The sequence below is a fragment of the Entelurus aequoreus genome, linkage group LG09 (assembly GCF_033978785.1).
Source record: "Entelurus aequoreus isolate RoL-2023_Sb linkage group LG09, RoL_Eaeq_v1.1, whole genome shotgun sequence".
Lineage (NCBI taxonomy): Eukaryota > Metazoa > Chordata > Actinopteri > Syngnathiformes > Syngnathidae > Entelurus > Entelurus aequoreus.
In genome coordinates this window covers 15,947,711-16,019,799 of record NC_084739.1, presented here as the reverse complement: position 1 = coordinate 16,019,799, position 72,089 = coordinate 15,947,711, and the positions used below count along the sequence as shown (strand labels likewise).

General features: G+C 37.7%; 1 protein-coding gene across 1 annotated transcript; it reads left to right on the top strand.

Moving 5' to 3' along the window:
* The first annotated feature begins 18,564 nt into the window (after positions 1-18,564).
* Positions 18,565-62,619, top strand: golga7bb (golgin A7 family, member Bb). The gene is made up of 5 exons (XM_062058184.1): positions 18,565-18,654; positions 27,874-27,999; positions 31,860-32,012; positions 56,841-56,942; positions 61,392-62,619. Exons 1-5 carry the CDS (start codon positions 18,643-18,645, stop codon positions 61,476-61,478), a joined length of 480 nt encoding a protein of 159 aa, XP_061914168.1. The 5' UTR covers positions 18,565-18,642; the 3' UTR covers positions 61,479-62,619.
* The last annotated feature ends 9,470 nt before the right edge of the window (positions 62,620-72,089 follow it).

The window sequence follows — 72,089 nt, the reverse complement described above, 5'->3', positions numbered from 1 at the left end:
GAAGCTGACGGCGTTTCTGGGTGTTGTTGATAAATGGTTTTCGCCTTGCATAGGACAGTTTTAACTTGCACTTACAGATGTAGCGACCAACTGTAGTTACTGACAGTGGGTTTCTGAAGTGTTCCTGAGCCCATGTGGTGATATCCTTTACACACTGATGTCACTTGTTGATGCAGTACAACCTGAGGGATCGAAGGTCATAGGCTTAGCTGCTTACGTGCAGTGATTTCTCCAGATTCTCTGAACGCTTTGATGATATTACGGACCGTAGATGGTGAAATCCCTAAATTCCTTGCAATAGCTGGTTGAGAAATGTTTTTCTTAAACTGTTCAACAATTTGCTCACGCATGTGTTGACAAAGTGGTGACCCTCGCCCCGTCCTTGTTTGTGAATGACTGAGCATTTCATGGTATCTACTTTTATACCCAATCATGGCACCCACCTGTTCCCAATTTGCCTGTTCACCTGTGGGATGTTCCAAATAAGTGTTTGATGAGCATTCCTCAACTTTATCAGTATTTATTGCCACCTTTCCCAACTTCTTTGTCACGTGTTGCTGGCATCAAATTCTAAAGTTAATGATTATTTGCAAAAAAAAATTTTTTTATCAGTTTGAACATCAAATATGTTGTCTTTGTAGCATATTCAACTGAATATGGGTTGAAAATGATTTGAAAATATTTTCATCTAACACAATTTCCCAACTCATATGGAAACGGGGTTTGTACATTTAAACCAGTGTGGGTGGCACTGGGAGCAGGTGGGTAAAGTGTCTTGCCCAAGGACACAACGGCAGTGACTAGGATGGCGGAAGCGGGGATCGGACCTGGAACCCTCAAGTTGGTGGCACGGCCACTCTACCAACCGAGCTATACCGCCCCTAATTAAATGAGGATTTTGCTTGTACTGTACGAGGCTTCACCACGGAGACGCTCTCATTTACTGCACATACACACACACACGGCCCGCTCAGTGGCCTTGTGGTTAGAGTGTCCGCCCTGGGTTCGGTAGGTCGTGAGTTCAAACCCCCGGCCGAGTCATACCAAAGACTATAAGAATGGGACCTGTTACCTCCCTGCTTGGCACCCGGCATCAAGTGTTGGAATTGGGGGTTAAATCACCAAAATGATTCCAGAGCGCGGCCACCTCTGCTGCTCACTGCTCCCCTCACCTCCCAGGGGGTGGAACAAGGGGATGGGTCAAATGCAGAGGACAAATTTCACCACACCTAGTGTGTGTGTGACTATCGGTGGTACTTTAACTTTTAACTTTATTTAATATCATGCTCCTACCTGTGGCGTTTGCTAAGTTTTCAAACACAGAGTGGACATGTACCACTTTTTATGGGCACTTTAGAAGCAGTCGTGCAGTGCATCTACATTGACATTTTGATTTTTTTTATATTGAATATTTGTTGGTAATATACTATGTGAAAAAAGGAATGTCATTAAAAAGTATTAAATGACACCAAAACGCATCAATTGAATTAGTTTTAATCAGCCCTTTATGTTATCCAGCAACTATAACATTTAGAAAAGGATATTGCTGAATAAACAATGTGTTTAATATATTTATTTATTTTTCTGACCTTCCAAATATGTTGAAATGTACATGTAGGACAGAGGATTCTCTGTCTATTGTCGAGCACTCCTCTCTCACTGCCGTTTGTGGAACTGTCAGTTTGCGCGTCATTTTTAAACGTTGTAAAAAAAAAATCCCATTGTGCGTGTTAAATAAAAACATTTGCATTTTCTCCTCCCAGTATTGCGGGCGTTTTGATGACCGTCATATATTCTGCATATTAATGAAGAAAGAGATGCAAAATGGATTGCAAGCCTTAATCTGCTCACTTGACAGACGCAATCCACTTTGCACACAGTTAGGCCAGGTCTGGACTACAGGCAGGCCAGTCTAGTACCCACACTCTTTTACTACGCAGCCACGCTGTTGTAACACATGGCTTGGCATTGTCTTGCTGATATAAGCAGGGGCGTCCATGATAATGTTGCTTGGATGGCAACATATGTTGCTCCAAAACCTGTATGTACAGCAATTAATGGTGCCTTCACAGATGTGTAAGTTACCCATGTCTTGGTCACTAATACACCCCCATACCATCACAGATGCTGGCTTTTGAACTTTGCGCCTTTAACAATCTGGATGGTTCTTTTCCTCTTTGGTCCGAAGGACACGACGTCCACAGTTTCCAAAAACAATTTGAAATGTGGACTCGTCAGAACACCTTTCCAATTTGCATCAGTCCATCTTAGATGAGCTCGGGGCCCAGCGAAGCCAGAAGCGTTTCTGGGTGTTGTTGATAAATGGCTTTTGCTTTGCATAGTAGAGTTTTAACTTGCGCTTACAGATTAGCGACCAACTGTCGTTACTGACAGTGGTTTTCTGAAGTGTTCCTGAGCCCGTGTGGTGATATCCTTTACACACTGATGTCGGTTTTTGATGCAGTACCGCCTGAGGGATCGATGGTCCGTAATATCATCGCTTACGTGCAGTGATTTCTCCAGATTCACTGAAACTTTTGATGATTTTACTGACCGTAGATGGTGAAATCCCTAAATTCCTTGCAATAGCTGGTTGAGAAAGGTTGTTCTTAAACTGTTCAACAATTTCCTCACGCATTTGTTCACAAAGTGGTGACTCGCCCCATCCTTGTTTGTGAATGACTGAGCATTTCATGGAGGCTGCTTTTATACCCAATCATGGCACCCACCTGTTCCCAATTAGCCTGTTCACCCGTGGGATGTTCCAAATAAGTTGTTTGATGAGCATTCCTCAACTTTCTCAGTCTTTTTTGCCACTTGTGCCAGCTTTTTTGAAACATGTTGCAGGCATCAAATCCCAAATGAGCTAATATTTGCAAAAAAATAACAAAGTTGAATACCTTGTCTTTGCAGTTTATTCAATTGAATATAGGTCAAAAAAAATAATTTGCAAATCATTGTATTCTGTTTTTATTTACGATTTACACAACGTGCCAACTTCACTTTGTTTTGGGGGTTGTATTATTACCCAAACATATGCTTCCTGCGAGTCTCTTTTTCTCTTTTTTTCACAAATAATGTCCAAATAGGCATGCATTTATGAATTTGGTATGAACTCTCACCCTGACAAAAAACTATTTCCAGCCATTAAGATGTCTTAGAAATGAAATAGGTGCACTTTGTCCAGCCCAAACTTTAAAGGAGGGAATTTTGTTCCACTCTGTCTTCTCGTTTGACAGGTTCATTTTTACTCTCCCTGTTGGGAGAATCCTGCTGGTGGTATCCTAATATCCACATAGGCTCTGCGGAGCAGCGATGGGATGTTGTCAGTATCGCTGACAAGCCAAAATCCCTAAAAGCTCATAAAATCTTTAACGAGCCAACTCTTCATGGTCAATGCCGGACTTATGAGTAGAAGTCATAAAATGATTATGGGCCTGTAGAGTGTTATTACTTCAATTAATACTGCTGTTTTAGCTTTAGTGTCCTCTCCTTGCTTGCAAAGATGAAAAGGACACAAGAGCCTCATCACTACAGAGGTCTCTCTGCAATTTGTTTGCTCTCAACTGCTCTGATGTCAGTTTTCACCTAGATGGCTTTGGTTAAAAAACATCCAACACAGATTGTTTGAGCTGGAGCCAATGTTTATCTGGCTGTGCCTCAAGGCAGGTGAACAGAAACAATCTGACAAAAAAGTTTTTAACCAACAAAATGTACCATCTGGTGGACTTTTACTGGAGAATGTAACCTCATGAGAATAAAAAAAAGTGCTTTACCTTTAAGAACTATTGTTTTAAATTGAATATAATAGCTAATCTACTACTGTAAAGGTTTGCGTGTATTAAAACATGTGCAAACTTAATATCTGATTTATGACAACAGAAGACTTAAGTTTACTTGTAAAGAACATAATGTCATGGCTGTCTTGAGTTTCCAATCATTTCTACAACTCTTATTTTGTTTGTGATAGAGTGATTGGAGCACATACTTGTTGGTCACAAAAAGCATTCATGAAGTTTGGTTCTTTTATGAATTTATTATGGGTCTACTGAAAATGTGACCAAATCTGCTGGGTCAAAAGTATACATACAGCAATGTTAATATTTGTTTACATGTCCCCAACTGCGCCAAGACCCAACCTCCGGGCTGATGATTTTAGGTTGTCCTGAAGAGTTTGGAGGTAATCCTCCTTTTTCATTGTCCCATTTATTCTCTGTAAAACACCATTTCTTCAGGACAACCTAAAATCATCAGCCGAGAGGTTGGGTTTTGGGCGCAGTTGGGTGATCCAACAGGACAATGACCCCAAAACACACGTCAAAAGTGCTAAAGGAATGGCTAAATCAGGCTAGAATTAAGGTTTTGAAATGGCCTTCCCAAAGTCCTGACTTAAACGTGTGGACAATGCTGAAGAAACAAGTCCATGTCAGAAAACCAACAAATTTAGCTGAACTGCACCAATTTTGTCAACAGGAGTGGTCAAAAATTCAACCAGAAGCTTGTGGATGGCTACCAAAAGCGCCTTATTGCAGTGAAACTTGCCGAGGGACATGTAACCAAATATTAACATTGCTGTATGTATACTTTTGACCCAGCAGATTTGGTCACATTTTCAGTAGACCCATAATAAATTCATAAAAGAACCAAACTTCATGAAGGGACAAGCGATAGAAAATGGATGGATGGATGTATATATATATATATATATATATATATATATATATATATATATATATATATATATATTAGAGGTGTAACGGTACACAAAAATTTTGGTTCGGTACGTACCTCGGTTTAGAGGTCACGGTTTGGTTCATTTTCGGTACAGTAAGAAAACAACAAAATATAAATTTTTGGGTTATTTATTTACCAAATTTGCTCAATCTTACACCAAAAATATTTTTCTTAGTGGAATATTTGATGTGAAGTAATCGGAACCTTGGATAGGTCAATAATTCATAATAACATTGATTTTAATTCAATATTATGTTTTGAGCAATGACAGTTTGAAAGAAAAAAAAAACAGCTTTGTTTTATTAGTCAACATTGCAACTTTTTCTAAATTACATTGAACCTTTATACTTTTTTATTTCACTTTTGTTATGTTTTTGTTTATTTTAATAGTATTTTTAGAATGTGCCGTGGGCCTTTAAAACATTAGCTGTGGGCCGCAAATGGCCTCCGGGGCACACTTTTGACACCCCTGCTATAGATAATAGAAAATTAAATGTGATAAATCTATGGATAAAAAGCAGAGCCTGGCGACGCATGCGCGTTTATCATAACTCTCTCGCTCTCTCTGTCTCTGCCCCTCCCTCACCAATGCTGCTGCGCGCACAGTTTGTTTTGTTTTTAACCCCTTCTTAACCCTGAACGTACATTGAAAATACACGCAACCCTAACTCAAAATGCCGGACATTTGAGGCATTTAAGAAACCCCGCCCTGACAGCTCCGCAAAAGAGGACGTGTCCGGTGAAAAGAGGACGTATGGTCAGTCTATCGTAGCCCGTTAGCTGCTAGCATGCCGTGTGTTGTGCCTCGGTGTGCACTGTTTACACAACGTGCGTTACGCTACCTAATATGTCCGTGTGGAAACTCGTTCGGTACACCTCCGAACCGAACCGGAACCCCCGAACCGGAACCCCCGAACCGGAACCCCCGTACCGAAACGGTTCAATACAAATACACGTACCGTTACACCCCTAATATAAAGGTATATATATCAAGAGTAAGATTTCTAATTCAGTGGTAATATTAGAGTGGGCCCCTGGCCCTTCTGTAGTGGAAAAGTTGGACTCCAAGGTCAAAAAGGTTAAGAACCCCTGTACTACAGGACATAATTATGGCAAACAATTAGTGTTTACGTAGCAAAATTCTGCGTTTTCAGCTGACTGTAAGCATTATCTCGTGCTTACCTTTTTGTATGATTTGTATTGTAGTGACTACTTCCAATGTGCTAACATAAAGGGTAGCAAAATTGTATGTGTCTATTATGCTTTTTATTTCTAAATATGCTGTACATGATTTATCATATCTCAAATTAAACAACATGGGAAATATTTTAAAACAACTTGGGAAACATTTTACGGTTATTATTCCTAAATCTGGTGTACATGATTTATCATATCTCAAATTAAACAGCATGGGAAATATTTTGTATACAATGGCAACCAAGCAGACATACTGAAATAGCAACATAAACAAGCACATTAAGTAAGTATATGTTTTGTTTTGTTTTTGTTCAAACCTGCAGGGACGGAGAAATGTCAACCGCTTTAAGCTACTTTCTGGATAAAGTCCGAGGATAATAACTCAGAATCTATGCGCCAGCATTAACTCTGAGGACTAAAAGGCTTTACTGAACTGGGCATGCAAAGCTTAAAGAATAAAAACTGAACCAGCCACCAAACGTGCGCCTTGAAGGCATGAGTTGAGTCAAATATCAACATCCTCTCAGTGAGTGCACAGGAAAACAACAACAGGTATTTTAGAGCGATACAGCATAAAGAGATAATGAATGTAACTGTTTGAGTCAGGCGGGTCCAAACATGGAGTCACGATGCTGTGGGTCATTTTTCATCGTTACTCAGAGAACGTCAGGCGCAGAAAAAACCTGCTGCAATGCAGCACAACTAAGGACAATTATTGACGAATAAAATAAAATCACTGGCATTTTTACTCCTTACCTATCTATTACATCCATCATGTGCATAACGTCGCTGCCTCTAGGAGCTTACTGCCAGCTCATTGGGGAATTTCATTTGTATCGTCCTTGAATCTAAATGAGCAATAATGTTTCCCCGCAGGGATTACATGCAGAGAAATCGCATCCTCGCCGTCTTTTTGCATTTTGTCTGTTCGCCACACCACCCTCCGTCCCCCTTCCTTCTTCTTCCTCCTTGCAATCCCCACAGTGGAGCTATATCCAGCTAAATATCTCTCTCTTGATCTCCAACGCACTGAAGGAAGAGTTATTTTGCCTCCAGCGTGTCACTCCAGCTGTCTCATGCAATTGCATTGTTGTATTTTTAGCGCAGGCCGCATCTTTACAGCTGAATTAATGTTCAATTCGGTGGGTATCAAACATGTGCAACTATGCATGTGTGTGCATATGTTTCTCTTTACTTTATATCAGGGGTGTCAAACTCATTTTAGATTGGGGGCCACATGGAGAAAAATGGGCCGGGACTGGTGAAATCACGGCACGATAACTTAAAAATAAAGACAACTTCAGATGGGTGTCTTCGTTTAAAAAATAGAACAAGCACATTCTGAAATTGTACAAATCATAATGTTATCGGGGGGTTTTTAAACTTACATGTTGCGCTTAATAATATTGTATCTTATTTGTCGTTATTTATATTTTGTGAATAAATTATGTGATAATGTTCATCAGTCAACTCATTGGTGTAAATTATTATTATTTTTTGTCCTGTCCAGCTTCTCAGGCAAATCCTGTAGTTCAGTTGTCCCCAACCACCGGTCCGCGGACCGATTGGTACGGGGCCGCACAAGAAATAAAAAAATTTATATATATATATTTTTATTTTTGTATGTATTTTTTTTTTTTATTAAATCAACATAAAAAACACAATACATACATTATATATCAATACAGATTAATACAGTCTGCAGGGATACAGTCCGTAAGCACACATGGTTGTATTTCTTTATGGAAAAAACAAAAAACAAAAATAAAAATAACCACCCCCAACTCTCTCCATCAGCAATTACGGTATATACAAATATTACGGCAAAAATTATAGCAAAGTACCAGTTCAAGTAAATAGTAATACAGAAATGACAATAATCATAATTGCACAACAAATGGAGCAATACAAATTACCAATAGAAATAACACCATTAATAATGAATAACAATAATAATGACTTCTATTATCAACATTACAATTGCTTTAAATGCAACATTACATAAATGGAATGAATACTTGAATTACAAAATAAAGCAGATAAAAGGGGGGTTGGGGGAAGAAGAACGGACAATATTAACCTTGTAGATTGTTATAGTAAAAGTAGGTTAAGCTTTAGGAGTGTGCCGGCGGGAAACTGGGTAGGAATGTTATGTATGTATGTTTGTACAGCGAACAAAATTTGCATTGTCCGTTCTTTTTGGCACAAGATATTGAGTGAGTATACATTGGAGTTCCTCGGGACCCTTCTGGCCTCCATTGAGTCCCTTTAATAATGGCAATTTTTGATATGTTGTAAACCTTTAATTTTATATTGCTTTTTCAATGAAAACCAAATTAATCTAAGCATTTCCCTTATATATGTGCAAATCCAATTAGAGATGTAATCTAGATACCACCAGAGTACCATCGATTCCCATATATTCATATAAGACGCATAGTTGCTTTGAATCTGCCAACAATTTATTATGTAATAAAAACAATGTTGTGTATATATATATATATATATATATATATATATATATATATATATATATATGTGTGTGTGTGTGTGTGTGTGTGTGTGTGTGTGTGTGTGTGTGTGTGTGTGTGTGTGTGTGTGTGTGTGTGTATATGTATGTATATACTGTATGTATGTATATATGTGTATATATACATGTATATGTATATATGTGTGTGTATACATATATATATGTATACATATATATATATGTATATATATATATATATATATATATATATATATATATATATATATATATATATATATATATATATATATATATATATATATATATAAAAACATTGATTGATTGATTGATATGTATACATATATGTATACATATGTACATATATATATATATATATATATATATATATATATATATATATATATATATATATATATATATATATATATATATATATATATATATATATATATATATATATATATATATATATGTATATATATGTATATAATATATGTATATATATGTGTGGGAAAAATCACAAGACTATTTCATCTCTACAGGCCTGTTTCATGAGGGTTTTCACTCAATCATCAGGAGATTTTTCTCCTGATGTTTGAGGGAAACCCCTCATGAAACAGGCCTGTAGAGATGAAATAGTCTTGTGATTTTTCCCACACATACATATTACGCTCTACTACGGCATCGAGCACTATTTTTTTGGATAATCTAATTAAGACATATATATAATATATGTATGTATATAATATATATGTATGTATATATATATATATATATATATATATATATATATATATATATATATATATATATATATATATATATATATATATATATATATATATATATATATATATACATATATATATATATATATGTGTGTATATATATATATATATACATATATATATATATATATGTGTGTATATATGTATGCATGTATATATATATATATATATATATATATATATATATATATATATATATATATATATATATATATATATATATATATATATATATATATATATATATATATATATATATATATATATATATTTATTTATTTATTGTCAGAATAGTGACATCATAAATATTAGGGTTGCACATAATCTAGATTCACATCCGAAACACAATTATTATTCATTATGTGAGTGACAGGGAGAAATGCTTAGATTTTCTTGAGGATGAATCAAATATAGGAAAACATACTTTAAGTGCCTTCTTATGTTTGGGTCAATACTTACAATTTGATCACCTGCGCTTCTGATCTCTAATTTCTGTGCAGCTGGTGCTGTATTTTGTTTATATTCAACAGCGACAGTACCGGCTTCTATTCAGGCCGGCCCTCACCTCACCTCTTTGTTGCTTCCCTGAACGCTTTCAAATGTGCTTATCAAACACACTTCAACATCTGCCGGCGTGCACATTTGTACACTGCACAAAACACAGCAAATGTTTAAAAAGTGAGTGCGCTATATACTTAAGTATTGGGACAACCGGTCTTTTGAAGGCCTTTTGATCAGATAATGTCACAGGGTTTAAATTAGTAAAATAAATCACGGTATGCAAATGTATGACTGACAACTGTGACATCATTTGAGCAAAAGGCCTTCAAAGAGTTTAAATTAAATCAAAATTGTTTATTTCTTTTTTTTTTTTACCAGTGTGTTACATGGCCTTTCCTTCTAAGAACACTCAGTAAATGTTTGGGAACTGAAGAGACCATTTTTTAAGCTTTTCAGGTGGAATTCTTTCCCATCCTTGCTTGATGTGCAGCTTGAGTTGTTCAACAGTCTGGGGTCTCCGTTGTGGTATTTTACGCTTCATATTGCGCCACACATTATCAATGGGAGACAGGTCTGGACTACAGGCAGGCCAGTCTAGTACCCAAACTCTTTTACTATGAAACCACGCTGTTGTAAAAATGTGCAGGATGAGGCTTAGCATTGTTTTGTTGAAATAAGCAGGGGCGTCCATGAAAAAGACGTTGCTTGGATGGCACACATATGTTGCTCCAAAACCTGTATGTACCTTTCAGCATTAATGGTGCCTTCACAGATGTGTAAGTTACCCATGCCTCGGGCACTAATACACCTCCATACCATCACAAATGCTGGCTTTTGACATCTGTGCCTATAACAGTCCGGATGGTTCTTTTCCTTTTTGGTCCGGAGGACACGACGTCCACAGTTTCCAAAAACAATTTGAAATGTGGACTCGTCAGACCACAGAACACTTTTTCACTTTGCATCAGTCCATCTTAGATGAGCTCTGGCCCAGCAAAGCCGGCATTGTTTCTGGGTGTTGTTGATGAATGGCTTTCGATTTGCATAGTAGAGTTTTAACTTACACTTACAGATGTAGCGACCAACTGTAGTTACTGACAGTGTTTTCCTGAACTGTTCCTGAGCCAATGTGGTGATATCTTTTACACACTGATGTCGCTTTTTAATGCAGCACCGCCTGAGAGATCAAAGGTCACGGGCATTCAATGTTAGTTTTCGGCCTTGCCGCTTACGTGCAGTGTTTTGTTCAGATTATCTGAACCTTTTGATGATATTACGGACCGTAGATGGTGAAATCCCTGAATTCCTAGCAATTGCTCGTTGATAAATGTTGTTCTTAAACTGTTCGACAATTTGCTCACACCTTTGTTCACAAAGTGGTGACCCTCACCCCATCCTTGTTTGTGAATGACTGATCATTTCATGGAAGCTGTTTTTATACCCAATCATTGTACCCACCTGTTCCCCAATTAGCCTGTTCACCTGTGGGATGTTCCAAATAAGTTGTTTGATGAGCGTTCCTCAACTTTCTCAGTCTTTTTTGCCACTTGTGCCAGATTTTTTTAAACATGTTGCAGGCATCAAATTCCAAATTAGCTAATATTTGCAAAAAATAAGAACGTAACGAACGTTAAGTATCTTGTATTTGCAGTGTATTGAATATTTACAATTTACACAACATGCCAACTTCTCCGGTATGGTATATATATATATATATATATATATATATATATATATATATATATATATATATATATATATATATATATATATATATATATATATATATATATATATATATATATATATATATATATATATATATATATATATATATATGTGTGTGAATGTATATATGTATGCATATATATATATATACATGTATGTGTATATATGTATGCATATATATATATATACATGTATGTGTATATATGTATGCATTTATACTGTATATATCTATGTGTGTATATATGTATGTATATATATATATATATATATATATATATATATATATATATATATATATATATATATATATATATGTATGTATGTATGTATGTATGTATGTATGTATGTATGTATGTATGTATGTATGTGTATATATATATATATATATATATATGGTTTTATGCCCTTTGAAAAACGAAGGACTTTTGTGTCCTGTTTGGTTTTGGAGTATTGTCGAATAACTGCCATTGTATCGTAACTCTGTTTGACATTTTGGAATTTAACATAAAATACCTCATGTAGAACGGAGTAAAACAAGAAAAAATACGGCCAAAATACAGCAGAAAAATTTTAAAAGGACAAAAACGTCAGCATTTGTCCCCTGAGGGTTAAACAAATTGAAATGTGTATCAGAATGGTTATACTGTATAAGGAATAATGCAGTATTTAATGCATATTCCCCTTCTAGCTACTGTATGTGTCTGGTCCATGCAGATAAAGTGTGTCTGATTGGGTCCCAATGATGAATTCATTTAGTGAAGCTGCAGTCTTAATCGTATTTCCACAGACAGAAGCATAAGAACATTTGCTGCTTCCAGAAAATATTATTGTCCAACTCCCATTTGATGCGCCAGCAGGCAGGACAAATCCGAATTCCTGCGGAAGCCGTCAAAAGCCTTGATGTATGTTTTGACAGGCAGGCGCAGACGGCCAATCATCCAGCTTGTACTAGTGTAGTATGTTTAAGTGCCACTTCACTGCGGAGGAGTCCAACTGATGTTTATTAGCTTTGAACGTTCCCCAGTTAATATGTTGTTTTGGGAGCGTTTGTGCGAGCTCTCATTTCCTGTCACGCCGGGATGTCTCTCGGTGTGCTCCGCTGTCAGAACGTGTGTATTTGTACGGGAGACAAATCCACAACTTGTGGCTAAGTCAATAGAAGACGTCTGCTTGACGTGGCACTAAGCCCAGAAGACTTGCAAACACACAGCATGTTAGGCTCCAAAGTACCGTGCATCTTGTCCGTGTCTCTTCATAAGGAGACGGGCAATCACTGGACAAACAAAGCATGTGACACAGAAGGGCAATGAAAACAAACATTTCAGACGTAGGAAAAATGAGTCTGTGACTGTTTATTACCCAGTATCAGCAAGGGACAATACTGTAGAAATTAAACTGCAGAGTAGTCAGTTTAAATTTAGTATCCTCAACACAACCCTTATTGTCAAATGATTTTTTTCGTTGACTTGTTGGTTAGACCGGATGTGAAGCGTAGCGCTATTATCGTGAAGCCGCCAGCTGGACATGTGTGATTGGTATGAGAGAAAACTTGACATGTTTTGACGAAAATCTCCAGATAAAAGTGACTTTAGACTTCCTCTCTACCGTCTTTGTTTCTGCTGAGCTTTTATTCCATCTTACCAAAGCAGTTTGAGTAACAATCGACATTTTATATTAGAAATGCTCTTAACTGTAATCCAAACACAGACGTGAAGCTTCTCCTCACTCCAAGCAACAATGCATAGCAGCAGGTTTCCCTCCAATGGTGTCGTCTCACGGCGATTGAAAGTCAAATTGTCGTTTTGTCCGGAGAACTCCTTGCCATGGCTTTGGATCTGAGATTTCCACAAGTTCCTCCTTTGTTTGTGCAGTTCTGCTAGCTATTTTTGAGCATGTGGTTCAACAGTAACTGGACACCATTACACATTTCCCCAACCTACAGAACGGGCCGAGGGTCAAATACATTAATCGTGCGGTAAAAACCTTATCGCTGTTAAAGGAACTTATAGTAACTTTAACAGCCCTAATTAAACCAATCCAATATAGGTCAATATACTAATCTATCTGAACAAATCTTCCACAGCTCACATATGGACTGTCACGGCGGGGTTGCAGCTTGCTACAAGGTTCGTTCCCCCGGGATGCAAACGGAACACTCCGGACAGGACTTGCAGGTAGGAACATGATTTAATTCTCAAACAAATCAAAGCACCACCAAGAACAGAAAACAAGTCGAAAGAAACATGTGCCAATCGTACACGAAACTAAACTTAGCATAGGCTAGGAGACGAGCAAAACTTACGTGACGAGAGCATGAAGCAAACAAAGAAGCCAGGACGAGTAACCAGCAAAGGCAGGCTTAAATAGTGTCTCTTGACTACAAACAGGTGAGTGTCCCGAACAACAGAGGCAGGTGAAAATCATAAGTAACCATGGTGACTAAACTCAGGAGGTGCACAAACAGGAACTGAAGGAGTCCAAAACAAACAGAAAACACAAAACATGATCCGGACCACGGATCATGACATGGACCCATTCCGTGGTGGATGTCAAGTGAGAGGAAGGGTGGGAGGGTGTTAAATATTTTTTAAATGCCTTACTAAAAAAGATAAAATAGCGACTGACACAATGGTCAAAGTTGGAATTGCCACAAAACACATTTTAAGATATTCAACACTCTATTGCCGTCTGGCCTAGAAGTATTTAAGTCCAATCTTAAAACTCATTTGTATACTCTAGCCTTTAAATAGAACCCCCTTTTAGACCAGTTGATCTGCCGTTTCTCTCCTTCATGGAAGGGGGGGCACAGATTCGGTGACCACAGATGATGCGCTAGCTGTCCAAAGTCGGGACCCAGGGTGGACCACTCATCTGTGCATCAGTTGGGGACGTCTCTGCGCTGCCGACCTGTCTCCGCTCCGGATGGTCTCCTGCTGGCCCCTCTATGGACTGGACTCTCACTATTATGTTAGATCCACTATGGACTGGACTCTCACAATATTATGCTAGATCCACGCGACGTCCATTGCACCGGTCGCCCGGGGGGCGGGTCCCCACATCTGCGGTCCCCTCCAAGGTTTCTTATTGTTATCCCATTGGATTGAGTTTTTCCTTGCCCTGATGTGGGATCTGAGCCGAGGATGTCGTTGTGGCTTGTGCAGCCCTTTGAGACACTCGTGATTTAGGGCCATATAAGTAAACATTGATTGATTGATTGCTTGGCAGCTAAAGTGGATAGTGTAAGCCCCCCAATTCGTCACGTTTCATGTGTCAGGTAAACCGTGACAAATGGGTCCATATGAATCCCTTTCCTACTGTAGCTTCGTGTTTTGGGCGATCAAGCAGATTAGTGTAATGCCTAATAATTAGGGCTGCAACCATTAATCGATTAAATCGATTAAAATCGATTATAAAATAGTTGGCGATTAATTTAGTCATCGATTCGTTGGATCTATGCTATGCGCATGCGCAGAGGCAATTATTCTTTTTTATTTATTTATTTATTTTTTTTCTATTTTATTTTTTTTTATAAACCTTTATTTATAAACTGCAACATGTACAAACAGCTGAGAAACAATAATCAAAATAAGTATGGTGCCAGTATGCTGTTTTTTTTGTTTTGTTCAATAAAATACTGGAAAGGATAGAAATGTAGTTTGTTAATCGGTTATTAATCGAAGTAATAATCGACAGATTAATCGATTATCAAATTAATCGTTAGTTGCAGCCCTACTGATAAAATATCTCATTAATAAGGAATTAATTGTATGTTTGCAATGTGCAGAGGGCCAAGACAAAACAAGCTACTTGCAAAAAACACTGGACACCCGGGCTCTAGCCCTTCTTATGTTTCTGGAAAACAGTCTAGTACAGTCAAAATACAGTGTTTGATTTTTTTTCATGCAAAATGTCCCACTTAATGCTCATGAAAACACACACGTGGTGATGTGAATTTAACAACTTACCACCAGTACTGTGAGTTTGTTCATCATTTCCAACACAAAGGCCTAATAGTAAGTGTCGGTTTGGAATGGCGAGAGTAAACCACAATTTTTTTTTTTTCGTTACTATATAACATGTCAGTGTATGAGTGTGCACGAGCATTATGATAATTTAAGGTTGTTCTTTTCTGCTGAAGTGCACATTGCTGCTAGACGGTTGCATTACAGTCTCAAAATGAGCCAAAACAACCCAAACTAGACATGTAATAAATATACATATGTCAAAACTATGAGACTATTTACATTTCTCCCAAAAAAATAACATGACTCTATCAAGTTAGAATAAAGAAAATGATTTTTGCTGGCAATTCTGTAGCAGCGGGAGGTAAAAATAGTGTTGTGTCGGTACAGCATGCCAAGCCAAGATGCAATGGAAAGCTTAAAAAGGCGAACAATCGCTCTCCTCAAAGGAATCCTGCATGTGCTCGTGTGTGATTAGATCTGCATCCTTTCGAGCAATGTGGTGCACGCTGCAGGAGGCTGGCACATGATTTTACCACCGCACAATTCTAATCCTCTCCGTCTTTTTGAGGTCCCTTCATTCATTCACCAGTCGGCCATTGCGGTGTGTTTGTGGATGCACGTGAGTGTGGAACTTAATCTCAGCACACCCTCCGTGGGGGAAGGAGTATGCGGGTTAAGTTATGTTTCTGTTGTGAGTCAGGAAAATACAGTTTGACTGCAAAACATGTTTTATTTTTATGAACTAAAACCAGGTTATTAGTGCAGTCACTCTCGTGAATAAACAATCAGTTGCTGGACGGTGTCTTTCACAGGAGTAAAGACGGTGCAACAAAGTGGGTCTCTTTATGAATGTTTAATGTGAGCACTATAATGGTACAGTCAATAGTGTATGTGGGGGCTTACTGTATGCACCACCGTCGCATGAGCACTTTGCAGTTGCTCACCTTCAGGCAAAGCATGAACTTTAAAACAAGATTCCCCTTCAAAGGGATATAATAAAAAATAAAAAAAATAAAAAAATCCTACCACCAAGGATAGGTTCCTCTCTCTAAATCCCTCGTTTACCGCTGTTTGCAATCAATTAATTTCCTCGAAGTAGGGATCATTACGGGTTAAATCACCAAAATGATCCCAAAATATACCCATTACCTACCTGCTTGGCACTCAGCATCAAGGGTTGGAATTGGGGGTTTAATCACCAAAAATGATTCCCGGGCGCGGCCACCGCTGCTGCTCACTGCTCCCCTCAACTCCCAGGGGGTGGAACAAGGGGGTGGGTCAAATGCAGAGGGTCATTTTCACCACACCTCGTACAGTGGTACTTTAACGTTAACTTTATTAGTTATAAATCACATATTTTCATAGCTAGAGCATAGAAAAAACAGTTTACCTTTTGAATAAATGTTTCAACATTATGAGTAGACATGAAATAACACATTTTAGTCACCTTTACATTCTTCTTATCCAATATAGTAATGCTGTCTGAGATTAAACCAATCTGTGGCCACGATACTGAACTGCCAACTCTACTGTAGTATTGATATTTGCTGTCTATTTACCCATTTTTATGCTCCAAAAATGCTTAACTTAGGGTAAAAATGTGGACGAACAGGCTCTAAAAAATTCTGCAGTGTGGTGAAGTGGCTAGGGATGTTATATTTCAATGTTAAAAGTAAATAAATGTGGGGGTGATGTGTTACCGTGCCCAATAAGTTAAATTAAAGTCCCAACGATAGTCACACACACACTAGGTGTGGTGAAATTATCCTCTGCATTTGACCCATCCCCATGTTCACCCCCTGGGAGGTGAGGGGAGCAGTGAGCAGCAGCGGTGGCCATGCTCTGGAATCATTTTGGCGATGTAACCCCCAATTCTTACCCTTGATGCTGAGTGTCAAGCAGGGAGGTAATGGGTCCGTTTGTATAGTCTTTGTTAAGTTACAGTTAAAGTTAAAGTACCAATGATTGTCACACACGCACACTAGGTGTGGTGAAATTATCCTCTGCATTTGACCCATCCCCTTGTTCACCCCCTGGGAGGTGAGGGGAGCAGTGAGCAGCAGCAGTGGCCGCGCTCGGGAATCATTTTGATGATTTAACCCCCAATTCCAACCCTTGATGCTGAGTGCCAAACAGGAAGGTAATGGGTCCCATTTGTTTAGTCTTTGGTATGACTCGGCCGGGGTTTGAACTCACAACCTGTCAGTCTCAGGGCGGACATTCTAACCACAAGGCCACTGAGCAGGTTAATACGTGGATAATGCATTTGTGGACGTAGAAAGTTGAGTGATATTTAGCCTTTTAGGGCATGTTGGAAATAAAGAGGAATAATAATATTGCACTCGTAGATAGAGTTTATAATGCAACACAACTTCTGCATGTTGTCAATGCAGCAGGACCATAAATAAATAACACTTGCATATGATAATTATTAAAGGGCGCTAAATCTGTTTTTAGTTGATTGATTTTACTGATATTTTATTTATTTATTTGTATTTACACTGTATTGTTATTTCCCTTGTTTTTTATGTAATTCAGGTTTGCCTGTGCAATTTTTTTTTTTTCATATTATGAAATGTATCATTTTGTTTCTGACTTTTTGTATATATATTTAAAATATTTAAAAAATAATGGTTAGCATTTTTAGTGGAAACAATAATTTTGCATCAAAATGCATTTCTATTTTGGGGGATTTATTGAAGTAGTGGTAAACCTATGTTTAAAAAAAAAAGAATAGCAGTGACTTAACAATAGCAATAATATTCATTACAATAATTATATATATATATATATATACATATAAAAAAAAAAATTCTCACCTCTGTAGACAATACTGTACTTTACCTCTGGTGTGTACATTACTTTACGTCAGATACTGTAGCGTGCTGGCACAGTCTGATTGGAAGTGCTATGATCTTCTAAAAAACACCATGGCTGTCTTACACTGTCTATCAGTCATAATAACAAACATAAGATAACCTTCATTTCTTGCAAAATACTTGAATGAAAACCTAACACACACACTCTCTCTCTCACACGCACGCACACACACACACACACACACACACACACACACACACACACACACACACACATATAAATCCCAACAAGCGCATGCTCACGCCAGAACACACACTGCTGTCTTCACCCGCCAGGCTGCTCGAGCCGCACTTCCAACCACACGAGCAGACGCGTGTCATCTTCCACGCGGGACACATTCCACATCCACGGCAGCAACATGGCGACAGAGGTGAGACATGCTCCTTCTTCTTCTTCTTCTTCAGCGTTTCGGCAGACAAAAGTCACACTTGTCCTGATGTTACTGCGGCATGCTGAATGATTGACGACTGCCTGTGCGTTTGTTGTATTGATTATTATAGGATCTTGTTTGCATGTTTGTGAAGGCATCTAATTAAGGGCACTGATGAAGGTGGGCTATCAGCACCATGGACAGGGGCGGTCTCACTCTTCTCCAATGCAGCATATTGAAAGTCATTGCTGCCATATATTCCATTAATATATAATGTTAGTGAATACAGTTGGCATTATTGTATAAATGCTTTGAGGAGTACATATATATATATATATATATATATATATATATATATATATATATATATATATATATATATATACATCCATTTTCTACCGCTTGTCTCTTTTTGGGGTCGCGGGGGGTGCTGGAGCCTATCTCAGCTGCATTCGGGCGGAAGGCGGGGTACACCCTGGACAAGTCGCCACCTCATCGCAGGGCCAACACAGATAGACAGACAACATTCACACTCACATTCACACACTCGGGCCCATTTAGTGTTGCCAATCAACCTATCCCCAGGTGCATGTCTTTGGAGGTGGGCTATCAGCACCATGGACAGGGGCGGTCTCACTCTCCTCCAATGCAGCATATTGAAAGTCATTGCTGCCATATTTTCCATTAATATATGATGTTAGAGAATACAGTTGGCATTATTGTATAAATGCTTTGAGGAGTACATATATATATATATATATATATATATATATATATATATATATATTGAAAGGCAATTTAAAATAAAGAATAGTGAACAACAGGCTGAATAAGTGTACGTTATATGAGGCATAAATAACCAAATAAGAACGTGCCTGGTATGTTAACGTAACATATTATGGTAAGAGTCATTCAAATACCGTAACTATTTATTTATTTATTTTATTTTTTTTACCGTAACTATAACATATAGAACATGCTATACGTTTACCAAACAATCTGTCACTCCTAATCGCTAAATCCCATGGAATCTTATACGTGTAGTCCCTTACGTGAATGAGCTAAATAATATTATTTGATATTTTAGGGTAATGTGTTAATAATTTCACACATAAGTCGCTCCTGAGTATAAGTCGCACCCCCGGCCAAACTATGAAAAAAACTGTGATTTATAGTCCGAAAAATACGGTATATATATATATATATATACATATATATATATATATATATATATATATATATATATATATATATATATATATATATATATATATATATATATATATATATATATATATATATATATATATATATATATATATATACATACTGTATATGGTATGCTCACCGGACACAACATTAGGTACACCTGCAGAATCTCATTCTGCCTTTATTATAAAGAGTTTGACACTTTTACTAAATGTTTATTCGTGTAGTTGTAGTTTGCATAATGTTCATAATTTCCCTCTCTTATGTCACTAAATACATCTCGGTGTGATTCAGTCCTGTACGTTTGCACACATTCGATCGCATTACTGTACGTTGTGCAGGTGTAGTTAAGTGGAAACATCCTGTGCCCTTGGTGATGTCACGTTCAAGCACGGCCGCCTCAGTTGCTGTAATAATGACTTCAGGTTAGCGGCATATGCCGACCTTACTGTGCATGCAGGTGTCATATACAGTCGCGATCAAAAGTTTACATACACTTGTAAAGAGCTCCATTTTTGTTTCATCTGACCACAGAACTTTCCTCCAGAAGGTCTTATCTTTGTCCATGTTATGTCAGATGAAACAAAAATTTAGCTGTTTGGCCACAATACCCAGCAATATGTTTGGAGGAGAAAAGGTGAGGCCTTAATCCCAGGATCACCAAACCTACCGTCAAGCATGGTGGTGGTAGTATTATGCTCTGAGCCTGTTTTGCTGCCAATGGAACTGGTGCTTTACAGAGAGTAAATGGGACAATGAAAAAGGAGGATTACCTCCAAATTCTTCAGGACAACCTAAAATCATCAGCACGGAGGTTGGGTCTTGGGCGCAGTTGGGTGTTCCAACAGGACAACGACCCCAAACACACCTCAAAAGTGGTAAAGGAATGGCTAAATCAGGCTAGAATGAAGGTTTTAAAATGGCCTACCCAAAGTCCTGACTTAAACGTGTGGACAATGCTGAAGAAACAAGTCCATGTCAGAAAACCAACACATTTAGCTGAACTGCACCAATTTTGTCAAGAGGAGTGGTCAAAAATTCAACCAGAAGCTTGTGGATGGCTACCAAAAGCGCCTTATTGCAGTGAAACTTGCCAAGGGACATGTAATCAAATATTAACATTTCTGTATGTATACTTTTGACCCAGCAGATTTGATCACATTTTCAGTAGACCCATAATAAATTCATAAAAGAACCAAACTTCATGAATGTTTTTTGTGACCAACAAGTATGTGCTCCAATCACTCTATCACAAAAAAATAAGAGTTGTCGGAATTATTGGAAACTCAAGACAGCCATGACATTATGTTCTTTACAAGTGTATGTAAACTTTTGATCGCGACTGCAGATTAGTTGTGCCATATGCTTGCAATACTGTACACAGCAATGTGGAAGAATGTCAATGAAATGGCTTTGGCCCCATCAATTATAAATGGCAAGTTGAAGTATTTTGTACCTGTTACTTCATCTCCTTGTTGTTCACAGTATAAATATTAGATACTGTCCCAACTCTTGATATGCACTGTACTATACACCAAATGGCCCATTTATGTGTATGAAAAATAAATACAAACATCATTACTTTTCAGGTGTGATACAAGAACTGTATTTAAAAATATATATATTTAGAACGATAATGATAATGCACAGTGAAATAGGTGTTAATTTAACAATATTGTGTTGAGGGTTAACCATGCAGAACTCATTGATGTGTTGTCCCGATATCAATATTTTGGTACCGGTACCAAAATTATTTCGATACTTCTCGGTACTTTTCTAAATAAAGGGGACCACAAAAATATTGCATTATCGGCTTTATTTTAACAAAAAATCTTACAGTACATTAAACATATGTATCTTATTGCAAGTTTGTCCTTAAATAAATTAGTGAATATAAAAAACAACTTGTCTTTTATTAGTAAGTAAGCAAACAAAGGCTCCCAATTTAGCTGCTGACATATGCAGTAACATATTGTGTCATTTTCCATTCTATTATTTTGTCAAAATGATTAAGGACAAGTGGTAGAAAATGAATTACTAATTTACTTGTTCATTTACTGTTAATATCTACTTACTTTCTTCGATGAGGTGGCGACTTGTCCAGGGTGTACCCCGCCTTCTGCCCGATTGTAGCTGAGATAGGCTCCAGTGCCCCCCGCAACCCCTAGGGGAATAAGTGGTAGAAAACGGATGGATGGATGGATCTACTTACTTTCTCTTTTAACATGTTCTATCTGCACTTCTGTTAAAATGTACTTTTTAGAGGCGGTATAGTACCGAATATGATTCATTAGTATCGCGGTACTATACTAATACCGGTATACCGTACGACCCTAGTTGTCACCATAACAGAGTCTTGAAAACCACTTTGCTTTTTCATCAATCAATCAAGTAATATCCTTTATTTAACAAGGTAAAGACTCATCGGGATTAAAATGTATTTTCCAAGAGCGACCTGGCCAAGAGGGCAGCAAAACAAACTTACAAACGTACATAAATACATATAACAACAACAAAACAGCAGTTAGAAATACAAATTACTTACAACATTGACACAAGCATATGTGATGAGTCAAAATAATATAAAAGGTGTCAGTAAAAAACTATGCCCAATAGAACTGGTTTGCCAATCCTCTAAAATGAACTGAAATTCCCCCAAAGTAATCGGTTCAGGTAACCTCAGATCCTTTTGTAAGTCATTTCAAGACCACGGAGGAGCATATCTGAATGCTTGTTTCCAAGATTTCTGTTGGCTCTAGGAGCCAGCATGCGGAAATAGATCATCAATAAATAGATTGTTTACATAATAATAACAACAATGATGTAGGACACAGGTGTCAAACTCAATGTGTTACGTTATGTTTAATGACAAAAAATCGTGCACAGGAAGGATAGGGAAAGCTAGGGTGTATAGAGGAACAAAGCAAAAAGCACAATGATTAAGGCTGGTATAGAAAGAATCCTGATTTGCTACTCGGAACATGTGTGTCCTGATTGCCAATTAGGGACCCTCTGTATAGAGTGTACACTTGTTTTATCGCACTGTATGGAATGGCCTCAATCTCGTTACCCTGCGTAATGACAATAAAGCTGATTCTGATTCTGATTCTGAGAGAGAGTCAGCGGTCAGACAGAAGTGGTAAAAGAGAGGCTACAAGGGAATGGAACAAAAACAATATGACAGAAGTTTTATTTTATTTGTCACATAAGATCATGACACGGGAGCCACATCATTTAATATGGCTTTTACATTATTACTAGGGCTGGGAATTTTTGGGCACCACACGATTGGATTCGATTCAGAATCGATTCTCGATTCAAAACAATTCTTGATTCAAAATCTATACTTTTTTAATAATAATTGGATACTAGTTCTATGAACAACTACATTCCTCCATAAAATAGATAAACAGCTCTGATCAATTTCTATATTACTTTGTAAGAAAACTGGTTTTGTTTGATAAAACGCTTCCCAAACATTTAATTAAGTCAAATACAAATAAGGCATCAAGAATATCCAACACTTCTCTTTTCTAAAGTAGATATGTACAGCAGATATGATTTTCTACATCAACAATATGATTTTCATGAGTGGTTGGCCAGGACAGATTGAATAAAAAAAATAAAAAAAATTAAAAAATTTAAAAAAAATTAAAAAATAAATAAAAAATATACATATATATATATATATATATATATATATATATATATATATATATATATATATATATATATATATATATATATATATATATATATATATATATATATATATATATATATATATATATATATATATATATATATATACATATATATATATATATATGTATATATATATACATATATATATATATATATATATATATATATATATATATATATATATATATATATATATATATATATATATATCATTTTTATTTGTATTTTTATTTTTATTTTTTATTTTTTCCCCATATCGATTAAGAATCGTTACAAATAAAACTCGCAATTAATCTGAAAATCTTTTTTTTTTTTTGGACAACATTACATTTGTTCAGGTAAACTCAGATCCTCTTGTAAGTCATTCCAAGACCACAGAGCAGCAAATCTGAAGGCCTGCGAAAAGGCTGCAAATTATAAAGCAATTTCTGGCTAAACGTATTTGTTATTTAAATTTTCACCTAAAAAGTTATCTCCTTTAATATTATCTGATCATGCGACGAAGCATTTATATATATATATATATATATATATATATATATATATATATATATATATATATATATATATATATATATATATATATATATATATATATATATATATATATATATATATATATATATATATATATACTTTTTTTTTTTTTTAATCATCAAAAATAAATACTAAACCTTGACTTATGATTTGACTTATGATTTCAAAGCAAGTTATCCATCAATATGTTTCTAAAACATGTAATAATCAAAATAATTAATAATAATCAATATTGTAATATATATTATATAATAATTATTATTATAATTTAAAAAATTTAAAAATGTGTAACAATGTTATTGATGTTTATTTTCATATATATCTCTTTTAATTGCCTTTAATAAAAACAAGTTTTACACCCCTGACTACTACAGTACTTCTAATACTGATAATACTCATAAATTATAATAATAATAATACAAATCCCATTAAATTCCACATGAAAAAGCAATAAACCTATGCTTAAGTGTTTGTCATTTTTTTGTAATACTGTGTGCGAGTTGAAATAAATGATTATAAGAGTGCACAAGATAACATTTCAGTGGTACAAATGATTATTGCAAATGAGAAAAGGTTCAAGGAATATAATCTGTCCCACAGTTGGCTTTACGTGCTGCAAGGATGAGTTTCACCATTTGAAAAAGTGACATTATGCAACTGTGCCATCAGCAAACTTTTTTTCTTTTTTTTTTTTTTACATTTTACCATTTTTTACCGCACAGCATTTTCTTCACATATCAGACACAAATGTCTGCAAAAGACCTATGCAATATTTAAATGAACTTGACTCTTGGCTCTCTTCTTGTCGCCGTGATAAATGATGCGCTTGTTTTCCAGCGCGTTGTTGTTAATTGCCTCTATTAATAGAGCAACATGTTCATTATGATGAGCAGGGGGAGGCATACCGAGGTGGAAGTCTGACGGAGCAATCTAGCGGCTGTGGCTGTAAGTTCTGTGCTGTTAGCAGACTAAAATAGAGGTGTGGATTCTATTCCTGGTTGTCAGTGAAACAGCACGGAGAAGAAAAGTACTCGGCCTGCTTATGTAGAAATGACAGCAAAGCATTCAAACTGCACCTCCCAAAATTAACATTTGACTTTATTTTGGGTAAAAGCGAGGTTAAAATTTTTAAAAGGTGTCGCAAAGCATGCTGGGAGCCGCCATCAGTCTTCCAGTTTCCCAGCATGCTTTGCGGCATTTGTTTTGCAAAAAAGTAGCTAAAGTTACATGTTTGGATAGAGTTAAAATAATGTTCTTTATTATTCCTACAGTGGTCGTTGGCCTCTGTGTCTTTTTCCTACCATTTGGTGTTCGCACCGTGATTGTTGCCAGCCACTTGAAAATTGTGTGGCAGGGCATGTAAATTGAGGTGGCAGGTCACATAAAATGACATAGCAGGCAACATAAATGAGTTGGCAGGTCACATAAATGAAGTAGCAGGCCACAGAAAATGAAGTTGCAGGCCACATACAATTAGTTGGCAGGTCACATAAATGAAGAAATAGGCCATATAAAATTAGTTGGCAGGTCACATAAAATGACATAGCAGGCTACATAAAATGTTGTGGCAGTTCACATAAAATTATTTAGCAGGTCACATAAAATGACGTAGTAGGCCACATAAAATTAGTTAGCAGGTCACATAAAATGACATAGCAGGCCACATAAAAAGAGTTGGCAGGTCACATAAAATGAAGTAGCAGGTCACATAAAATGGGTTGGCATGTCACATAAAATGAAGTAGCAGGTCACATAAAATGAAGTAGCAGGCCACATAAATGAAGTAGCAGGCCATATAAAATTAGTTGGCAGGTCACATAAAATGATGTAGCAGGTCATGTAAAATGATGTGACAGGTCACATAAATGAAGTAGCAGGCCATGTAAAATTAGTTAGCAGGTCACATAAAATGACATAGCAGGCCACGTAAAATTATGTGGCAGGTCACATAAAATTAGTTAGCAGGTCACATAAAATGACGTAGTAGGCCACATAAAATTAGTTAGCAGGTCATAAAATGACATAGCAGGCCACATAAAATGAGTTGGCAGGTCACATAAATGAAGTAGCAGGTCACATAAAATGAAGTAGCAGGCCACATAAATTAAGTAGCAGGCCATATAAAATAGTTGGCAGGTCACATAAAATGACGTAGCAGGTCATGTAAAATGATGTGACAGGTCACATAAATGAAGTAGCAGGCCATGTAAAATTAGTTAGCAGGTCACACAAAATGACATAGCAGGCCACATAAAATGAGGTGACATTTCACATAAAATGACATAGCGGGCCACATAAATGAGTTGGCAGGTCACATCAAATGAAGTAGCAGGCCATGATAAAATGAAGTAGCAGGCCACTTAAAATTAGTTGGCAGGTCACATAAAATGAGGTAGCAGGGCATGTAAAATGAGGTGACAGGTCACATAAAATGACATAGCAGGCCACATAAATTAGTTGGCAGGTCACATCAAATGAAGTAGCAGGCCACATAAAATGAGGTGACAGGTCACATAAAATGACATAGCGGGCCACAAAAATGAGTTGGCAAGTCACATAAAATGAAGTAGCAGACCACATAAATGAAGTAGCAGGCCATATAAAATTAGTTGGCAGGTCACAGAAAGTGAAGTAGCAGGCCACATAAAATGAGGTGACAGTTCACATAAAATGACATAGCGGGCCACATAAATGAGTTGACAGGTCACATCAAATGAAGTAGCAGGCCATATAAAATGAAGTAGCAGGCCACCAAAAAAAATAGTTGGCAGGTCACACAAAATGATGTAGCAGGGCATGTAAAATGAGGTGACAGTTCACATAAAATGACATAGCAGGCCACATAAATGAGTTGGCAGGTCACATAAAATGAAGTAGCAGGCCACATAAAATAAGGGTTGCGGGTCACATAAAATGACATAGCAGGCCACATAAATTGAAGTGCCAGGTCACATAAAGTGAGGTGGCAGGTCACATAAAATGACATAGCAGGCCACATAATTGAGTTGGCAGGTAACATAAAATGAAGTAGCAGGCCACTTAAATGAGGTGGCGGGTCACATACAATGACATAGCAGGCCACATAATTGAGTTGGCAGGTCACATAAATTGAGGTGGCAGGTCACATAAAATTACATAGCAGGCCACATAAATGACTTGGCAAGTCACATACAATGAAGTAGCAGGCCACATAAAATGAGGTTGCAGGTCACATAAAATGACATAGCAGGCCACTTAAAATTGAAGTAGCAGGCCACGTAAAGTGAGGTTGCAGGTCACATAAAATGACACAGCAGGCCACATAAAATGAGGTGGCAGGTCACCTAAAGTGAGGTGGCAGGTCACATAAAATGAGTTGGCAGGTCACATAAAATGACGTCGCAAGCCACATAAATGAAAAGGCAGGCCAGATAATAAGAAGAAGCAGGCCAGATAAAGTGACATGACCGGCTCGATCAAGCCAGCGGGCCTTTTGTTTGACATTTGTGTTTTAGGGGGTCGCGGTCCCCCTATTGAAGACCAGAGGGCAAGCATTCAGGTGAACATGAGGGTGAGTTCTCTAACCCACTATAAGCTCTCAGTGGAATAAAACCCTCAAAGTGCTTTTCTTAGGAGGCATGGCTGTTACTGCTAGTGGGCCAAGTGCTGGTAAAAGGTGAAGAGAAGAGTGCTGTCTGTCAGTGCACTTCAAAGCTGACATGGTTAACTTGGCCTTGACATCTTTGTTTACCTTTGTTCATCAATCCCTTTTTGTCTTGTCGTTTCCAGTTCCACAGCCTCCAGGAGATGAGGCGCAGTGCTTCCCTGGTGATGAAGGTCTTCATCCAGAGAGACTACAGCGAGGGAACCGTCTGCCGCTTCCAGACTAAGTTCCCCTTGGAGCTCGACAACAGGGTGAACAAACAGACACAAAATGTCACACCCCTTCACAAATGTCTTACAGTCGTCCTTCACCACACATTCCCATCGTGGATTCAAATTTTTAAAAAAGCATATTCTGTGTACTCTTGTCCTAATTCTGCGTTTTCAAGAAAAAGCATGGCAAAATAATCTAAAAACATCAATGCTAAAGTAGTATTTGCCACTAGAGGAGACCAAACCCATCACATCACGCTGTTCAGTATCGTGGCCACCGATTGGCTCAGCCTCAGGGAGCATGACTGTTAGAAGAGTGTAAAGGTTACAACGTAGGCGTTATTTCATGTCAAGGGAGCTCTTTTTATGTTATAAAAATGTATTTAGAGGGTCATAAACATGTTTGTAATGCTCCAGCTATGAAAATTTTAAAATCATAATCAATAATTCCAAAGAATAATTTACCACTGACAATGCCCGGAACCAAAGAACAGTGATTTAACTGCACTTGAAAAGTCCAGTACTAAAGCTCATTTTAGAATTGTTTTAACATTAATTATGCACACTTTATGTGTATATATATACACATAAATATATACACACATACATATATATATATATATATATATATATATATATATATATATATATATATATATATATATATATATATATATATATATATATATATATATATATATATATATATATATATATATATATATATATATATATATATATATATATATATGTATGTGTGTATATATTATGTGTATATATATGTGTATGTATACATATGTATATATATATATATATAATATGTATATATATTTATGTATACATTTATATATATTTATATGTAAACATATGTATATGTATATATATATGTATATGTATATATGTATACATTTATATATGTATATATATATTCATATGTATATATTTATATATATGCCACCCAAACGCCTCCCTAGGGAGGTGTTTAGGGCACGTCCGACCGGTAGGAGGCCACGGGGAAGACCCAGGACACGTTGGGAAGACTATGTCTCCCGGCTGGCCTGGGAATGCCTCGGGATCCCCCAGGAAGAGCTGGACGAAGTGGCTGGGGAGAGGAAAGTCTGGGCTTCCCTGCTTAGGCTGCTGCCCCCGCGACCCGACCTCGGATAAGCGAAAGAACATGGATGGATCGATGGATACATATATATATATATATATATACACAATATATATATATATATATATACACAATATATATATATATATATATATATATATATATATATATATATATATATATATATATATATATATATATATATATATATATATATATATATATATATATATATATATATATATATATATATATATATATATATATATATATTGTGTACACTACCGTTCAAAAGTTTGGGGTCACATTGAAATGTCCTTATTTTTGAAGGAAAAGCACTGTACTTTTCAATGAAGATAACTTTAAACTAGTCTTAACTTTAAAGAAATACACTCTATACATTGCTAATGTGGTAAATGACTATTCTAGCTGCAAATGTCTGGTTTTTGGTGCAATATCTACATAGGTGTATAGAGGGCCATTTCCAGCACCTATCACTCCAGTGTTCTAATGGTACAATGTGTTTGCTCATTGGGTCAGAAGGCTAATTGATGATTAGAAAACCCTTGTGCAATCATGTTCACACATCTGAAAACAGTTTAGCTCGTTACAGAAGCTACAAAACGGACCTTCCTTTGAGCAGATTGAGTTTCTGGAGCATCACATTTGTGGGGTCAATTAAACGCTCAAAATGGCCAATAAAGGGAACTTTCATCTGAAACTCAACAGTCTATTCTTGTTCTTAGAAATGAAGGCTATTCCACAAAATTGTTTGGGTGACCCCAAACTTTTGAACGGTAGTGTATATATATATATATATATATATATATATATATATATATATCACCGCAGTGAGCAAGTAGAAGCTCCATATATCCCCACGCACAACCTCGAGGCTATAAACCTCACATTAATGAACAAAATGAACGAAAACTAACTAATTACTTAATAAAAATAAGTAATATGTTACATTACTACTTACAACAAATAGTAATCTTAGTACTCTCAACACTGGTTATCTACCCATAAAACACTTGGGCAACCTTAAGCACATTGCACGTTTTGTTTAAAATACCAATATATATCGTACGTATATCGCCATTCAGCCTGAAAATATCAGGATATCAGTTTTGGTCCATATCGCCTAGCCTTACATATGAGTAGAAAGGCCGTGGATGACTACAAGACGGAACGGCACTTGTACTTCCGGTAGAAAGCACCAAACAGAAGGACTGCATTTAGCGAACTCGTCCAAAAGATGGCGCGCCATAGCACAAACAATAACACATATTTTTAGCGTCTTTGCTTGTGTGTGTTTTTTTTTTTTTTTTAAACTATTTGCATTACGCCTGTCAGCAAAGAAAAATCCACAAATTAGAAGCACCGTTTTATAAACTGCAGGGTTCAAAGTGCAGGAAAAAAGTAGCAGCTTGTAGTCCGTAATTGTGATGTGTATGATGTGGCAAGGGACGACTGTACTGTATATTTTGAGATGTCAGGTGTCAAACTGCACTGCATCATATTACAAAACCCAAAACCAGTGAAGTTGGCACGTTGTGTAATTCGTAAATAAAAACAGAATATAATGATTTGCAAATCCTTTTCAACTTATATTCAATTGAATAGACTGCAAAGACAAGATATTTAATGTTCGAACTGAGAAACAACATTTTTTTGTGCAAACAATCATCAACTTAGAATTTAATGGCAGCAACACATTGCAAAAAAGTTGGCACAGGGCATTTTTACCACTGTGTTACATGGCCTTTCCTTTTAGCAACACTCAGTAAACGTTTGGGAACTGAGGAGACCAATTTTTGAAGCTTTTCAGGTGGAATTATTTCCCATTCTTGCTTGATGTACAGCTTAAGTTGTTCAACAGTCCAAAAACACTTTGAAATGTGGACTCGTCAGACCACAGAACACTTTTCCACTTTGCATCAGTCCATCTTAGATGAGCTCGGGCCCAGCGAATCCGGCAGCGTTTCTGGGTGTTGTTGATAAATGGTTTTCGCTTTGCATAGTAGAGTAGAGTAGAGTAGAGTTTTAACTTGCACTTACAGATGTAGCGACAAACTGTGGTTACTCACAGTGGTTTTCTGAAGTGTTCCTGTGCCCATGTGGTGATATCATTTACACACTGATGTCGCTTTTTGATCCAGTACCGCCTGAGGGATCGAAGGTCCGTAAAATCATCGTTTACGTGCAGTAATTTCTCCAAATTCTCTGAATCTTGTGATGATATTACGGACCGTAGATGGAGAAATCCCTAAATTCCTTGCAATAGCTCGTTGAGAAATGTTGTTCTTAAACTGTTCGACAATTTACTCACACGTTTGTTCACAAAGTGGTGACCCTCGCCCCGTCCTTGTTTGTGAATGACTGAGCATTTCATGGAAGCTGCTTTTATACCCAATCATGGCACCCACCTGTTCCCAATTAGCCTGTTCACCTGTGGGATGTTCAAAATAAGTGTTTGATGAGCATTCCTCAACTTTCTCAGTCTTTTTTGCCACTTGTGCCAGCTTTTTCGAAACATGTTGCAGGCATCAAATTCCAAATGAGCTAATATTTGCAAAAAATAACAATGTTTTCCAGTTAGAACGTTAAGTATCTTGTCTTTGCAGTCTATTCAATTGAATATAGGTTGAAAAGGAAAATTAAACAAAATTAACTTCTTGTGTTTGTATAAAAGGGCAGGATTTGTCTAATGATCGGTCATGATTAGTGAAGGTGTCAAACTGCGGCTTTGTTACCTCAGTGCCTGTTTTGTGCTTGCAAGCAGATCGAGCGGAACTTACTGGAAGAAACGGTGAAGACCCTGAACTTGTACTATGTGGAGGCCGAAAAAATCAGCGGCCAGTCTTACCTGGAGGGCTGTCTGGCTTGTGCGACGGCATACATCATTTTCCTCTGCATGGAGACCCGCTATGAGAAGGTAAATTGGACTTAACACAAAAAAAAAAGGATTCATTTGTTGTTATGGTTTCAGTACAATTTACATTAGTACATGATTAACATGTGTATTGTACATTCATTTATTACACCACTTGTCCTCATTCGGGTTAAGGGTGCGCAGGAGCCTATCCCAGTCCGTGTGCAGCGACCCCCAGCTTTCTTCATTCCAATTCCTTCTAAATGTGTTTGATGGGGTTGAGGTCATAGCTCTGTTGTGTCAGATTCTATCCATCAGTTCACAGCTCCAGGCAGTACACATGTCCTGTTGTACAATAATGCATTCACTGTATTTGCTCAAATAATGGCTAAGTCAGACCTAAAACAGATGTGAATCCACAAATCATGTATTTTTTACGGGTGGTAAGTGCAAGTATCTCCATAAAGGTATGCTTCAGTTTAAATTTGGATAGTAAAGAGTTAATAGCACTGAAGGACATTTACTCACTTGGATGTTTAAAACAATATCTCTGGGCAGTGTTACCAATTATTTTACATTATGATTTACAGATAAATATTCCAGTCACCCCCACAATGTTGTGTACATTTATTTATTTTTGTACGTGCCTTAATATTAGCCACACAGATAGCCGCACCCACACACCACCGCTCTCATGTGCCTCCATGCTGTCCAGATGGTATCAAGTTGTATTAGTCACACTAAACCAGGGGTCCTCAAACTTTTTGACTCACACGGGGGCCGCATTGGGTTAAAATAATTTGGCCTGGGGCCGGATTATCTATTTGCATATACTGTATATATACAGTAGCCTTGTACACAGTAAACACTCTTGGCATTTACTCGATGAGCTTCAAGCACACCTGTGAAGTGAAAACCATTTCAGGTGACTACCTCTTGAAGCTCATCGAGAGAATGCCAAGAGTGTGCAAAGCAGTAATCAGAGCAAAGGGTGGCTATTTTGAAGGAACTAGAATATAAAACATGTTTTCAGTAATTTCACCTTTTTTTGTTAAGTACATAACTCCACATGTGTTCATTCATAGATGCCTTGACAATCTACAATGTAAATAGTCATGAAAACAAAGAAAACGCATTGATATATATATATATATATATATATATATATATATATATATATATATATATATATATATATATATATAGTTGAGGTTTCTGTGGTTTATCAGTTATACAGTGCTCAATAACGGGGTAGAGAGGAATGTACGTTAGGTCAGGAAAAAAAACGCAGAGGCTATTTCATCCCCACAAGCCTGTTTCCTGTGAAACAGGCTTGTGGGGATGAAATAGCCTCTGCCTTTGTGTTAGGTCAGGAAAAAACACAAAGGCAGAGGCTATTTCATCCCCACAAGCCTGTTTCACAGGAAACAGGCTTGTGGGGATGAAATAGCCTCTGCGTTTTTTCCTGACCTAATGTATATATATATATATATATATATATATATATATATATATATATATTATATATATATATATATATATATATATATATATATATATATATATATATATATATATATAGATAGATAGATAGATAGATAGATAGATAGATAGATAGATACATCCATATCTATATATCTATAGATATATATATATATATATATATATATATATACATATATATATATATATATATATATATATATATAGATATATATATATATATATATATATATATATATATATATATATATATATATATATATATATATATATATATATATATTTATATAGATATAGATACATACTAGAGATGCAGGCCGATATTATCGGCCGATAAATGCTTTAAAATGAATATCGGAAATTATCGGTATCGTTTTTGTTATCATCGGTATCGTTTATTTTATTTTATTTTGTTTTTTTTATTTTGTTTTTTATTAAATCAACATAAAAAACACAAGATACACATACAATTAGTGCACCAACCCAAAAAACCTCCCTACCCCATTTGCACTCATTCACACTCATTCACACAAAAGGGTTGTTTCTTTCTGTTATTAATATTCTGGTTCCTACATTATATATCAATATATATCAATACAGTCTGCAAGGGATACAGTCCGTAAGCACACATGATTGTGCGTGCTGCTGGTCCACTAATAGTACTAACCTTTAACAGTTAATTTTACTCATTTTCATTAATTACTAGTTTCTATGTAACTGTTTTTATATTGTTTTACTTTCTTTTTTATTCAAGAAAATGTTTTGAATTTATTTATCTTATTTTATTTTATTCTATTTTTTAAAAAGGACCTTATCTTCACCATACCTGATTGTCCAAATTAGGCATGATAATGTGCTAATTCCACGACTGTATATATCAGTAACGGTGGATATCAGTATCGGTTGATATCGGTATCGGTAATTAAAGAGTTGGACAATATCGGAATATCGGATATCGGCAAAAAGCCATTATCGGACATCCCTAATATATACATATACATCAAAGTTTAGCTACGTGTACCTCTAGGAGTACGCCCAAGAGTCACTTGATTAAAGTAGTGTTTAATGTGTCTATTTTCAAACACAGTGTTACTGTTTAAACTGTGTGTAATGTTACAGTGGCCAAATATAATAAATACACTTGGTAAATAAAACCTATACTTTGTTTTTAATCAGTACTTAGGCCTACTACGCTACACTATTTTAATGCCGGTCATTATGGTGGTACTCTGACAGCCAAGTGTTTTCTCAGGTGAAAGTTTGAGAACCACTGATATACGAAGATAGAAACCTTTTTGCGTTTCTTCAAATTGTTATTTTATTTCAACACTGGCTGTCTGCAGAACTCCCCCCCGCAATGGTCGCCCTTCCCTCTCGGCAAAACTATTCAACTGTGTGCTTGAATGCACTCCTTTACTTTCAGGTCACAGTTGCGTGCACCCACATGAGACAAACTCGCAGGAGATCCAGATCAGATTGCGCGATAGCTTAATAGAGCCCACTGTGCACGTCCGCATGCGGGTGGGCGACGCACGGCACGCCACTCGTATTGTTTACAAACGCGACGTCCGTCCTGACAAAGGGCCGGTGATGATAGCAGGCGCTGTCTTTGATCACCTGCTGGCTGTTGCACGGCACAGCGGGAGCAGCGTGACGTCCCGGCATGCCTCGGCGGTCCGATCTCTGTCGCCCGCATCAATCACCTCCTTAGTTTCATGCTTTGTCCTTATCAACACACGGCAATTGGCGCTGCACCGAGATGCTTATTGGTGCGTTGAAGCCACGCAGAACCAAAATCAGCTCCAAGCTCCTTTCATGTCTTTTGTGATGAGATGTTATCGTCCTTGCCGGAGAGTGTCTTTATTGACTTGTTTGACAAAAACGATGTCGGCTGACCGATCGTGACTGATGGCGAGTAAATGTAGCCACCCAGGGGGATTCTCCATAAGAGGCCACACACACCAGGAGAGCGTTGCGGCTCCTCAATGGAAGCTGATTGCTCCTAACATGTCACAACTGCATCCATATCACCTTTTCTCCGGCTGCAGTCAAGACTTTTGAGCAATTATTATTAGAGATGTCCGATAAATGCTTTAAAATGTAGTATCGGAAATGATCGGTATCGGTTTCAAAAAGTAAAATGTATGACTTTTTAAAACGACGCTGTACGGAGTGGTACACGGACGTAGGGAGAAGTACAGAGCGCCAATAAACCTTAAAGGCACTGCCTTTGTGTGCCGGCCCAATCACATACACACATGCAAGTGAATGCAAGGCATACTTGGTCAACATCCATACAGGTCACACTGAGGGTGGACGTATAAACAACTTCAACACTGTTACAAATATGCGCCACACTGTGAATCCACACCAAACAAGAATGACAAACACATTTTCGGGAGAACACCCGCACCGTAACACAACATAAACACAACAGAACAAATACCCAGAACCCCTTGCAGCACTAACTCTCCCGACCCCGCCCACCTCAACCTCCTCATGCTCTCTCAGGGAGAGCATGTCCCAAATTCCAAGCTGTTGTTTTGAGGCATGTTAAAAAAAAAATAATGCACTTTGTGACTTCAATAATAAATATGGCAGTGCCTTTTTTTCCATAACTTGAGTGGATTTATTTTGGAAAACCTTGTTACATTGTTTAATGCATCCAGCGGGGCATCACAACAAAATTAGGCATAATACTGTGTTAATTCCACGACTGCATATATCGGTATCGGTTGATATCGGAATCGGTAATTAAGAGTTGGACAATATCGGGATATCGGATATCGGCAAAAAAGCCATTATCGGACATCTCTAATTATTATTCATCGTTCATACTACAGCAGGACTAGTCGACTAGCAAGACACCATACCGGCCTCTGTGTTCAGTTGAAAACTTGGGAATCAAACATTTTATGCTGGAAATTCCTAGAAACACGAGCGTGCTCCTGTTGTACAGAAGGACTTGGACCTCTATAAACACATTAGCAGGTCCTTGCATTGACATTTTAACCTTTCTTAGAGAGAAGACTCCCACACTGCAAAAAGTCAGTGTTCAAAAACAAGAAGAAAAAAAAAAAATGAGGGCTATTTTATTTGAATTAAGCAAAATTATCTGCCAATAGAACAAAAAATTTGGCTTCTCAAGACTTTCCAAAACAAGTAAAATTAGCTAACTTTAATGAACCCAAAAATACCTTAAAATAAGTATATTCTCCCTAATAACAAGTGCACTTTTCTTGGTAGAAAAAAAAAAGAAACCTTTTTGCTTAATATATTGAAAAATATTCTTAAATTAAGTAAATGCAAGTGCCATTATCTTGACATAATGATATGCGCTCGGCATTACATTTCTTGAAACCAGCAAACTTATGCTAAAAACTAATTTATTGTTCTTAATGGAAAGGCAACAAGGCAACTGCTTGTTACTCTCAGGGTCTCCTAGCCGCTCAGGCAAATCATATGGTCTAAATATGCATTTTTCCATCGATAACATGACATCATCGCGCCAAGTGCGAGCCCTTTCAGTCAATTAGTGCGCGTATATACAGCCCGGCCCCCGGCCAAAAAAGTTTTAATTGTAATTTTGAAGAATTCATCTGAATGTGCATGAACTATTTCTGTTCAAAATTGTTAGTAATGTCACATGTTAAATGTTTAAATATCAGTTTGCTGTACTGTGCCGACTGTACTACTTTATGAGTACGTAGTTTCTATTGTTTCATTGAAAATAAAACAGCAAAGTCCATTTGGCTGTCATCTGTTTTAATTATGAGACACAATTGTGTCAAAGTCATGATTTTTTTTTCATGCTTGAAATAAGAAATGATTACTTTAAAAAAGTAGTTTTATACTTGTGAGTGTTGATGACACAGCTTTGCAACAGTTGATAATCTAGTTCCAAGCATGTTTTACTCAATATAGGTCATAAAATCTCCGCAACAAGCTGTAATATCTTACTGAGATCATTTAGGACCAAAACCCTTAAAACTAGAAAAACACTCTAACATAAAATCTGCTTAGTGAGAAGAATTATCTTATCAGACAGAAAATAAGCAAATATCACCCTTATTTGAGATATTTAATCTTACTTAGACACAAGATATTTAAACAACGTTGAGAACTTGTTGAATTAGGTCCTGACATGGAGCAACACAAACTTAACGTTGAAACAACATGATTTTTGACAACGTTTAATCAATGTTGGATTCTGAGGTTGTTTTGACCATTGAAATTTGGTAATTTCTGTTATGATCCGTCGCCCGGATCATGTTTTGTTCCGTTAGTTTGACTACCTCAGTTCTGTTTTCAGCACCCCTGGGTTTGTGTTTAGTTGCCATGATTGCAGATTATGTTCACCTGCCTCTGATTAGTCTTCGGGACGCTCACCTGCTCCTGGGCACTAATCAGAGAGCTACTTATTCCTGGTCTGGTTTCCTTGTTTGCACTATGCAACATTTAACGACGTCTATTTTCCATTCCTATGCCTGTTTGTATGCTAAGCTTTCCCGCTAGCATTTTCCTTAGCTGTGCCTCCCGTGCTATCGGCACGATTGTTTTGTTTTTCTGCTTTGCCTGCATGATTTATGCGAATAAATCATTGTCTCTCCCGCACGTTGCCTCCGGAGTTTCCTGCTGCATCTTGGAAAAAACGACCAGCGCATAACCATGCGACCACGATTTCCCAACCAATATTATACAACACAAAAACAATGTTGAAACAACATGCTTTTTGACAATGTTTATTAAAGGAGAAATATAACCTTGGAGAAAAATGTAATTTAAAACATTTGTATGCACGTACAACACTTAAGACCTTCAGCATATCAGTATGTAGAATTCAATTATGGAATGGATTAAGCAAAGAAATCAAACAATGTACTAATATGATCCACTTCACGAAACTCTTCAAACGAGTCCACATTTCAAATTGTTTTTGGAAACTGTGGACGTCGTGTCCTCCGGACTAAAGAGGAAAAGAACCATCCGGATTGTTATAGGCGCAAAGTTCAAAAGCCAGCATCTGTGATGTTATGGGGGTGTATTAGTGCCCAAGGCATGGGTAACTTACACATCTGTGAAGGCACCATTAATACTGAAAGGTACATACAGGTTTTGGAGCAACATATGTGGCCATCCAAGCAACGTTATCATGGATGCCAACGTTCCCTCTAAGGTGCGCGCCTGTGCAATTGTGCACTGATCAAGCGTCCTTTGGGCACGGCAAATCTATGCCACGCACAAATCCAAATAAAAAAATAAGCGCATAACAATTTTCGACACACGGACGAAAACAGTTTTCGTCATCATTGTTCAAATATTGTAACGTCTGTCGAGACGCTTTGAGGACATGAATTCCATCCATCACTTTACTGAGCAAAACTCTTTATTGTCGGCCATAAACACATCACCAAAACATTAGTAAAAAAAAATATACCTAGCAAAACTGGTCATTTTCTGCAGTACAAACCAGACCAAAAGCAACTTTGTTATATCAACAGCAGCCCCTCGCTCTTTCTCACTTGCGCCAACACATGCACATATGGCACTTAGCCAGTGTTGCGTTTACAGCCACACAAAAAGTCGGACAACTCCAACACCACACATAAAGTGTCATTCCAGGTCGTCACACTATGATTTACCAATCAAATGTGTGCGTATACTAGTGTCATTTATTAGGAATCTTAATTTATAAATATTAATCATGAAATGCTGTTAGTATATTAAATAAATACTAATATAAAGATATTTTTTACAAACAGGAAGTTGCAGGAATGTACACATGATCCCCTGCTTACATCTCATTGTGCAACATGTGAATGTTTTAATGGGAACTAAATGCAATGTCTGAAAGGGGTACAAATTATTTCCAAAGCAGGACCTCCACCCAGACAAACAATACAAGTACAGAGTTCATGAAAAACAATATTTTTTGTTATTGTCATTGTAAGTGGGCCTAAACACTTATATTAGAAAATCATCTCATGGAAATGACTGCTGTCATTTGATTATAATGATAAGAGAATATTGTCTGTCTATCTGTGTTGGCCCTGCGATGAGGTGGGGACTTGTCCAGGGTGTACTCCGCCTTCCGCCTGAATGCGACTGAGATAGGCTCCAGCACCCCCCGCGGCCCCGAAAAGGACAAGCGGTAGAAAATGGATGTGTGCACGTCTGATGTTGCTCACATGGGCTCCACTGAATGCTCAGGGAGTTTTTGCGTTTGCTCACACACATGAAAAATTAGAGGGAACATTGATGGACGCCCCTGCTTATTTCAGCAAGACAATGCCAAGCCAAATTCGGCACGTGTTACAACAGCGTGGCTTCATAGTAAAAGAGTGCGGGTGCTAAATTGGCCTGCCTGTAGTCCAGACCTGTCTCCCAATGATAATGTGTGGCGCATTATGAAGCCTAAAACACCACAACGGAGACCTTGGACTGTTGAACAACTTAAGCTGTACATCAAGCAAGAATGGGAAAAAATTCCACATGAAAAGCTTCATAAATTGGTCTCCTCAGTTCCCAAATGTTTACTGAGTGTTGTTAAAAGGAAAGGCCATGTAACACAATGGTAAAAATGCCCCTGTGCCAACATTTTTGCAGTGTGTTGCTGCCATTAAATTCTAAATTAATGATTATTTGCAAAAAAAGTTTTAACATTAAATATCTTGTTTTTGCAGTCTATTGTATTGGTTGTAAGTTGAAAAGGATTTGCAAATTATTGTATTCTGTTTTTATTTACAAATTACACAACGTGCCAACTTCACTGGTTTTGGGTTCTGTATATGTAGACTCTTAAACTACAAACAACCATTAATCAAGTTACAAGTCTTAAATAAAGCATCCTCAGGATGTTACACAATCTTAAAACAAGATGTTCTGTGTGGGGAAAACCAAAATGTCTTATTTGAATAGTTATTTTCTCAATCTTAACATTTTTAAGATATTATAGACAATAGACTATATATAGTCTAATTATGCTGTGAAGTCAATGACTAAAAATAAGTAAATAACTCTTAAAACTAGGGAAATTTGTAGAAATAAAATGTTAAATGGTGGCAAGTGGCAAATAATCCTTGTTAAAGGCCTACTGAAATGAAATGTTTTTATTTAAACGGGGATAGCAGATCCATTCTATGTGTCATACTTGATCATTTCGCGATATTGCCATATTTTTGCTGAAAGGATTTAGTAGAGAACATCGACGATAAAGTTCGCAACTTTTGGTCGCTGATAAAAAAAGCCTTGCCTGTACCGGAAGTAGCGTGATGTCACAGGTTGAAAGGCTCCTCACATTTCCCCATTGTTTACACCAGCAGCGAGAGCGATTCAGACCGAGAAAGCGACGATTACCCCATTAATTTGAGCCAGGATGAAAGATTCGTGGATGAGCGACGTGAGAGTGAAGGACTAGAATGCAGTGCAGGACGCATCTTTTTTCGCTCTGACCGTAACTTAGGTACAAGCTGGCTCATTGGATTCCACACTCTCTCCTTTTTCTATTGTGGATCATGGATTTGTATTTTAAACCACCTCGGATACTATATCCTCTTGAAAATGAGAGTCGAGAACGCGAAATGGACATTCACAGTGACTTTTATCTCCACGACAATACATCGGCGAAGCACTTTAGCTACGGAGCTAACATGATAGCATCGTGCTTAAATGCAGATAGAAACAAAAGAAATAAACCCCTGACTGGAAGGATAGACAGAAAATCAACAATACTATTAAACCATGTACATGTAACTACAAGGTTAATGCTTTCCAGCCTGGCGAAGCTTAAAAATGCTGTTGCTAACGACGCCATTGAAGCTAACTTTGCAACGGGACCTCACAGAGCTACGCTAAAAACATTAGCTATCCACCTACGCCAGCTAGCCCTCATCTGCTCATCAACACTCGTGGTCACCTGCGTTCCAGCGATCACCGGAGCGACGAAGGACTTCACCCGATCATCAATGCGGTCGGCGGCTAGTGTCGGATAGCGCTTCTGCTATCCAACTCAAAGTCCTCCTGGTTGTGTTGCTGCAGCCAGCCGCTAATACACCGATCCCACCTACAGCTTTCTTCTTTGCTGTCTTCATTGTTCATTATCCAATCCAATCCAATCCACTTTATTTATATAGCACATTTACACAACAAGAATGTTTCCAAAGTCCTGCACAGCCATGTTAAAAACAATATTAAAAACAATATTAAAAACGATATTAAAAACAATATTAAAAACAATATTATGCTACACCAATGACTGAATAAAAACAAAGAATAAATGAATAGAAAACCAATACAGAGACAATATAAAAAATGAATATGATTAAAAACGATTTTAAAGGGTAAAACCAATTAAAACAGTAAAATAGACATCAAAATGTATAACCCTAACCCTAACCACACAGGACAACAGAGGACAGAAGACCACACAACTCACGTAGTGTTAAAAGCCAAAGAATAAAAGTGGGTATTAAGACGAGACTTAAAACACTCCACTGTGGAAGCAGTTTGAATATGGAGGGGCAGAGTGTTCCAGAGTTTAGGGCCGACCACAGAGAAGGCCCTGTCTCCCCTGGTTTTAAGTCTCGTCCTGGGCACCACGAGCTGGAGCTGGCTCTCGGACCTCAGAGCGCGCGCAGGAGTGTAAATTTGGATGAGGTCCGAGATATACTGAGGTGCCAGTATATCAATCAATCAATCAATCAATGTTTATTTATATAGCCCTAAATCACAAGTGTCTCAGACGGCTGTACAAGCCACAACGACATCCTCGGTACAGAGCCCACATACGGGCAAGGAAAAACTCACCCCAGTGGGACGTCGGTGAATGACTATGAGAAACCTTGGAGAGGACCGCATATGTGGGTAACCCCCCCCTCTAGGGGAGACCGAAAGCAATGGATGTCGAGTGGGTCTGACATAACATTGTGAAAGTCCAGTCCACAGTGGATCCAACACATCAGCGGGAGTCCAGTCCACAGCGGGGCCAACAGGAAACCATCCCGAGCGGAGACGGGTCAGCAGCGCAGAGATGTCCCCAACCGATGCACAGGCTAGTGGTCCACCCGGGGTCCCGACTCTGGACAGCCAGCACTTCATCCATGGCCACCGGACCTATGCAACTCCCCCTCGCAAGGGACAGGGGAGAAGAGGAGAGAAGAAAAGAAACGGCAGATCAACTGGTCTAAAAAAAGGGGGGTCTATTTAAAGGCTAGATTATACAAATGAGTTTTAAGATGGGACTTAAATGCTTCTACTGAGGTAGCATCTCTTACTGTTACCGGGAGGGCATTCCAGAGTACTGGAGCCCGAATCGAAAACGCTCTATAGCCCGCAGACTTTTTTTTGGCTCTGGGAATCACTAATAAGCCGGAGTTCTTTGAACGCAGATTTCTTGTCGGGACATATGGTACAATACAATCGGCGAGATAGGCTGGAGCTAAACCGTGTAGTATTTTATACGTAAGTAGTAAAACCTTAAAGTCGCATCTTAAGTGCACAGGAAGCCAGTGCAGGTGAGCCAGTATAGGCGTAATATGATCAAACTTTCTTGTTTTTGTCAAAAGCCTTGCAGCCGCATTTTGTACCAACTGTAATCTTTTAATGCTAGACATAGGGAGACCCGAAAATAATACGTTACAGTAATCGAGACGAGACGTAACGAACGCATGAATAATGATCACAGCGTCGCTAGTGGACAAACAAATTGCAAAAGATTCACCAACACAGATGTCCAGAATACTGTGGAATTTTGCGATGAAAACAGAGCTTTTTGTATTGGATACAATGGTGTCCGAATACTTCCGTTTCAACGATTGACGTCACGAACATACGTCATAATACATAGACGTTTTCAACCGGAAGTTTAGCGGGAAATTTAAAATTGCACTTTATAAGTTAACCCGGCCGTATTGGCATGTGTTGCAATGTTAAGATTTCATCATTGATATATAAACTATCAGACTGCGTGGTCGGTAGTAGTGGCTTTCAGTAGGCCTTTAAGAAACATTCCCATTTTTAAAACTCAAATTTGTGTTACCAAATCTTAGCATCGTCCTCCTGGGTTTCGCTGGTATGGAGTAAGAGAGAAAAAAAATGCCGCAATTTTACGACTGAGGAATTTAATTTGTCCATTTCAGGAACATTTTTCACTGTCAGAGACACAAGTCAGAAGCGTTTTATGATCTGCGGTTTGGTCTCCGCTTGGGTTTTTTCGGGTCGGGTCACTCGGTCGGCAGCTGTGCCTGCAGCTGTGGACGGCCTTTGCTATCTCCGAGGAGCTTTTTGTCGGTATTGCTGCACGGTCTCTGTGGTTTGAGCCTCTCTTGGCGGAAGAACTGGAGCAACATTTGCTTAACTCAGAGAGGCCATGTTTGCTTGCACTCTTTGATACATGGACTCAGGACTGCAGCTTTTGGTTGCAATTGCAGGATCACTTTGTTTTGTTTGCCTTTACTCTTTGGCCTTAAATACCAATGACATCCAATGTAAAAAAAAAAAACTCACTGTAGTTTGAGTGAAGTCCTCACTTGTTTCCTCATTGTTTGTCTTCGGTACGCAGATGTGCAAATGACTGCTACCTCCCTTTTCAACAGCGATGACAGCTTTCTTTGTGATGCCGAGGCCCAGTGGACTGCCTGGTTCAGCTGTCAGACACGCTTAGGCGGCTGTGAGGGGATGCGTGGCATATCAGCGTTGATGTTGTCCACAGAGGCATAGCCCCGGCCTCAATAAGCTGCCCTAATGATGCCACTTAAATCTAATAGCTGTCCTTTCAGCATGACTGACCGCCACTCAGCAGGATCCTGTGGACACGACGCAGGATTCGTGCTGTAATGCTAACTTGTTTTACTCCAGGGGTGTCCAAACTTTTTCCACTGAGGGCCGCACATGGAAAAATTAAAGCATGTGGGGGCCATTTTGATATTTTTCCTTTTCAAACAATAACAAAATATATGGATTTTTTATTTAGTTTACCTTTAGGGGTCCCGGGGACCATAAAGGGTCTCAGTCATTAAAATGTTAAAAATGAGTCAGATTATTATTTTTTTAATTATTTAACGCTTACAGTAAATCTCTATATCAACTTCAAGTTGATATAAAGTAATACAAATTTTAAAAAATGTTTTATGGCTTTTATGTCAAAAACAACTTAGTTTTTTTATAGTAAAACTGAAAATTATTTCATATTTTTGAGTAATCACAGTGAAAAGATAAATAAAAAAATCACTAAATATATTTGGGATCCAAAAGGTGCCCCACTCATAAAGTGATACATTTTTATTAGGTTTTTCTTTTACTTTCAACACTAAAGTTACGAGATCAACTTCAGATATATCTGTCGATTTTATGCTGGAACTATTATTTTGTTTGTTTTATGCGCTTTTGTCAACGAAAACTTTGATGTTTTTATATGGCTACTACACAATATATGCAATATTTACCATATAAAACATTTTCAAGTGAAATATTTTAAGTAATTGAAGCCCTGAAAATAATTCATTATAACATGGATTTTTTGTCATTATTTTTTTTGAGCAATGGCAAAAAAAGAAAAAGAAAGAAAGACAAAAGAAAAAAAAAACAGCCTGCACGGCAGCTTTTGTGTCAACATTGCAACTTTTTCTCGTTAGATTTCACCTCATTCCACTTTTTTTAATGTTCTTTTTTATTTTTACAATAGTATTTCCAGAATGTGCGGCGGGCCGGTAAACAATTAGCTGCGGGCCGCAAATGGCCCCCGGGCCGAACTTTGGACACCCCTGTTTTACTCCGACTCCACTACTTTATTCCTCAAATTAATATTTCCAGTGAACTGCTTTGCGTCATACTAAGAGTTGTTGGTTGCCGTATTAAGTTAATTGAGAGGGACATACCGTATTTTCCGGACCACAGGGCGCACCGGATTATAAGGTGCACGGCCGATGAATGGTCTATTTTTGATCTTTTTTCATATGTAAAGTCGGATTATAGGGCGCATGAAAGGAGTCGTATTATAATTTTTTTTCTAAATTGAAAACACTTCCTTGTGTTCTACATAACATGTAATGTTAAAGTTGAAAAGTTAAAGTCTGTGGATACTGCATATATGTTTAAGAGTTATTTCTTTATTCAGTCATGTTTAAAGGCCTACTGAAACCCACTACTACCGACCACGCAGTCTGATAATTTATATATCAATGATGAAATCTTAACATTGCAACATATGCCAATACGGCCGGGTTAGATTAGTAAAGTGCAATTTTAAATTTCCCGCGAAATATCCTGCTGAAAACGTCTCGGTATGATGACGTTTGCGCGTGACGTCACGGATTGTAGCGGACATTTTGGGACACCATTGTGGCCAGCTGTTAAGTCGTCTGTTTTCATCGCAAAATTCCACAGTATTCTGGACATCTGTGTTGGTGAATCTTTTGCAATTTGTTTAATGAACAATGAAGACAGCAAAGAAGAAAGCTGTAGGTGGGAAGCGGTGTATTAGCGGCCGGCTGCAGCAACACAAACACGTAGAGAACTGGGACAACAGAGACTCTTACCAGGAGGACTTTGAGTTGGATACGCGCTACCGTGAGTACGCAGCTGCGGCTTCCAAACATTTGATCGCTTGCCCGTACGTGCGTGCCACTATGTGCATGTCACGTACGTGGGGAAATATATGTTCTGTATGAACTTTGCGGAGGTGAGCTGTACTTTGGGCTGTGGGATTGAGTGTGTTGTGCGGGTGTTTGATTTGTATTGGTGGGTTATATGGACGGGAGGGGGGAGGTGTTTGTTATGCGGAATTAATTTGTGGCATATTAAATATAAGCCGTGTTGTGTTGTGGCTAATAGAGTATATATATGTCTTGTATTTATTTACTGTTTTAGTCATTCCCAGTTGAATATCAGGTCCCACCCGCCTCTCACAGCATCTTCCCTATCTGAATCGCTTCCACTGCCCTCTAATCCTTCACTCTCACTTACCTCATCCACAAATCTTTCATCCTCGCTCAAATTAATGGGGTAATCGTCGCTTTCTCGGTCCGAATCGCTCTCGCTGCTGCTGGCCATGATTGTAAACAATGTGCAGATGTGAGGAGCTCCACAACCTGTGACGTCACGCTACTTCCGGTACAGGCAAGGCTTTTTTATCAGCGACCAAAAGTTGCGAACTTTATCGTCGATGTTCTCTACTAAATCCTTTCAGCAAAAATATGGCAATATCACGAAATGATCAAGTATGACACATAGAATGGACCTGCTATCCCCGTTTAAATAAGAAAATCTCATTTCAGTAGGCCTTTAAAGCAGCTAGTGTTTTTCCATTTGTACTCTTTCTATTTTTTTATTTTATGTCCGCAAGTAAACTGTGTGTGTTACCTTGAAGGCTTGGAATGTAGGAGTTGGAATACTCCCTTATATCTTATCTGTATTAGAACAATGAGGCTGTATTCCTTTCTGGACATGGGGGGGGGGGCTTCTTCGTATGCAAGAAGTTGTCTCTTCCCTTTGAATGTTAGACCATCCCGAGATGACGGTATGACTGTATTGATGTGGGCTGGTCTCCTAAAGCTTTAGTAAAACTTGATAATATTCCTATTCTGTCTTGATGGTCCTTCTTACTCTGCATATATGTCATCTGAAAGAATTTGGGATTGACCAGTGACTTTAATTCCCTGAGAAGGAATACTGGTCAGACGCAACAAGTCCCAACGATAGTCACACACACACTATGTGTGGTGAAATGAACCTCTGCAATTGCCCCTTCCCCGTGTTCACCCCCTGGGAGTTGAGGGGAGCAGTGAGCAGCAGCGGTGGCCACGCTCAGGAATCTTTTTGGTGATTTAACCCCCAATTCCAACCCTTGATGCTGGGTGCCAAGCAGGGAGGTAATGGGTCCCATTTTTATAGTCTGTGGTATGACTCGGCCGGGGTTTGAACACACAACCTACCGATCTCAGGGCGGACACTCTAACTACAAGGCCACTTAGCAGGTTTAACCACAGGTTTATTGCTTTTTCATGTGAATTTAATGGGATTTGTATTATTATTATTATTATCATTTACGTATTGCATTTGAAAGGATATACATGAATTATTATTATGTATAATCATTAAAATAATAATTGGTCTAATAAAAATCATGGACATATATATATTTTTTCATATATAACGTGCACCGGATTATAGGGCGCATTGAGTCTTATTATTTAATTTTTTTTCTAAATGGAAAACACTTCCTTGTGGTCTACATAACATGTAATGGTGGTTCTTTGGTCAAATTGTTGCATAGATCATGTTTTACAGATCATCTTCAAGCCGCTTTCTGACAGTCGCTTCAATGGAGCTAACTGTTTTAATGACATTCAGACTTTACTTAAATCAATAACGGAGCAGCATCTTCTCTTCCGTGGCTCACTAGTGCAACAACAACGCTGGAAATGTGTCCCGGAACTCTCTAATAACTAAAGTTCCTTGGGTGAATAATGTAAACTCACTACACCAGTATGTTTTAGCGCTTTCATATCGAGTTTACTGACAGATATAAGTAAGAATTTTACACTACTTTATATTAAAAATGGCAACAATGGAGGATGAATGTCCCATAACAAGAAAATAGAGAAAAAGAAGAAGCTTATCGACTACGGTGTCGCCACGGAATACAAAGGCGGACACGCGCAATTTTTCAGGACTTATGCAGATCTCAAATACAGATCAGCAGGTACAAGAAGGTAAGAAAAGTTGCTTTCGCATAATATTGCGAAACAAAACGCCAGATAATATGTCTTACCTTATACACACACCATAATAATACTCATATGTTTAATGCGCCGACAATCCTTCAAGCGGTGCGATTTCATAGCTTACCAAAGTGGTACTAAAACATTTTGATAGATTTTTGAGCACCTGTGTAATGTTCTCTATTTTCAATGGAACATTTAAAATGTTGGTGTTGTTTACTTGAGACATACTGCCATCATAGTGGCAATTTTACAAAATTTTTCAGGACTTATGCAGATTCCAAATACAGATCAGCAGGTACCAGAAGGTAAGAAAAGTTACTTTGGCATAATATTGCGAAACAAAAAAAAGATAATATGTCTTACCTTATGCACACACCATAATAATACTTGTATGTTGAAGCACATCAAACGGTGCAGCCTATACTTATCTCTTATGTTTGACTGCCATCTACTGGTCACACTTATCATTACACCATGTACCAAATAAAATTGCTTCGAGGTGGGTAAGCTCAACCAAACTTATTCCTTACATTAGGCGCACCGGGTTATAAGGCGCACTGTCGAGTTTTGAGAAGAAAAAAATATTTTAAGTGCGCCTTATAGTCCGGAAAATACGGTAAAATTAGAATAATATAACAAAATCATTGAAAAAACAGCTCTGCTGTTGTACAAGCGAGCATCCCAATAATTAACATACAGTGGTACCTCGACTTAAGACTGTTTAGAGTTAAGAGCTGTCCATCAATCTAGTGTTTATTATTTAAGCCGCAAGCATCCCCACTATTAGCCTACGTAGCAAATGTCACAGTGAACCCTGCAGAGCCGAACCAAAACATCTGGTCTTAGTTGCGAGCATTAGCTTACAGCTGGAGATGGACATGGCTTTGTTTTCCAGCCATTGGAAGGAAGACAGTTAGTGTGGAGCGCAGTGCTGAGAGGGAGTGGATGATATTCGGTGAATTAAAGAAAGAAATCATCAAAAATGATGACAGAACGTGTCGCAAAACAATTCCATCATATCGCTGCTAATTTAAAATGTTTGTACGCGCGTGCAACACTTAAAACCTTTTGCATATCCGTATGTGGAATTAAATTATGGAATGGATTAACCAACTGTTCAAAGTACAAGTGTTCACAAAGTACGAAGAAGAACAATTATGATGAACATCTTGAACCCTTTTTATTTTCTTTGAGATAGATTATTTATGTATTTAATTTGTTTACTTACTATGGTATATTCCTTATTTATTATTTATTTATTCACTGCTCTGTTACAGAGAACAAGGAAATGGGATAAAATTGCAATGATATCTGCTTCGTCCTCCTCCTTTTCGGACGTGCTGTCATGAAACAACTGGAAATGTGTGATGCTTCGAAATAAAGTGAAACTGAACCAGTGTTCAACACACTGAATCAGAATGACTCGATAAGAATGTTAAAGTAATATCTAAGCGGCAGATATTTATCCATGAAAGTATGGAAAAGCCGCTGATGGTGTGTTTGATGGGGAAGAAGCTAGAAGTCTCCTCTCCGAGAGAAATGTTTTACATTATTACATTACTTCATAAAACTATTTAAGTTGTATTACTTTCTATTGTATTATTTGTATATTACATTTATTGTCTATAAGTTATTTTGCATTTTTAAAAGGCATGTTACATGTTAAAATTGTCATCTTTTTCCATTTGTGTTTTTGTTACTTTTTATGGAGGGAAAGCACTAAGTAAATTGATTTTGATCAATTCCATTGTGCCTTGTTGAGGTACAAGTTTTTAGAATTAAGAACCAATAACGCTCATAAATTGAGGTATTACTGTATTTGTGAATAAATAATGTTGTATTCAAATACAATATTGGACCTCGTCAAATTGTGCTGATGTGCCTAGTAACAGTTTTTTTTTTTAACTAAAGCTACCGATTGGTGGAGAAGGCATTTTAATTACATCTCCTATTACAACCCACTTTGAATTTCATTCATTTCTGAACAATGCAGCTGCTCTACTTAAGATATAATTGATGGGCTGATTGAATGTTCATTAGAGACAAATGTCACTCATTGCACAGATTGGGACAAATAATATGTTGTGCATGCTGCTACTTTAGCTCACAAAAGTGAGTAGAGCACATTTCAGCAACCATTCTATTAAATCTTCTAAAGAGTAGTCAGTGTACAGCTTGCATAGCAGTATCCACTGAAAATGACTCAACAAACAGCCATTATTTGTCATGATCCGTGGTCCGGATCATGTTTTGTATTTTCTGTTAGTTTTGGACTCCTTGAGTTCCTGTTTGTGCACCTCTGAGTTTGTTTTGGTTGCCATGGTTGCTCATTGTGTTCACCTGTCCCTGATTAGTGTTCGCCCGCTCACCTGCTTCCCGAGCACTAATCAGAGGCATTATTTAAGCCTGCTTTTGTAGGTCAGTCGGCCTGGCGTCATTTTTAGCTTCATGCATCCTGCTATGTTTGATTGATTGATTTAAACTTTTATTAGTAGATTGCACAGTGAAGTACATATTCCGTACAATTGACCACTAAATGGTAACACCCGAATAAGTTTTTCAACTTGTTTAAGTCGGGGTCCACTTAAATTGATACATGATACAGATATATACTATCGAATATATACTAACATCATAATACAGTCATCACATAAGATAATCATCAGAGTATATACATTGAATTATGTACATTATTTACAATCCGGGGTGTGGGATATGGAAAGGGGGGGGGTTAGGTTTGGTTGATATCAACACTTCTGTCATCAACAATCAGCATCAACAATTGCATCATCAGAGAAATGGACAATGAAACCGTGTAGGACGTAAGTTTTGTTTGTTTCATGCCACAGTTAGTGAATATTCCTTGTCCGTAGTCCATGCTAAATAGTAGTGATGGGTTGATGAGGCGTCATGAAGCCTTTCGACACATTGCAAAACTGTATTGATACTGTGTCGATACTGTGTCACTAAATACTGACATCTGCTGGACATTAAAAATCCCTACAGGCAACCTATGGACCGACTCAACTGACACTAATTTTATGACCTAGTACAGACCTGGGCATTCTGCGGCCCTTTGTGCGTCCCTGTCCGGCCCGCGTGAGGCCAATTATAAATTACAAAATAAATTTTAAAAAGTATCTATGTCGAGTGTGCAATACAACGGTGCTGCTTTTGTTTTGAAAATCGTTATTTGTATTACTTCCGTTTGGACGTATGCGTGTGCGTGATTGTGAGTGAATGTGAACAGCTGCAATCACAAATTACAAAATTAGGTTGAAAAAACATCTATGTCGTGCGCGCAATACAACTGTGCTGCTTTTATTTTGAAAAGTATTATTTATGGGCGTGTGTCCGTGTGTAACCTGCGAGTGAAGGTGCACATGCAGCGACAAGTGATGCACGGTTTACACCCGAGGCGCTAAAAAGAGAAAAGTTGATGAAGAATGACGTGTTTTCAACAAGACATGGACTGCAAAGCAACGTTCCCTCTAAGGTGCGTGCCTGCGCAATTGCGCACTGCTCAAGCGTCCGCTGTGCGCAGCAAATATATGCCGCGCACCAAATCAAATCCCATCTGAATTCTAAACAAAATAAACATATTTATTCTATGTAATTTTGCAATGCAACTTTGAGTGACAGTGACAACAAGCGGCCCTAATGGTGTTCGTCAACACCGTTCAATTGAACGCCGTTCAATTATTGTAACGTCTATCGAGATGCTTCGAGGACAGGAATTATATCGATCACTTTATTGAGCAAAACTGTTTATATTCGGACATAACCACACCAAAAACATGAGTAAAACAATTCTATCTTGAAAAACTAGTCATTTTCTGCCGTACAAACCAGGCCAAAACCAACTTGTCATCTGTCACCAACACACATACCACTAAACAACTGGTGCGTTTATGGCCACACAAAAAGTCGGACAACTCAAACACCACACAAAATTACACTATGACTCCTCAGTCATACGTGTGCTTATTTTACTGTCATTTATTATTAATGTTAATTCATTTATATTAGTCATGGAATGCTGTTACACACACTATGTTGAAGTATTACTATTATTATTAATTATTATTATTATTATTATTATTATTATTATTATTATTTATCTTACGGTATATATCAAAAATAATATTGAGCAAAATGTAATTGAAATATTGTCGATGTGGCCCTCCAGCAGTGCTCGGGTTGCTCTTGCGGCCCCCGGTAAAAATTAATTGCCCACCCCTGACCTAGTATATACAATAATATAAACCAAGTCATTGTATTTCATTTAGGATTATTTCATATCTTCATTTAAATAAAAAAATATTTTATAAATAATGTGAACATGTATCATGACATGGAAATCTAAGAGAACGTGTTGTAAAAGAGGATGCTTGTGGACTGGGATTTGTTTTTTTACACATTTTTATTAAAAAACAACAGTTTTTCCGATGTATTAAATTTGAGACGATTTCTCTTCTTAGTTATTATTTCTCCGGCTGTAGAAAAGACCCGCTCACAGGGCACAGAGGAGGCGGGAGTGCGACACAGTTCGCGTATCGGTCACGTGACCGAAACAGCTCATGATCGGTCACGTGACTTTCTAAAAGCGGTACGCGCACCGACGCAGGGTTTTGCTCTATGAGCTCGACGCATGCATCGGTGTTGCCGGACCCATCACTACTAAATAGTAGCATTAGCTTCGAGTGCGATCAGGCACGTTGTTCTGTCGGCTCGTTTTCGGTTTTTTTGTACCTCTTTGAGCTTTGATAATTCAATCATGTTCCCACCTGCACGCCATGTCCGGAGTGGTCCGTCTGCATTTCAGAAGCTGCGAAAACCCCGTCGCGACATTATTGTCTTAAAATAAATATATATAAATATAAAGTGTGACAACCATATTATCTGGGCTATAGAGCACACCAGTATTTTAACCACACCCACCAAATTTTAGAAGAAATAAATAAGTTTTAATGTATTAGCCACACTAGACTTATAAGCTTACACTTTGGGCACCCAAACACTCACATGCACTGACCTACTGTCCAACCCTCTGACTTCCTTAACTACTTACAGTGCTGTGCAATACTCAGTATTTGTCACTTTGAATATCTGTATATAATGATATGTACCATAACTCTCATGGTCCAATATCCACTCATCATTGCTGCAAAACCATTTCATCTGTGCAATCTTTGTATTACAATACATATAAGTGTGCAGTGTAATAACCCACACTTACTTTCAGAACAATCCACGTGGAATTCTCTATTCCTGCAATAATTGCAACATTTTTATTTTGTTTCTTTACTTTTTTTTTATGCATTTCTGCACGAGAGGAGTTGCTTTTATTATCATTCTCCATCAGGGGTGTCAAAGTCAAGAATGAGTTATCTATGGCAGTGGTCCCCAACCACCGACCGATTGGCCGCACAAGAAATTTTTTTTTTTTTTTAAAAACATGTTTTGTATATATTTTTTTAAAATTAAATCAACATAAAAACACAATATATACATTATATATCAATATAGATCAATACAGTCTGCAGGGATACAGTCCGTAAGCACACATGATTGTATTTCTTTATGAAAAAAATAAAAAATTAAATTAAACCCCCCCCCCCGGTCCATGGGACACATTTTCAAGCGTTGACCGGTCCGCAGCTACAAAAAGGTCGGGGACCACTGATCTATGGGCCCCGGGATGATATTTGATTAGTATTAGAACCGGCCCGCAGGCCACAGCTGCATGCTGCTGTTTTGCACGCATCAGTGTTGGCGCTAGGGATTTTCAAAATGGGGTCCCAGGGACCTCAATCAAGTCATAAAAATGGGGTCCCGCAGTGGATTTTTGGGGTCCCACTTTTTTGTAACCGTTTTGAAAACAAATGATAAATGTATGCATTATCCTGTTATATCTCACATTCTATATTGTGTTTTTCAATATTTTTATTGTAATATTTTCAAAATGTGTTTGCTCTATTTTTGGCCAAAGTAAGACAAAAAAAAAAAACAATCTGAAGTTGTCTTTATTTTTTAGTTTTAATGCCATGATTTTAATAGTCCGGCCCGCGTGTGCACAGATTTTCCTCCATGTGGCCCCTGAGCCAAAATGAGTTTGACACCCCTGTTCTACATGCACATTGTGGAAGTTGTTTCCTCGCAGTCCCACTGTCAGGAGCCAAGCGTGCAGGTTTTAACAAGGTTTTAATAATCATATGTTTTAACAAAGTTTTTCCTCCAACGGGACGTGACTTTTCAGTCCTCTGTATCCTCCTCCTCTCCTGTTCCTGGCCGCTTACTGTTAAAGACAACAGATGATTAGATAACTCGTACCACCTGGGAAATCTAATCACCTGTGTCTCGCCGTCTGCACTTGCCACGCCCCCGTATGATGGTGTCTGCCCTCAGCACCATAGACCTTTGCTCCTGCAGGCAGCGCTGGCCACACCTCCCCCCACACACATATTGACAGTAAAAGGCATTCTATTTCATTCCCTGTGTGTGTTTAATGCAGGGATCGGCAACCCAAAACGTTGAAAGAGCCATATTAGACCAAAAATACAAAAAACTAATTTGTCTGGAGCTGCAAAAAATTAAAAGCCGTATATAAGTGTTACAATGAAGGCAACACATGACGTAAGTGTCTATATTAGCTATATAGCCTACTATCAAAATGACTATGTGTCGCAGGCTTAAGCAAATCTTTGTTGACAGAAATGTTGCTAATTGTTTGCTGTGGTCTGGAACAACATGGCGCACAAACAACTATCAGAAATGCATTTTGATTGATTGATTGAGACTTTTATTAGTAGGTTGCACAGTGAAGTACATATTCCGTACAATTGACCACTAAATGGTAACACCCGAATAAGTTTTTCAACTTGTTTAAGTCAGGGTCCACTTAAATTGATTCATGATACAGATATATACTATCATCATAATACAGTCATCACACAAGATAATCACATTTAATTATTTACATTATTTACAATCCGGGGTGTGGATGAGGGGTGGGTTAGGTTTGCATGGAGCGAGTATTACATACAGATAATGTGTCATGAGAAATGCAAAACTAAATTATATACAAAGAAGATAAACGTAAAGGATATTAAATGAGCTCAAATATACCTACAAATGAGGCATAATAATGCAACATGTACAAAGTGCACCTTTGTGCATTCCCACACAGTATAAAACGTTTGGTGGACAAAATGAGACAAAGAAGGAGGGGAACATTTTACATGTAAACAAACTGTTGCATCACAGCCAACACTATGGTGAGTTCAAGAACCGCCAAAATTAGTAGGACAAAATGATGTTCACCAAATACTCTCATCAGTGAAGCATACACAACTGGGAAGGTTTGTGTCATGTTTGTCATCTAACAAAAAACATACTAAAACTAAAAAATTATTTCCCCCCCCCCATCTTTTTCCATTTTCCATCCTTTTTAAAAATGCTCCAGGGAGCCACTAGGGCGGCACTAAAGAGTGCTGACCCCCGGTTTAATGTTATGTGTTGTGATTCGCCTGTTCTGCATGATGACCTTCCACCTGTGTCGAGTCCATGGCTGTCGCTCACCAAAATAAAAGCCCGTACTCACTTTTGCGGTACACTGCATAAGACAGGGGTGTCCAAACTTTTTCCACTGAGGGCCGCACACGGAAAAATTAAAGCATGTGGGGGCCATTTTGATATTTTTCATTTTCAAACCATAACAAAATATATGGATTTTTTATTTATCTTACCTTTAGGGGTCCCGGGGACCATAAAGGGTCTCAGTCATTAAAATGTTAAAAATAAGTGAGATTTTTTTTTTTTTAAATTATTTAACGCTTACAGTAAATCTCTATATCAACTTCAAGTTGATATAAAGTAATACAAATTAAAAAAAATGTTTTATGGCTTTTCTGTCAAAAACAACTTAGTTTTTTTTATAGTAAAACTGAAATATGCAGTATTTAGTAATTAGAGCCCTAAAAGATCAATAATGCGGGACACCATTGATTTTAATTCTTTCATATTTTTGAGTAATCACAGTGAAAAGACAAATAAAAAAGCACTAAATATATTTGGGATGCAAAAGGTGCCCCACTCATAAAGTGATACATTTTTATTAGTTTTTTCTTTTACTTTCAACACTTAAGTTACGAGATCAACTTCAGATATATCTGTCGATTTTATGCTGGAACTATTATTTTGTTTGTTTTATGCGCTTTTGTCATAGAAAACTTTGATGTTGTTATATGGCTACTACACAATATATGCAATATTTACCACATAAAACATTTTAAAGTGAAATATTTGAAGTAATTGGAGCCCTGAAAATAATTCATTGTAACATGGATTTTTTTGTCTTTTTTTTTTGAGCAATGGCAAAAAAATAAAAATAAAGAAAAACAAAAGAAAAAAAAACAGCCTGCATGGCAGCTTTTGTGTCAACATTGCAACTTTTTCTCGTTAGATTTCACCTCATTCCACTTTTTTTAATGTTCTTTTTTATTTTTACAATAGTATTTCCAGAATGTGTGGCGGGCCGGTAAACAATTAGCTGCGGGCCGCAAATGGCCCCCGGGCCGCACTTTGTACACCCCCTGGCATAAGATGTCCCCTCAGTTTGGATTTTAGCTCTTCATTCACAAGACAGATGTCCTGTGTTTAATTACAGGTTCTGAGGAAGATAACGAGTTACATCCAGGAGCAGAATGAGAAAATCTACGCTCCTCGAGGTCTGCTGCTCACCGACCCCATCGAGAGGGGAATGAGGGTTGTATCCTTCTGCCTCCTCCCGTCCCTCCACTGAAGCGCACCTATAGTACACAGCAGGTGGAGGACAAAAGCCACGATTCTAAAAGATGGAGCGATAACTAATAAGAGATGGTTTAAAGGTCACAGAAGCCATTGAGGTTAGAACACTTGAAAATTCCAAACAAGCATCTTAACTGGGTGGCCAAGTGGGAAACACACTCACACACATTAACACACACACATTGGTCTTCCTCTTTGTCGTAAACGGCCATGAGGTTGCCCTTGAAAAGCCACTTAAAGTACCTCGGGGAGGTTCACCAGCCAGTGTCATTATGAGGAGTGAATGTGAAAACAGGGCTGGGGGAAAAAAGCTCTTAGTCAGCAGTCTAGTTTGTATCTCGCTGCTTTATGGTTTCATATAAATGGAAATGTGCTCACTGTCTGCTAAAAGTGTCCTAAAAATAAAGGAGCATCAGGTGAGCTTCAGGTAGACTCCACCATATTATAGTGTGTATGCAAAAAAAAAAAAAAATAGACATTAAAATTCCCATGCAACTCTGTGGAAGTGCTGCATAGAGAAAAGAACAACAATTTTAAACCACAACAAAAATAACTTTCAGCCACAACACATTAACTCATTTTCATTAAGAGCCACATCGCAGTTATGGCTTCCTTCATTTGGCTGCCTGTAACAATCAATACATATTTCAGTTTTAATGTACAATCAACTCGTAATAGTATTACACAATTGCCTATGCATTTGATAAAAAAAAATACTTTTAACATACTAAATTGATGGGATAACTTGCTTTGAAATCAGAAGTCAGGGCGACGAGCAGATGTTAAAATATTTGAATTTAACATAAAAAGGTTGGAATCGTGTTAATGTAATGTTTATTGCATGATACGATAATACATGAAATCGCATGCAGTACATGCAATGTTCCTGTCAAAATTGAAAGAACACATTTGTTTAGTGAGAAAGTTGAATCAGAATCAGAATCAGAATACCTTTATTGTCATTGTATGGAAACAACGAAATTGGACAGCAATCCAGCTCAGTGCTTTTAAAACAAACCTACATAAAATAGTCTTAAGACAACAACAATAATAAAACCATTTAAAATGTTAAAAACATAATAAAATGTTAAAAACATATTGCACAGCAGATCTCTATCAGAGGTAAGCAAGTAATAAAGTGGTGAGTGTTCAGGTAAGTGCGGCGTTTAGGGCAATAACAGCTCTAGGATAGAAAGTATTTTTCAGTCTATTTGTCCTTGCTTTGATGGTCTTATAGCGCCTCCCTGAGGGCAAGAGTTCAAGCCAGTGGTGACCTGGGTGGGATGAGTCCCTGAGGATGCTGTTTGCTCTCCGGTTGCAGTGTCTCTTATACAGGTCCTCTAGAGATGTAAGAGGACATGCAGTGATCCTCTGGACCGCGTTTATGACGCCCTGTAATCTCTTTCTCTCTGCCACCGTGCAGCTAGAAAACTGCACACGGAGATGCCGTAGGTCAGTATTGACTCAACGGAGCAGCGATAGAAGGACAGGAGCAGGTTATAAGCCAGATCTATTTTCCTCATGTATTTAACGACGCACATCATTTTCGCGGGCCACGTAAAAGGATGTGGCGGGTCACATCTGGCCCCCCAGCCTTGAGTTGGACACATGTGATGTAAGGCATTGATGTCTTTGGAGTTATTTTACCTTGAACTCATATGTTCTTATCATTGTTAATAATGTTGCATATGATAAGAAAAAGAAGCTAAACAAATGTTATTAAATACTTTTTGGTGCCATTTAATTGCTTTGATAAAATAGAAGAAACATTTGGAATCTTTCTTACCTTACTCTATTTGTATACATACAGTATACAGTATAACAGTAGATATATGCGAAGTACAGTTGTGGTCAAAAGTAATAAAGAACATAATGTCATGGCTGTCTTGAGTTTCCAATAATTTCTATTTTTGTGTGATAGAGTGATTGGAGCACATACTTGTTTGTCCCAAAAAAAACATTCATGAAATTTGGTTCTTTTATGAATTTATTATGGGTCTACTGAAAATGTGACCTAATCTGCTGGGTCAAAAGTATACATACAGCAATGTTAAGATTTGGTTACATGTCCCTTGGCAAGTTTCACTGCAATACGGCGCTTTTGGTAGCCATCCACAAGCTTCTGGTTGAATTTTTGACCACTCCTCTTGACAAAATTGGTGCAGTTCAGCTAAATGTGTTGGTTTTCTGACATGGACTTGTTTCTTCAGCATTGTCCACACGTTTAAGTCAGGACTTTGGGAAGGCCATTCTAAAACCTTCATTCTAGCCTGATTTAGCCATTCCTTTACCACGTTTGACGTGTGTTTGGGGTCATTGTCCTGTTGGAACACCCAACTGCGCCCAAGACCCAACCTCCGGGCTGATGATTTTAGGTTGTCCTGAAGAATTTCAATCAATCAATCAATGTTTATTTATATAGTCCTAAATCACAAAAGTCTCAAAAGGCTGCACAAGCCACAACGACATCCTCAGCACAGAGCCCACACAAGGAATGTCGATGTGAATGACTATGAGAAACCTTGGGGAGGATCGCATATGTGGGTAACCCCCCCTCTAAGTACAGTCCCTAGTGGATCCAACATAACAATGAGAGTCCAGTCCATAGTGGGGCCAGCAGAATACCATCCTGAGCGGAGACAGGTCAGTAGCGCAGAGACGTCCCCAACCGATGCACAGGCGAGCGGTCCACCCCGAGTCCCAACTCTGGACAGCCAGCACCTCATCCATGGTCACCGGAACCGGAATAACCCAGCGAGGGGGCAAAGGAGAAAAAAAAACGGCAGATCAACTGGTCTAAAAAAGGGGGGTCTATTTAAAGGCTAGAGTATACAAATGAGTTTTAAGATGGGACTTAAAAGCTTCTACTGAGGTAGCATCTCTAACTGTTACCGGGAGGGCATTCCATAGTATTGGAGCCTGAACAGAAAACGCTCTGTAGCCCGCAGACTTTTTTGGGGCTCTGGGAATCACTAATAAGCCGGAGTTCTTTGAACGCAGATTTCTTGTCGGGACATATGGTACAATACAGTCAGCAAGATAGGATGGAGGTAGACCGTGTAGTATTTTATACGTAAGTAGTAAAACTTTAAAGTCGCATCTTAAGTGCACAGGAAGCCAGTGCAGGTGAGCCAGTATAGGCGTAATATGATCAAACTGTCTTGTTCTTGTCAAAAGTCTAGCAGCCGCATTTTGTACCAACTGTAATCTTTTAATGCTAGACATAGGGAGGCCCGAAAATAATACGTTACAGTAATCGAGACGAGACGTAACGAACGCATGAATAATAATCTCAGCGTCGCTAGTGGACAAAATGGAACGAATTTTAGCGATATTACGGAGATGAAAGAAGGCCGTTTTAGTAACACTCTTAATGTGTGACTCAAACGAGAGAGTTGGGTCGAAAATAATACCCAGATTCTTTACAGAGAATTTGGAGGTAATCCTCCTTTTTCATTGTCCCATTTACTCTCTGTAAAGCACCACTTCCATGCCCAGAGCATAATACTACCACCACCATGCTTGACGGTAGGAGTGGTGTTCCTGGGATTAAAGGCCTCACTCACTGTTTCTCCTCCACACATATTGCTGGGTATTGTGGCCAAACAGCTCAATTTGTGTTTCATCTGTCATCACATGGACAAAGATAAGACCTTCTGGAGGAAAGTTCTGTGGTCAGAAAACCAGCAAATTTAGCTGAACTGCACCAATTTTGTCAAGAGGAGTGGTCAAAAATTCAACCAGAAGTTTGCCATAAGCATAAAGCGCCTTATTGCAGTGAAACTTGCCGAGGGACATGTAAGCAAATATGAACATTGCTGTATGTATACTTTTGACCCAGCAGATTTGGTCACATTTTCAGTAGACCCATAATAAATTCATAAAAGAACCAAACTTCATGAATGTTTTTTGGGACCAACAAATCACAAAAAAATAAGAGTTGTAGATATTATTGGAAACTCAAGACAGCCATGACATTATGTTCTTTGCAGTATCCTCCATGAAAACATACTTTGTTTTGTCTAAAAGCCCAGTTTGATTTTGGATATACTATAAGTCTATGGATGTTCTCGTTCATCCAGGTCATTGTATTCTCAGGGCATTCAATCGATCGCAACTGGACTGATTGGTTTGTTTTAGCAGTTTTAGCTTCATCAGTTCATGCTCATAGACTTAGATTGGTCAGATCAAATAACAATACTCCAAAACCAGGAACCGAATGTGTTTACATATCATTTAAAAAAGTCCGTTTTGTCCCTAGTAAAAGTGGCCACACGTACACAATCTAATGAGAGCAGATGTACAATCCTCTATTTTGAATGACCACTGACAAAAAAGTACAAATTCACCTTCCTGTCCGACCCGTTGTCTCAGTCGGAACCACCTCCTTAACCGCCATTGCGTCCCCCAGCTGGAGATCAGCGTGTTCGAGGACCGAGGCTCAGGCAGCTCCAGCCCCACCAGCAGCGTGTCGTCCGCGGGGGGGAGCGCCCGGTGACTGGAGGGCCGGCGCCAGGGCTACGGGTACATGCACCACCACGGGGGCGGCGGGGCGCTCACCAACATCCGCATGCTTAAACACGAGAGCACCCGCTTCTGAGACATGGTGAGGAGAGGACCCTAACAACATACCACCTCTGGAAACGGGAGGAACGCACACTTATTCCATGTAAAACAAATATACCAGTCATCCTTTTATTTCCCAGGAGTTCCTTTCTTGAGTAATTGCTGATTCAGCAGGCTTAGGCTCGGTGTTCTTCATGGGGTCAAATTGGACCCGCGTACTCTCCACATGTTCACCAATGTTGGAGTGACCGCACCGCAGCTGCAAACCGCACACCCACGCAAACAAAAAAAATATCCCAAATATTCCCAGCAATACACACACCGGAATCAGGATGAATAAGCACGCAGCTGTAGTGGATTCCTGCACACACACAATTGGCAGACCTGGACCCCAGTACTCTCCGAGGGTCCGTGTTTGTTTAGTTGTGTGTGTGTCCCCCAGCTCCGTCTCATGTGCTATCAAGCAAAAATAAACACGTTGATTTATAATGAGAAATGTCAGAAAAATGTTGACATTCGGGACCTAAAATATCAGATTTAAAATGTGAACTGTCCATTGGTTTACTTGCTGATTTATTGCCGTGTGACGGTTTTGTGTGTAACGCGCAGTTACAGCGCCCTCTAGGGCAGTGTTTTTCAACCTTTTTTGAGCCAAGGAACATTTTTTTGCATTGAAAAAATGCGGAGGCACACCACCAGCAGAAACATTTACAAATGAAACTCAGCAGGAATTCAAACCATAACCAAGCATGCATCACTATAGCTCTTGTCTCAAAGTAGGTGTACTGTCACCACCTGTCACATCCTGACATATTTTGAGTTTTTTGCTGTTTTGCTGTGTGTGGTGTTTTAGTTCTTGTCTTGCGCTCTATATTTTGGTGGCCTTTCCTGTTTTGTTGGTATTTTCCTGTAGCAGTTTCATGTCTTCCTTTGAGCGCTATTCCCCGCACCCGCTTTGTTTTACCAACGTATACCATGCCAACTTTATTTATAGTTCAACCACAGTTGAAAAACAAAGGGCTGTACACCACAAAGAAATACAGGACAGACTAAAATATATAATTGAAAACAGGTAAAATACACACACATATATATATATATATATATATATATATATATATATATATATATATATATATATATATATATATATATATATATATATATATATATATATATGCACATAGAAAAAACAGATACAAATTATCTTAAGAGCAATTTGTTAGATAAAAAGGCAGTTAAAAAGTTAAAAACAGTTTAAACAGTTAAAAGTTTTAGCAATCGAGACTATTTAAGTTGTTTGTGTCCTTCTTTGTTTGGACATTTTTATTTGTCATGTCATGTCTCGGTCTGCAACATTTTCATTTTCAATCTATGAATGTACAACTGTTTGTTTATTTTTGTTGACCATTGACCGAAGAATTATAAACTAAACTAATGTACCGATGTACTTTGTGGACGCCGTCTCTGCTCCGCATGCTGTAAGTCTTTGCTGTCGTCCAGCATTCTGTTTTTGTTTATTTTGTAGCCAGTTCAGTTCTGCATAGCCTTCCCTAAGCTTCTAAAATATAGAATTTAAAACAGGTAAAATACACACACACACACACACACACACATATATATATATATATATATATATATATATATATATATATATATATATATATATATATATATATATATATATATATATATATATATGCACATAGAAAAAACAGATTTAAATTATCTTAAGAGCAACTTGTTAGATAAGAAGGCAGTTAAAAAGTTAAAAACAGTTGAAAGTTTTAGCAATCAAGACTATTTAAGTTGTTTTTATCCTTCTTTGTGTGGACATTTTTGATTTTCATGTCATGCGGCTGTACTTTGTGGACGCCGTCTCTGCTCCGCATGCTGTAAGTCTTTGCTGTCGTCCAGCATTCTGTTTTTGTTTATTTTGCAGCCAGTTCAGTTCTGCATAGCCTTCCCTAAGCTTCAACGCCTTTTCTTAGCGGCACTCGCCTTTTGTTTTTAATTTTGGTTTAAGCTATAGATACCTTTTTACCTGCACGCTGTCTCCCGCTGTCGTCTGCATATTGTGATCACGACAAACCATGTTCCCGGCATCTACAAAGCATTTATCTAGCTGCTGCCACCTACTGATATGGAAGAGTACTACACGGTTACTCTGCCGAGCTCTAGACAGCACAGACACTCAACAACGGCACATTATTTGCGGATTATAATAACTGGTTTGCAAAAAAATATTTTGAACCCAAATAGGTGAAATTAGTTTATCTCCCAGGGCACACCAGACTGTATCCCACAGTGGTTGAAAAACACTGCTCTCGGGTACTGGCGACATACTCAACGTTTACCTTTGCTTGGCTGAGTTTAAAGATAAAAGCCGTTAAAGCTCATCTTTGTCACTAGGCTTAGTAGCCTCTATGGATCACTGGAATAAAACACCTGGATGCAGTGGTGCACCCTCCTGACCTTGTTTCATCCGAGTGGATGGTACCCAACCTGGTGCTGATGGACTGCTTTAAAAGGACTCTTCACTGCCATTAGGCCACAAAGAGGCTTCTTGGACTTTGTATATTATTCTGGAAAAGCAGGTATGCAGCGTATATGAAATGAACTATGCTGCACATGCTTGCCATGGAGTGTACAATTATTTATGTTTTATGGTTGTGATTTATACTCGTTTTCATATACTCATAACTGACCCCACAATGTAAACAAATGGCATGGTTGGATCTACACCTGACATCCTCTGTAATGATACCAAGTACAGGAGCGTATCTAGTGGATACTACTATGATTACATCAATATTGTTTTAGCATCACAAAATCTTTTTTCCTTTTTAAAAAAAAATGTATATTATGTTTATAAACTCAGGAAATATGTCCCTGGACATATGAAGACTTTGAATATGACCAATGTATGATCCTGTAACTACTTGGTATCAGATCGACAGTGTTGGGTTAGTTACTGAAAACCAGTAACGAGTTACAGTTACTAGTTACTTTATTTCAAAAGTAACTCAGTTACTTACACCAAAAAGTAATGCGTTACTGTGAAAAGTACCTATTTAGTTACTTATATATATTTTTTCTTTTTTTTTAAGGCCCCATTTAATGCCCTTTTAGCCTTCATTTCAGTACTGTTATTGCACTGGAGAATAATACAATCTGTTGATTAAACTTGACATGCATTTGCATTACTGAACTCTGCTAAGCAATGTGGTCTACATACAACACACAAAGTCTGCTAAGCAATGTGGTCTACATACAACACACAAAGACAAAGATATGTTTCAAAGGGCCGATTTGTTTCAGGCCAGAACAAATTGACAAAACTATTTTAAATAGCTGCAACATAACATACATAAGTAACAAACAGCATAATAACAACATAGCTGTAAAGCAGGGGTCACCAACCTTTTTGAAACCAAGGGCTACTTCTTGGGTACTGATTAATGCGAAGGGCTACCAGTTAGATACACACTTAAATAAATTGCCAGAAGTAGCCAATTTGCTCAATTTACCTTTAACTCTGTTATTATTAATAATTAATGATATTTATGTCTGTGGAAACACTGATCATCTTAATGATTTCTCACAATAAATATATATAGAAACAGATAAATATCAATATGCAACACTTTATTTTTATATTTTCTCTAAGTGCACATTTTTCAAATTTAACATTTTTAAATGATCACTTCTAAGACAGTCTTGTGAAATCACAATATCCCATTTTAACTAGCTAGCCACTAACATTTTTTAACAAATCATGAATTACTTTGCACCATGTTTGTACAAATAATAACTCATGTAAAATACAAAAGTAAACTCTCAAATTTTTAAATCATGTCACACTTTGAACTGGACACCAAATCTGTTATCTGTTTCTTTGTCAGTTAGTGGGAAGCCTGGCATTGCATGCTGTTAACTAGTGTGTTGTACTCTGGTGTGTAACTTGACACTGCAACTCTGAGAGAGTCTTGCAGATGTGCATCAGTGAGGCGTGTTCTGTGTTTGTTCTTGATGAAGTTCATGTCAGAAAAGGCTGATTCACAAAGATAAGATTTTTCCTCATTGTTTGCGGAACCTTCTTAATCATTTGGATATATTTTCACAGCAATCTGGCCTTAAGCTTAATTATGATAAATGTAAAATGTTGAGGATCGGAAATCTAAAGGGAACGTCCTTTCGAATGGAATGCAAAGTGCCTGTTTTGTGGACAGATGGACCAGTTAACATACTTGGTGTTGTTGTCCCAGAAAATCTGGAAGATCTAGGCTCAGTAAATTATGATAATCGACTAAGAAAGCTGGACAAAATTATGCAATTATGGAAAGGGAAATCCCTAACCTTGCATGGTAAAATGTCAATTGCCAACTCGTTAATTATTCCTCAATTTATTTATTTGTTTTTGTCATTACCAGCTCCATCACAAAACTTTTTTAAGATTTATGAGCGGAGGTTCTTCGATTTTGTCTGGAACGGCAAACCAGAAAAGATTAAAAGAAAAGTTTTGTACAAAGAGTATGAATATGGGGGCCTGAAACTTCTCAACCTTGAAGCTATGTGTCTGTCTTTAAAAGCATCAATTGTTCCAAAGATGTATTTAAACATTGAGTGGTACACAAATGTCCTGTTGGACAAAAAACATGTACTGTATCAAAAGAAATTGTATCCTTTTTTACAAGTGATCCCCTCCCAGAGAGTCTGCTGGGAAACATGGCGGGGTTCATAAAGGAAACAATCCACTCATAGTGGTGTTTTCAATTTTATGTGCCAGAAAAAAGAGACGATATTTTGCAGCAGTTAATATGGATGAACTCTAATATTGTAATAGATGGAAAGCCTTTCTTTTGGAAAAATATGTTTGAAAGAGGAATCATTTTTGTCAATGATATTATCAATGAGAATGGTAACATTATGAAGTATGATGAATTTAGAGCTATGTATGGTGATGCTTGCTCAAGCTTTTCATTTTATTAACTAACTGGAGTAATTGGAAAAAGATGGAAACTAATAATTAATTATGGAACTACTAAATTATTAGTTTGTAAACGTCTAATAAGAAATTCTAATTGGCAAAAAGGAACTAAAATAAATAGAAAAATATATAATTTTTATTTAATAAAGAAATCTTTGAAGGCTGCCTCATACAACACAAATGGAAAATGGGAGGACTTTTTTGACTGCCCGTTGCCATGGGATGCCATATTCAAACTAATCTATAAAACCACTATCGATGTGCAAAATCGTTATTTTCAAATTAAAATTATTTATAACTTCTTACCCACAGGGAAAATGTTAAAATTATGGAATATGACAGAGTCAGATGATTGCCAATTTTGTTGTCAGGAGCCTGAATCCACCCTGCATTTGTTTTGGTATTGTCATATTGTGTCTTTGTTTTGGGTGGAAGTTGAAAAAATGTGTTTAAAGATTGGTTTGTTTATGAAGCTTAATGTAGTTTCTGTTATTTTAGGAGAGTTCATTGACAATCATGATTTAGTCAATTTAATTATAGTACTCGGTAAAATGTTTATTTTTAAGGCCAAAAACAGATATTCACTTAGTATTACTTTCTTTAAAACATTTATTCAGTATTTTCTAACTTTAGAAAGTTACATGGTTGAAAACGATAATGATGCCAAAAAACATTTAAAAAAAGATGATAAGTCCTCAAAGGCTTATTTTGAAAGTATAATTATGTTTATAGATTATATGATATCTGTTGTTGTGTTCCCTAATTTGAGTGACCTGGACATAATCTGGACTGTACATAAATGCTTATTTTGAAAATGTAATTTTGTTTATAAATTATATGCAATCTGTTGTGTTCCCTAATTTTCTTCTGTGTACATGAATGAAGGTGTGTGTTGCTGAGTCCGACTTGGACATTATCTGGACTGGGCCTGGTTTAAAAAACCCTTTAAACAAATCTAATTTCATTGACAACCTGGTCTGTTGAAGATAAGGCCCTTTTTTAAAAAATAAAATAAAATAAGATAAATAAATAAAAAACATTTTCTTGGATAAAAAAGAAAGTAAAACAATATAAAAAAAAATTACATAAAAAATAGTAATTAATGAAAATGTTAGTGGACCAGCAGCCTATACAATCATGTGTGCTTCAGGGACTGTGTCCCTTGCAGATGTGTTGTCTATGTTGTGGGAACCAGAATATTGGTAGCAGAAGGAAATAACCCCTTTTGTGTGAGTGGGTGTGGATGAGTGTGCATGGGGGAGGTTGTTTGGGTTGATGCACTGATTGAAAGTGTATCTTGTGTTTTTTTCTATGTAGATTTAATTTAAAATAAAATAAAATAAAATTAAAAAAATTTGTTTTGTTTTTTTTTAAATTTTTTTTTTAGAACAGGCCCGCGGGCGACTCATCTGGTCCTTACGGGCGACCTGGTGCCCGCGGGCACCGCGTTGGTGACCCCTGCTGTAAACCAAGAAAGGCACACACTACACAAAGCCTAACCAGGCGTTTTTTAATCTCAAGGAATTCTGAAATATAATCATGTCTGAAGCCCAGAACACTACACATTTCCCCAGTTTTGGTTTAGAGATAAGGAAAGATTGGCCTGGCCCACTAGGATCCCTCTTTATGTTTGTGAACTTTATAGTCTATACATTTAGAGACATGTGATAATCAAACACTCTAGAAGTCTAGAATGAAAGAGCAACAGTATATAAGAGAATTGACAGAGTGTGTGTACCTTCAGTGCACAGTGCCTCGTTAAAATCCAGCCGCTGTTGCTTAGCAGGTGTCGCTCTTTACTAGCTTCGTCGAAGCATGTTGCTTTTGTAGCTGTTTCAGCAGATTTGAATTGCTTTTTTGGGCAGTAGATAGGATCTTTGATCCAAGACACAACTTACATTCAACTAAAATGATCTTTTCTTTGTGGTCGACAAAAGAAAAGAATTGAGAATATCTCCATGTTAAGAAACTCGGTTTCGGGCTTCGCCATGATGTCTTGTTAGTAAACACAGACACGCCCCCTCCCACACACACACACACTTACACGCAGACAGCCCGCGGCGCACCTCTTCCGCAGCGCTGCAATAAAACACACTCAGATTTTCTCAGTTTCTAGCCGATACTACATAAAAAATAACGTAAAATAACACAGTAACGCATCATTTAGTAACGGTAACTGAGTTACTGAATATAAAAAATAACGTGTTACATAATATTTACCGCCGAAAGTAACAGCGCTACAGTAATGCGTTACAGTAACACATTACTTTGTAACACGTTACTTAGTCCCAACACTGCAGATCGATACCTAAATTTGTGGTCTCATCGTAAAAACTAATGTAAAGTATCCAAACAACAGAAGAATAAGTAATTATTACATTTTAACAGAAGTGTAGATAGAACATGTTAAGAAAGAAAGTAAGCAGATATTAACAGTAAATGAACAAGTAAATGAATCATTCATTTTCTACCACCTTAATAATGTTGACAAAATAACAGAATGGAAAATGACACAATATGTTACTGCATAACAGCTAAATAAAGATAGGATAGGAAAGGGGTGTTAAACTCATTTTAGATGGGGAGCCACATGGAGAAAAATCTACTACCAGGTGGGCCGGAATGGTAAAATAACTTAAAAATAAAGACAACTTCAGATTGTTTTCTTTGTTTAAAAAAAAAAAACTAGCACATTCTGAAATTGTACAAATCATAATGTTGTTAGTTTTTTTTTTTTTTTTTACAATTACCTGTTTTGGTTAATAGTATATATAGTTTATTTGTCGTTATTTATATTTTCTGAATAAATTATGTGATAATGTTCATCAGTCATTGGTGTTAATTTTCAATCTATCAAGATAAAAAAATTATATCAAAATCAAATTAGAGTATGTTATTTATGTAATTTGATCATTTTCCTCGACTGATGCACTAACATGTGGTTTATTTTGTACATATGTAGCATCGTCTACAAAGATACAAAGAATTGCTATTGCGACATCCAGTGGACACATTTAGAACAGCGGTTTCTTTCATTCAAAAATTTCAGGTTCATTTTTATACTGAGCAAACTCATCCCGTGGGCCGGATAAAACCTGTTCTCGGGCCTTATCCGGCCTTCGGGTCGTGCGTTTGACACCCCTGGGATAGGATAAGTATGTTCACTATTTTATTTAAGGACAAAATTGCAATTAGAAACATGTGTTTAATTTTGGTATCGGGACAACCATAGCACACAATTAGGATATATGCTTTGCATCGGCTATTGTGTTCTGTGCAGGACTTGATAAGTGTATTAGGAAGAGCGCCACTATTCCACAGGAACAGTCCTACTGTATGCACTGTGTGCTGATATGTAGCCACTTGTTTCCAGCCCACTGACTTCTGACTCATGAAGACCAGCAAAGGGAGTGAAGATTCATTGGGACATGAACAATGTTATAAAGCGGCGGAGAGCCTATATCCCGCTGCCCATTAACCTCGGTGCCAAAACAAGGATAAAGCCCGTGTGCAAAGTCCATGTTAGTATGTACGTTCCCACATCTGTGGAACTGAGAGTCTAATCGTGGAGTCACCAGCAGGCCAACATGTACACTACAGCTCTGCTCTTTTTATGAAGGTAAAGTCTTCCCAAAGTATGATCGATTATGTGTTAAGTCTCTTGACTGCATGGGGGAACGCTGACTCTGCATTTCTCATCCTAATGTAAATAAATATGATTTGCATATTGATCAAAACTGATTTGTGGATGTTTTTGTTTTTTTCCCCCGCCCTCCCTTTAAAAGTGTTTATTACTGGAAGCCCAGAGCATCTCTTGATGAAGTCGATTCATACCGCCAGCGCCAACATGGTTGTGCCGTCATTTGCGGATGTTGGACTCTCTCAAAACGTGCACATGGTGAACGTCGCTTTGGTTATTTGTGGTTTGGGAAGATTTTGAAAGGCGAATCATTTAATGACAGTGAGCGGGAAGAGCGGGGGAATTTTGTCTTCCAAATGTGATTCTGTGTTCTGCCTCCAAATCCTTCTGTAGCTCTTAAACTGTTAATTGCTCCGCTTTGTTCCAAGTTAGTTAATTGGGGTAACAGATGTCAACTGTTTTCACTTTTATTATTGTATAAAAATGTTTTATATGACATGATATACTATGCACTATACCAGGGGTCGACAACCCAAAATGTTGAAAGAGCCATATTGGACCAAAAATGCAAACACAAATCTGTCTGGAGCCGCAAAAAATTAAAAGCTATATTACATACAGATAGTGTGTCATGAGATATAAATTGAATAAAGAGGACTTAAAGGAAACTAAATGAGCTCAAATATAGCTACAAATGAGGCATAATGATGCAATATGTACATATCGCTAGCCTAAATAGCATGTTAGCATCGATTAGCTTGCAGTCATGCAGTGACCAAATATGTCTGATTAGCACTCCACACAAGTCAATAACATCAACAAAACTCACCTTTGTGCACTCATGCACAACGTTAAAAGTGTGGTGGACAAAATGAGACAGAAAAAAAGTGGCATAAAACACGTCCTAGAAAGTCGGAGAAAGTTATACATGTAAACAAACTATACGGTGAGTTCAAGGACCGCCAAAATTAGTAGGACAAAACGGCGCTCGCCAAATACTCGAATCAGTGAAGCATGTTTAATATAAGCAGTGTGATTTATAACAATTAGGGAGGTTTGTGTCATGTTTGTCCTCCTACAGAAACCATACTAAACAAAAAAATAGATTTTTTTCCCCTCATCTTTTTCCATTCTTCATACATTTTTGAAAAATCTCCAGAGAGCCACTAGGGCGGCGCTAAAGAGCCGCATGCGGCTCTAGAGCCGCGGGTTGCCGACCCCCGCACTATACTGTCCACTTCATTATGTGCAAACAATATAAGGCAAAGTCTGCATCGAATGCAATAATCAGGGACTTTTGGATATCATTCATACTTTACTGTCATATACACTACCGTTCAAAAGTTTGGGGTCACCCAAACAATTTTGTGGAATAGCCTTCATTTCTAAGAACAAGAATAGACTGTCGAGTTTCAAATGAAAGTTCTCTTTTTCTGGCCATTTTCAGCGTTTAATTGACCCCACAAATGTGATGCTCCAGAAACTCAATCTGCTCAAAGGAAGGTCAGTTTTGTAGCTTCTGTAACGAGCTAAACTGTTTTCAGATGTGTGAACATGATTGCACAAGGGTTTTCTAATCATCAATTAGCCTTCTGAGCCAGTGAGCAAACTAATTGTACCATTAGAACACTGGAGTGATAGTTTCTGGAAATGGGCCTCTATACACCTATGTAGATATTGCACCAAAAACCAGACATTTGCAGCTAGAATAGTCATTTTAGTCATTTACCACATTAGCAATATATAGAGTGTATTTCTTTAAAGTTAAGACTAGTTTAAAGTTATCTTCATTGAAAAGTACAGTGCTTTTCCTTCAAAAATAAGGACATTTCAATGTGACCCCAAACTTTTGAACGGTAGTGTAATTGTGGAGGTGCACCCAATAAAGTGGCCTAATGCATATTATTAGTCTT

What these genes read in the sequence shown, in the direction of transcription:
- golga7bb (XM_062058184.1), top strand. An exon ending in TGGAGACCCGCTATGAGAAG is followed by an intron (nt 32,013 to 56,840) that starts GTAAATTGGACT and finishes GTTTAATTACAG; the next exon opens with GTTCTGAGGAAGATAACGAG. An exon ending in TCGAGAGGGGAATGAGGGTT is followed by an intron (nt 56,943 to 61,391) that starts GTATCCTTCTGC and finishes TGCGTCCCCCAG; the next exon opens with CTGGAGATCAGCGTGTTCGA.